Source organism: Schistocerca gregaria, chromosome 4, assembly GCF_023897955.1.
Source record: "Schistocerca gregaria isolate iqSchGreg1 chromosome 4, iqSchGreg1.2, whole genome shotgun sequence".
NCBI classification, from domain to species: Eukaryota; Metazoa; Arthropoda; class Insecta; order Orthoptera; family Acrididae; genus Schistocerca; species Schistocerca gregaria.
Window position 1 is genome coordinate 452,785,949 of NC_064923.1, and position 72,089 is coordinate 452,858,037.

Consider the following 72,089-nt stretch of genomic DNA (forward strand, 5'->3'; position numbering starts at 1 on the left):
TACCATTTTGTCAACTGTGCGACAATCTAGAGAAGGAACTACAGTGCAGTCTTCCTCTGTGAAACAGCTTTGGAAGAAGACATTTAGTAATTCGGCCTTTAGTCTGTCATCCTCTGTTTCAGTTCCATTTTGGTCACAGAGTGTCTGGACATTTTGTTTTGATCCACCTACCGCTTTGACATAGGACCAAAATTTCTTAGGATTTTCTGCCAAGTCAGTACATAGAACTTTACTTTCGAATTCATTGAAAGCCTCTCGCATAGCCCTCCTCACACTGCATTTCGCTTCGCGTAATTTTTGTTTGTCTGCAAGGCTTTGGCTATGTTTATGTTTGCTGTGAAGTTCCCTTTGCTTCCGCAGCAGTTTTCTAACTCGGTTGTTGTACCACGGTGGCTCTTTCCCATCTCTTACGATCCTGCTTGGCACATACTCATCTAACGTATATTGTACCATGGTTTTGAACTTTGTCCACTGATCCTCAACACTGTCTGTACTTGAGACAAAACTTTTGTGTTGAGCCACCAAGTACTCTGAAATCTGCTTTTTGTCACTTTTGCTAAACAGAAAAATCTTCCTACCTTTTTTAATATTTCTATTTACGGCTGAAATCATCGATGCAGTAACCGCTTTATGATCGCTGATTCCCTGTTCTGCATTAACTGATTCAAATAGTTCGGGTGTGTTTGTCACCAGAAGGTCTAATATGTTATCGCCACGAGTCGGTTTTCTGTTTAACTGCTCAAGGTAGTTTTCAGATAAAGCACTTAAAAATATTTCACTAGATTCTTTGTCCCTGCCACCCGTTATGAACGTCTGAGTCTCCCAGTCTATATCCGGCAAATTAAAATCTCCACCCAGAACTATAACATGGTGGGGAAATCTACTCGAAATATTTTCCATATTATTCTTCAGGTGCTGAGCCACAACAGCTGCTGAGCCCGGGGGCCTATAGAGACATCCAATTACCATGTCTGAGCCTGCTTTAACCGTGACCTTCACCCAAATCATTTCACAATTCGAATCTCCGTCAATTTCCTTCGATACTATTGCACTTCTTATCGCTATAAACACGCCTCCCCCTTCACTGTCCAGCCTATCTCTGCGGTATACATTCCAATCCGAGTTTAGCATTTCATTACTGTTTACGTCTGGTTTCAGCCAACTTTCTGTTCCTAGTACTATATGGGCGTTGTGACCGTTTATTAATGAGAGCAGTTCTGGGACCTTTCTATAGACGCTCCTGCAGTTTACTATAAGCACATTAATATTGTTATTCCTTGTTGCATTTTGCCTACTGCCTTGCCGCGTCTCAGGAGGCGTCTTGTCGGGCCTAGGGAGGGAATTCTCTAACCTAAAAAAACCCCATGTGCACTCCACACGTACTCCGCTACCCTCGTAGCCGCTTCCGGCGTGTAGTGCACGCCTGACCTATTCAGGGGGACCCTACATTTCTCCACCCGATAGCGGAGGTCGAGAAATTTGCACCCCAGCTCTCCGCAGAATCGTCTGAGCCTCTGGTTTAAGCCTTCCACTCGGCTCCAAACCAGAGGACCGCGATCGGTTCTGGGAACGATACTACAAATAGTTAGCTCTGATTCCACCCCGCGAGCGAGGCTTTCCGCCTTTACCAACTCCGCCAGCCGCCTGTACGAACTGAGGATGACCTCTGAACCCAGACGGCAGGAGTCATTGGTGGCGACATGAGCAACAATTTGCAGTCGGGTGCACCCAGTGCTCTCTATCGCCGCCGGTAGGGCCTCCTCCACATCTCGGATGAGACCCCCCGGCAAGCAGACAGAGTGAACACTGGCCTTCTTCCCCGAAGTAAGACTGGCTAACAGCCGAGTATGCACGACGCGTTGCTTGTTACAGGAGGGAGTACTGAACAGCGCCATCAGACGAACGGTATTCTCTTCGTGGTTTTCATCTATTCAGAAACCAGAATCCGTATTCACACCCAGGAATCAGTGTAATTCAGGCGAGGCAGATAAATTGGCAAACCATCACTTCTTTCATGTGGAACTATGATATTCCAGATTTATGGAGATGACTTCGTACTTCCTTGCGCATGTACGTCCGCGCAGCTGGTGACAATTTCATCCAAAATATGATAACTGGTGACTTTATAGGGCTCCTATCTTGAACTAAGGTTTTCCAACCGGAATTCGAAATGAAATGCTTGACATGTGCTTGGAAACTCCGTCACTGATCGCAGTTCTCCTCTTCAAGCTGAAGTCACTCTAAGAGCAGATGTACAAGAAGAATGAAATTCATTTACTCTGAATGATACAGAAACCATCATTAATAAGCTTACGTGCGACATTGCTGCTTCAGATAATCGTTCACACCGTTTTTAATTGTACCATACCAAACTATCAAACGCGAGTCCAACTGTTTGCCGAATTTTGTGTTTTATCAAAAGCCCTGCATTTTGGATACGTTTCGCCGTATCCAGTGTGTATATTTCTGGATAGGTCTGCCTACCATGCGAAGTAACAGCAGACGGGTAGTGAACAAGTGAGAGACTCTACAACCTGTCTTCAACCATAAAACATCCAGGAAAGGGAAGCCTCCACGCGCGACAATATCTCTGTCTAGATCTAGAAAGAGACATGGACGTATCAGTGCTCTGGTGTACAGGGATAAAGTGATAAGTAACTATAACCTAATTACTTATACTGTATAAAATAAATACATTCATTTTGTAAATTTCAAACATTTTCTAATTTTAAGGCGACTGATTCGCATTGAACTGTGTACTATATTTTGTTTATGCCTTGTCAAGTGCTCTACAGCTAGAGCTCGTTTCTTCCTTTCCGTGTTTACGTTGTTTGTGTGTTTGTGCCACTATTTATTAAAACTGGTGAAAATTATTGTATACAGTAAAGCTCCATGACTTGCTCTTTTTTCCGGGAAGCACGTGCAGTGAAAAAAATAAATACACTCCTGGAAATGGAAAAAAGAACACGTTGACACTGGTGTGTCAGACCCACCGTACTCGCTCCGGACACTGCGAGAGGGCTGTACAAGCAATGATCGCATGCACGGCACAGCGGACACACCAGGAACCGCGGTGTAGGCCGTCGAATGGCGCTAGCTGCGCAGCATTTGTGCACCGCCGCCGTCAGTGTCAGCCAGTTTGCCGTGGCGTACGGAGCTCCATCGCAGTCTTTAACACTGGTAGCATGCCGCGACAGCGTGGACGTGAACCGTATGTGCAGTTGATGGACTTTGAGCGAGGGCGTATAGTGGGCATGCGGGAGGCCGGGTGGACGTACCGCCGAATTGCTCAACACGTGGGGCGTGAGGTCTCCACAGTACATCGATGTTGTCGCCAGTGGTCGGCGGAAGGTGCACGTGCCCGTCGACCAGGGACCGGACCGCAGCGACGCACGGATGCACGCCAAGACAGTAGGATCCTACGCAGTGCCGTAGGGGACCGCACCGCCACTTCCCAGCAAATTAGGGACACTGTTGTTCCTGGGGTATCGGCGAGGACCATTCGCAACCGTCTCCATGAAGCTGGGCTACGGTCCAGCACACCGTTAGGCCGTCTTCCGCTCACGCCCTAACATCGTGCAGCCCGCCTCCAGTGGTGTCGCGACAGGCGTGAATGGAGGGACGAATGGAGACGTGTCGTCTTCAGCGATGAGAGTCGCTTCTGCCTTGGTGCCAATGATGGTCGTATGCGTGTTTGGCGCCGTGCAGGTGAGCGCCACAATCAGAACTGCATACGACCGAGGCACACAGGGCCAACACCCGGCATCATGGTGTTGGGAGCGATCTCCTACACTGGCCGAACACCTCTGGTGATCGTCGAGGGGACACTGAATAGTGCACGGTACATCCAAACCATCATCGAACCCATCGTTCTACCATTCCTAGAACGGCAAGGGAACTTGCTGTTCCAACAGGACAATGCACGTCCGTATGTATCCCGTGCCACCCAACGTGCTCTAGAAGGTGTAAGTCAACTACCCTGGCCAGCAAGATCTCCGGATCTGTCCCCCATTGAGCATGTTTGGGACTGGATAAGCGTCGTCTCACGCGGTCTGCACGTCCAGCACGAACGGTGGTCCAACTGAGGCGCCAGGTGGAAATGGCATGGCAAGCCGTTCCACAGGACTACATCCAGCATCTCTACGATCGTCTCCATGGTAGAATAGCAGCCTGCATTGCTGCGAAAGGTGGATATACACTGTACTAGTGCCGACATTGTGCATGCTCTGTTGCCTGTGTCTATGTGCCTGTGGTTCTGTTAGTGTGATCATGTGATGTATCTGACCCCAGGAATGTGTCAATAAAGTTTCCCCTTCCTGGGACAATGAATTCACGGTGTTCTTATTTCAATTTCCAGGAGTGTATATGAAAATAGCCTCTTCTCTCTTGGATAACACGTGTTTAAGCCTCCCATGTAAATAAATTGCTCCACCCTGTCGTAAGCTTACCACATCCTCTCAGAGGTCGGTGGCTGCCTAGCGAGACGTCCTTACAGACCAGCATTGAGTTTCTCCTCGTTAACCCTGAACGGTTACCCCACCTGACGTAACAGCCCCACGACGCTATCAGAGCGCATCGGTCATTGTCGCTACGCCACCCGTACCCGGCACACAGACGGCGTAAACGACTTTCGTTACCTCCTCCTCACGCAGGAGTACCGCTCTCCTGTCTTGTGATACAATGTACACACCATCTCCATCCGTTATATTTCGTAAATGCCAAGGTTGAAAATGAGCAGCGAGTAATGTGAATTTAGTAGAGAAAACGGGCCCGTGTTGCCTATTAGCTCGTTAAGTCTCTCACCGGTATTAACGCGCGACTTTCATACTGCAACAGGAGAGAGGGTTTGGGAGGTACCATAGAGAGGTAATGTATGGGGAAGTGCAGCAGTTCTAAATGAGCTGAAGCTTCACCTGGCGGAGTGTAATAACAAGTAAATACCGCTAATTTATTCTCCAGAAACAGAAAACGAACATCATACGAATATACTAATTTTTATTTCTCCCATAAATTGCGAAACTCTTTCAAATTTAACGGAAAAAATTTTGAGGTTTCAGTATCTGCGACATAACGGAGTAATAACGTAAGTTATTCTAATTTTTAGAAGGAGCGGTGCAATATGTTTGTAAAATCATTTTAAAGGGGAGTATAATCTGGATAATGATAGATTGTACTTCGTGCTACAATTTTAATTCCCTGAATAGGAAAATGGTCTCATAATCACTCTTGCGAAGAAAAGATTGTACAACTCTGCCTCAGCACGTCATAAACTTTGCTTACTCGTTATTAGCTAGGTGAGATGTCACCGCAAAGCATAAAAAAGTTGACTCACTTCCTCAGACTGGTTGTAAAACGTATGTATGAAATGTAAACATTCAATTCATGAGCCTGAAAGAAAGTTAAACTTACTGCAACAAGTAACAAGGTTATTGCACCTATATTTTAGTGTATTATCTCAGCGAATGTTGGTTCCATAGACGGTGATGGGTCTGTAATAGCTTAATAGTAGACATTTACAGCGAGGTGGTTTGCACTGACGGATATTCATGATCACTAAACTGTGTGTCGGTGTCCTGGAGATAAATTTCAACCTTTCCACGTTTTTTCCACGTTTCCTTAAGGGGTGGGAAGGGGGGGGGATGTGGGATGGTAGTATTCGACAGATCTCTAGTCTTCTGCCACGTGATTTACACTTTTTTTTTCATCGTCATCAGCAGCATAAAACAGCCACTGACCACCTTGTATAGTCTACGATGGACTTTTCACACACATTTGCACTTCGCAACTACACTTAGCACATAAAATTAAGCTGAAGTTCGAACCTGTGAGAAAAAGAAAAATCTCTCCGTTAAGTGAGCTTTACCTGCATCTAGACTGTTATAGCCAATACTGCTATACGCCTTGTAATTAGACTATTTAGGTTTTTATGGTGGTAATGCCATGTAGCGCTCTGTATTAAAATCACTGACTGCGCTGTGTGCAGTCTGTGGCCGGCTGGATTCGTTGGCAGGCCGCAGTGGCCGTGCGGTTCTAGGCGCTTCAGTCCGGAACCGCGGGACTGCTACGGTCGCGGCTTCGAATCCTGCCTCGGGCATGGATGTGTGTGATGTCCTTAGGTTAGTTAGGTTTAAGTAGTTCTAAGTTCTAGGGGACTGATGACCACAGATCTTAAGTCCCATAGTGCTCAGAGCCATTTCTTTTTTTTTTTTTGTTTTGTTTTTTGTTTCCATCCCTACAATTTTCCCTTTTATCGATCTTTACAGTACAAAGCTAACAAGTCCTGTGTCTTAGTATATGTCCCGTCACACAATATAATTTCTTTTCTGGTGAGTGCTTTCGATGGATTATTCCATCGCCTTTGCTTTCTAGGACTTCTTCAGTTAACAGTTAACACGTTGGCTTAAAGTTACTTATTTTGTGTCCGTATCAATGACCTGAGATGTTAAGTCCCATAGTGCTCAGAGCCATTTGAACCATTTAATTTTTTTTTTATTTTTTTTTATTCGTTGTTGGAAGGTTCAAATAGCTCTGAACACTATAGAACTCCACTTCTGAGGTCATTAGGCCCCTAGAACTTAGAACTAGTTAAACCTAACTAACCTAAGGACATCACACACATCCATGCCCGAGGCAGGATTCGAACCTGCGACCGTAGCGGTCTCGCGGTTCCAGACTGCAGCGCCTAGAACCGCACGGCCACTTCGGCCAGCCGTTGTTGGAAGTTATTCGCCAATGTAGTGTTGGGCTGTTGGGTGTGAACCCCGTAGCGTTGGGTGAGCCGCCAGCTGTCGTGGATATGGGGAGAGAGATGGCAGAGTTTTGAGATGTTAATATGAGCGGACCATCTGGACGTGTGTCCGACAGAAAAGGGAAATCTGTTAAACTGGAACTCAAGAATATTAAGGAAACACATTGTTTGTCCTCTATCAAAATCTTTGATTTGATAACTGCCTGTCAGTAGTTAGTGCCCTCAGTAGTTAGAATCTTTTATTTAGCTGGCAGTACTGGCGCTCGCTATATTGCAGTAGTACAGGTTATTGTTAGTTAGGGCTATTCTTTTGTAGGGATTATTAAAAGTCAGATTACGTTGCTCTAAAATACTGTGTGTCAGTTTAGAAATGACCAGAATAAGTAAAGAGAAAACAGTCTCAGTACTTTCAGTTTCACTCTGGTGTTTTAAAGTCAAGTATCGTAGGAGTTTTACCGGCACAGTCATTCTTTAAACCCAAAGGGGAAGTTTCAGCATTAACCCATTTAACACACACTGCGATTTCAGGAAAAATTTGAAGTCGAGCAAACGGTGTTCTTGCAACAGTTGAGAGTAATTAAACAGGACAACATTTTATCAGTTGTGCCAAATAATTGAATAATATTAACAGATACTTCGAAAATTCAGGTCGTGACACAAAAATACAGCTGGTGTTCTGTTTTTATCTCCCTCTTGCTCTGCTGACTGATGAAAATTACCTCTTTTTCTATTGGTTTAAAACGTGTAAGTAGGCTATTTAGGTTTTTTTATTGGTAACGGCACGTAGCGCTCTGTAGGAAAATCACTGGCTGTGCTGTGTGTAGTCTGTGGCTGGTTTGCATTGTTGTCTGCCATTGTAGTATTGGGCAACGGCAGCTGGATGTGAACAGCGCGTAGCGGTGCGCAGTTGGAGGTGAGCCGCCAGCAGTGGTGGATGTGGGGAGAGAGATGGCGGAGTTTTGAAATTTGTAAGAATGGATGTCATGAACTGCTATATATATTATGACTATTAAGGTAAATACATTGTTTGTTCTCTATTAAAATCATTCATTTGCTGACTATCCCTATCAGTAGTTAGTGCCTTCAGTAGTTTGAATCTTTTATTTAGCTGGCAGTAGTGGTGCTCGCTGTATTGCAGTAGCTTGAGTAACGAAGATTTTTGTGAGGTAAGCGATTTGTGAAACGTATAGATTAAAGTTAGTCAGGGCCATTCTTTGTAGGGGTTATTGAAAGTCAGATTGCGTTGCGCTAAAAAATATTGTGTGTCAGTTTAACCACAGTCTTGTATAATTTTTCTAAGGGGATGTTTCAAACGTGCTGAGCCTGCAAGCGCATCTTCGTTATGGTAGTCAATCATTGTGAGTGTGTCAAGCAACATACCAATAACAGTGTATTCGAACATTACAGTAACGCCTTTCCAATTCACCTGCATTCACTTTCATTTTTCTACATGTACACCAAATTGCTATTCGTCACACCAATTAGAAAACCTGTTCAAATCATCCAGCATTCTCTTACGGTCACTGAACGATGAGATTGTCCCGGACATTACAGTGACATCTGCAAACAGTCACATATTGCTGCTCACAACATATCCGTCGAGCTGTTTACGCGTATCTGCAGGGAAAATGAGCGGTCATATAACACTTCACTGGCATACCTCTCAAATTGCACTCTTTTTTGATGTGCACTCGCCGCCCAGTACAGTGTACTGGGTTTTGTTACTTAGGTTCAGTTTGTTGAGTTTTTGTGTTCATGGCAGATGAAGACGATGTCTGGGTGTACGGCAAATGAAATAAGCAGTAATACTGGCTTCAAGTTGGATGGGATTGTCTGGGGGAAAAGACCAAACGGCAAGGTCATCGGTCTCATCGGATAAGGGAAGGATGGGGAAGGAAGTCGGTCGTGCCCTTTCAAAGGAACCATCCCGGCATTTGTCTGGAGCGATTTAGGGAAATCACGGAAAACCTAAATCAGGATGGCCTGATGCGAGATTGAACCGTCGTCCTCCCGAATGCGAGTCCATTGTGCTAACCACTGCGCCACTTCTCTTGGTTTGGCTTCCAGTGCTTTTAGTTAAACAAATAGGGTTTCAAAAGCAAGCTTCCGATGTGTCCGGAAATGAAAATTTACAATGAGTGCGTGTTACTAAACATGAATTATGACAGTCATTGGTGAAATTTAATGCGAAAATCATTCAAGAACCCGACTGTTAGTCAGTGATCAATAGAAACATACATGTTGCGAATTAGCAGGAGAGACTGGAAAGCGAACAAATTCAAATATATAATTATAACATAGCGGGAAACGACAGTGGAGAAAGGAAATTCTTTTCTGGATTGCCATGGGTAAGAAGACCAAGATGGTGACCCAATGGAAAGTGAGTAAATTTCAATAGAAACTTTCAGGAGTAATAGTTATGTAAACTGCTGAAGATCGTAATGTATGAAAAATGGGGATCTTTATTCTGCAGTGATTGTCGAGTGGGTTGTATAATGATCACAAACTTTCAATGCTCAGTATGTACTGTAAGTTCTTATATTATTTCCTATAAGTTATTTAACATGCTTGTCGTAATAAAAGAACCTCTTTTGTGGTTCCCGTGACTTTCGTGCAATTGAAAGAGCGCCATCTGTGAAAGGCATGAGTCCAGGTCTACCATCTAATTTCAGCCTACTAAGCAGTGACTAACAGCGAACTCTTCACCTCAAGTAAAAGATCTCCTCTATAGAAAAGACTGGGTCGCACGTTACGGCAAGCAAGACAAATGATTTATTATTACTGATGAAAGCACACTGACGATAGAATCAGCCAGACTTCCTTGTGTTAAGCAGTATGACGTGTTTCAGGGTATAAAGTCTGTTCATCCGATATATATTTATAACCTGATTATGTTTTGTTGTTGCCTGTGAGATTCTTACGTGACTGAATGTAAAATGAGCCAAATTGTTGAACTATCTACCAATAGTTATACCTGGCATGGTTGCCATAATTATGTAAATGCTATGCCACATATTTTCAGTTCTGAATATGTGAATTAAATAGTGCCATTCAATTGTAAATTTTTATCATTTATTTATCTATCTGTAACTGGTTTCAGGGCAGTCTGTTTCATTTCCAGGTGCATGTATATCTTTCACGCTTATGAAACTGGAAATATGGCTGTACTTTTGAGTAGGGACACGGGAAACTAAATCACTACAAAGGCGTCTCCATTACCACGAAATCATTTATGGTTTCATCGATTGTAAAACAAGACAAATTTATCAAATGTCCTGAATTTCTCTCATCTAAAACACTGATTTTTCTTCAGGCAGCTCCTTCGTTGGCTGAACAGATGCGTACTGTCTCGGTAGCCGGGACGCTGACAGCTTCATCTTTGTTCTGTCCCGGGTTCATTGCCCCGAGCGAGGAAACTGGCTTTCTTGCACACTCGTACCGTCCATTGTATTCTGAGAATCTTGAGAGACCGAGTCTAGGAAGAAAAAGTTCATGCATCACCGAGACTAGAATACACAGTAACCGTGTCCCCGTTCACAGTCTACTGCAGTAGTCAACGGAAATGCCATAAATTCCTCCACGCGGTATTCCTATCCCTCTCTTGGCAGTTCAGTGAGTCAAACAGCCAGCTGGCTTTTCGAGATATCCCACTGGTGAATCATTGCGTTCAAATCCTAAGTAATATGTTCCGTCAGAGGCTTTAAGATTAATATTCAGTTTTTGGCGCGAAAATTTAAAATCAGAGCTTTAGCAATCCATCTTAGCTTTATTAGATTCAGAAATCTTTTGCAGTGAAGTTATACCAATGGTTGTCCTAAGGCTCAGCTTAGCAGCTGTGCTTCAAAATCGACGTCATCTAAAATAATATGAACACAGACGCCAAAATTTTTTGTTGAAATTTAGCATTCCCATTTAGGATGTAAAGTTACTAACATCTTGAAGTTGAAGCTCTTCTATCTGTGTTGGGTTACAAATAGATTTGTTTTTGGAGAGGAGGCGCCTTGTGCAAAATAAAGTTTTTTTTATTTTTCTTTTTGTCCCCCTCCCCCCTCCTCAGACACAAAAAACGACAGATACGCTCCACAAAGCTTCAAAACTCCCACCCTGAAAGCATTCAACTGTTCAGCTGTCCGCCATATTGTTTCTGTTGTTTGTAAACAATGACACGAAAAGTCACTTAGTGCAGGCCATCAGAATGAAGACAGTGGGAATCCAGCAAAAGTAAGTGAAACATATTGCAAACACACACACACACACACACATACACACCCAATCTTCCACATAGTATTCTTTTATGGTGGGCATAACCATAACATGCCCAGTCATACATTTTCGAAATACTTAACTGTTCTACATTAAGTTCTATATGCCAACAGATGACAAACTGTGCATTAAATTACATAAAATCCAAGCAATCTACAACCTGTGGTAACAAGGTATTTATACAAAATGTTACCTGTTTTTCAAATATGTAAATACTGTCTTTAAAAACTAAAATTTATGTGTGTACCAGTAGTAAAAAGCATTTTTCCTGTTTTGTAGGAGATAGCAAAAAAACATTAATGATGCTGAAATTTCAGCAAAATATGTCTGGCGAATGAAAAGAGAAAACTGTGTTTTGCTCAAGGCAGACCCTATCCAAAAACAAATCTAGAAGTAATTTTATCTGTAATTCATAGGACTGGTCTGATACATGGAAGGACCTGATTTAAAGAACTATTTGTTTACCTAAAGCTCATGAGATACTTGCTGATAGGAGAAAAAAATAGTTCAGCGTGTTCTCCAAATATGCTTGCGATGTTTCGTTCTAGGCAAAGAAACTATCTACGAACAGTTTTTATTGATATCCCTATACATTCAGGTTAATAATCTGTTAATACCCAGAGTAAGTGTCAATGTGACCCATCGACCTGTTAGATATCATCATTATCCACATCATTAGCATCAGTGACACGACAGCCCTTTGTGAACCAGAGCCTACTCTAGAACATTATTTCATTCTTTCATGTTTAATGCCGAATATCTCCAATTCTATATTCCAGTTCTGTTCTATGTTCTCTCTGGCACCTCCTTCCCATCTTAGCTTTGGTCTCTCCAACTCCCTGGTTCCTTGGCTATGCATTGAATCTTCTTACTCATCTTGTGATCATCTCTCGTTACATACCGTACTCATTCCTGCCTTTTAACTGAATATTGCTGGTTAATGATATCAAGTGTATAAATCGTAGTTGAATCGCGTTCTGCAGACATCATTTTCTTCCATTGGTCCAACAATTACTCTCAAGGTCTTTCTTTCAAATCTGCCAAGCTTCTTTCAATAGAATTTCATTGGTGTCCGGAGTTCAGTAAGGTGGGTTTGCAGTGGACCCAGTAAAATTTATACGTCATAACTTTAGTATTCCTGAACAGTGGCTTATGTTTTCTGAGGCCATGGTAGCAACTGGTGACGGATGATATCCGGTTTTGGATTTCAGAGCTGACATTTTTCGTACTGTTTACACTTGATCCAAGGTAACCGAAACTACGCACAATATCAAACTTTGTTAGAGGCATATACAAGTATTTAGTTTTCCTTTCATTCATCTGTAGATTTATATTTCTAGCAGCACTTTCAAGACTTGTAAATGATTCTTTCTTTGTTCTTACACAAACTGGACGTTATTAAGTTACTGTTTGTCAACAGTTTTCTTGATTAGCAATGGAAAAGACCGCAAGGAGTGGAGGGCGTAATATTCGCTTAGCTCAAAGACTGAAGTTGGAAAACATAAATACCGCCTCTATACTCATGTTTCATGTTTTGTACCGAGTCGATAGTAAGATGTCGCTGATGACTGCCACGATGGACAACGAGCTGGTCCATCATGGTCTTCACCTACTTATACATATAATCCGTATGCTACTGTGCAGTCTAATATGGGGTCTGCTTCAAACTAATTTTAAAAATTTTCGATTGTGATCGACATTAGTGTGCAGAAAAATGACTGTACCCCTCGGCACAAGATGTAATATCTACGAATTTACTCTCACAATTCATACATCAGGAGGCAGAACTGATAACCGGTTTTCACCGATTATCACCTCCCTAAATTTACCAAACTGAATTTAAATTCAGTAGTGAGTATTACTGTTACATTTTCGCATGACTACGTGGACCTGCTACGATCCTCGCAGTTCGTCTCTGTATCTGTTTCGTGTTTACCGTTAAGCCTAGTTCTCAAGCACTAGAAACGCTGTAGCAATACTCTTTTACGCAGTGCACTTCCTCAGAGGCAGTGCAACAAAGCTAAACCTTTCATTTGCTACCTCACTACTGATTCTGGGTGTTCGTCCCATTTCATATTGTTGCATAGGACAAGGGTATCATCACATCTCGCTATCATTTCAAAAACTCTTGTCTTGGGAACTATTAGAGACAGAAAATCGTGAATTGATGTAAAATATTTAGCAGCTCTCAAAGTTTCTTTCCTTTATGCTTTAATGCCGATTTGACTTAGAGTGCACCAAAATGGTGCGGACCAGGAGAAGGAGAAATGTGTCATTTGGTTTGCAGAATCCAAACATACTGCGGAAGTTATTGAAGCCACTTTGGGAGACTTCCACCAGTAAAACAAGCGTAATGAGGTGGTTCACAGGCTTTAGAGAGACAGGCAGCGCCGAAGACCTTTCTCGAAGTGGATGTCCTCTTGTGTCTCAAGCACGTGTTGAAACAGTGCAAGCTAGATTTAAACGTAGTCTCCAAGAGTCAATTCGTCGTACATCATTCGAATTTCAGGAAGCAAGCTTAATTGTTCATAAAGTGACAAATAACAGGTTGTGCCTTTGCGTACAAAGTAGAAATTGTGCAAGGGCTGCGGCGAAACGATGGTCCTCTGCTATATACATAAGTGTGTTGCATACTGACCTCCACAGATGCTGACAATGACTACGTGAAGAAGTGCCTGTTTTCGGGGCGAGGCAACGTTCCACGTTTCTGGAAATGTGAATCGTTATAGTATTAGGATCTGGGACTCCGAAAACCCACATAACACACATTAACTCATTCTTTATAACCCGAAGTCTAATGCACGATGCGGTAATAGGCGCAATTTTCTTCGCAAAGAAAACTATAATGGGAAGTGTTAATCAAAACCTGCGCTAATAGTTCCTATAACCACAGGTCGAAGAGCTTCCGCCGTTCCTCATGTCTCAGCAGGCTTGTGCTCCGCCATATTGAACTCCGAACGTGTGGGATCTGCTGATTGACATTTCCTAAGTGATGAGTGGGTCGTGATGTTCCAGCGCGTGGCCTCCGGGCTCTCCGGATGTCACGCCGTTATATTACATCAAGGATGGCATGTGCACGGCATGAGTCAACGACATTGCTACCCTTCTTGCACGAACCGATGAAGCCATCAGAACCGTTGAGGCAATGCTAACTGGTACACGAGCAGAACTCTAATATCCCCATGATGTTCTACGAACGATGAGTGAGGCACACAATGAAGTTCAGACGTAACAGAAAGAAAAAATCTTTGAGAGATGTTAAGCGTTTACAACAAATCACTATACTCTGTCTTTAACAATTTACAAGTTCCAATTTTTTAAATGATAATGCGACTTTATGGACATCCTGCCTTGTTCCTAAATAAGTAAATCATTTGCAGAGGTTGACTGCAAGTGTGTAATGACATATTATCAAGTTGCTTGTACTGGACACTAACTTCCATTCATCAGTACTTACAAATAGCTTCTATTCCTTGCATCACATGGAAATAGTGTCTAAGTCATTGTTCGTTTCTTAGCGAAAGTCCGTATTTTCCTGTTGAAAACAGAATCGTTAAGGAACAAACTGGTAGAGCTACTGACTAATTCGAAAAACCGTTTGTGTATATTGAGGACATTGCCGGTCCTAATACAATTTTAGTAGCTTATACGTTGATATTTTCTTTTATATTAAGCATTCGTCAACAACTGTAACGTATTGCGTGATGTCATATTGAGCCTGAAAACTGGTTTGACGTAGCTCTTCATACTAGTCTATCTTGTGAATGCCTATTGATTTAGTCAAGTTGTGCCATAAAATAAGTTTCTCCTCTATTCGATTCATCACTAGTTACTGTTCTACCCACCCAGTCTTCACCATCCATTTGTAACACCACATTAATAACTTCTATTCTCTACTTGTGTCAATTGTTTGCTGTCCACGAGTCACTTCCGTACTGGACCACACTTCAGCAAATACGTTCAGTAATGGCTTTACATTAGATGTCAACAAATTACTATTCTTTAGAAAATTCTTTCTTGCTGTTCTTAGTCTGTATTTTACATCCTCTCTAATTTAGCCATTTTTGGTTATTTTTTGGCCAAATAGCTAAACCCATGTACTGCTTCTAGTGTCTCATTTGCTAACGTAACTCCGTCAGCATCACCTGCTTTAATTCGACTATATTACAAAGCCCTTATTTTCCTTTTCTTGATGTTCATCTTGAAGCTCATTTCATGACACTACTCATTCCGAACAACTGCTCTCCCAAGTCCTTTGCCATTTCTGACAGAATGCACTGGCGTTGGCACAGCTCAAAGTTTTTGTATAATTCAATTCCAAAATTCTCCACGATTTCCTCGACTGCTTGCTCAGTGTACACATTAAATAACATCAGGGATAGGCCACATTACTGACTCACTGTCTTATCAACCACTGCTTATCTGACATGTCCTTCGACTGCAGACTGTTTCTTGTACAACTTGAAGATAACATTTCGCTCCCTGTATTTTGTATCTGCTCCCTTTAGAATTTCGCACGAACTATTCCAGTCAACATTAGAAAACATTTTACTGGATCTATAACTCCTGCAATGGGAGTTTGCTTTCTTCAAACTATAACCTAATATAAGTCGTAAGGTTAGTACTGCCTCCTACGTTTCTTTGGAATTCAAACCGCAATCTGTACTCTTGATACGCATACAGATACTTCCCTTTTCAACGATGGTCTCTTAATTTTCGAAGTGACTGCGTCTACCTTTCTCATAACCATGCATGCTTTTGCAGCTTTGTATATCTCCTCTAACCATTCCTGCTTTGTCATTTTGCATTTTCTGTCAATTTCATTTTTAAGACGCCTGTATTCCCTTTCCCTTTCTCAGTTACCGTGTTTTTATATTTTTCCCATTCGCCAGTAAAATATCCCGTGATTTACACGAAGATTTCTACTGGGCCTTGTCTCTATTTTTTCGTCTGCTGCATTCGCAGTTTCACATCTCAAAGCTGCACATTCGTCGTTTACTATATTTGTTTCCCCTGTTTCAGTCAAATGTTGCCTTATGCTCTCTTTGAAAGTCTCAACGTTCTTTCAACTTACGCAGAAGCCAGCTCCTTAATATGCTTTCTTTACTTTTTTACGGTGTAATCTGCAGCTTATAGCCAACAAGTTATGGTCGCAGGCAACATCTGTCCCTGGAAATGTTTTGCATTTTAGAATCTGGTTTACAACTGACAATAGTGTCAACAGTTGTATATGGAGTAATTCTGACAAATTACAGATTTTTTAGCCTCATATACATCACTTTGCTTTCCCAGATAACATTGACTTTTTCTTCTCGAGACTCTGTGAAAGTGCTTTTTTCATCCATAATAGCAGAGAGTAAAACGCGTTCAAAAAGTCAGACAATATACAGCTACTTTGCAGAAAACTTGATATGGCATACGTCATGAGTTACCCTTCGCGACATCACATTCAAGAAGTGTCATGACAGTGGCGCTCGATATGGTGAGGATACTACATGGAGAGACTCAGAACAGGGATAGTGGAAAGTCAAGCGTGATCTTAGAATATATGTATATACGAGTAAAAGAGTATCTTTCAAGTGGTACGTGAAGATGCAATACGAAGTGTCATCTAAGTGAAACTCCTGAAGTTAAAGCAATCCACCGATACAGGGCACAATCAGTCTTCTTGTGAAGGTAGTTACAACACTATGCTCCTGATTTCAGTAGCTATCATTTAAAAATACATAGTTCCTATACATAATTGTATTGTATTCTATGGAACTGGGGAACTACAACCGACGGAGAGGCTCCGTCCCCCGCCGTAGTCCACAGTGGTGCACAACCCCAAAGCAGGCTGCAGCAGTCCACTCACCCCACCGCCGCTCCACAACGAACTCAGGTTTATTGTACGTGGTAAAGTAATGATCGTGTACGTGTACGTGGAGAAAGTGTTTGTGCAGCAATCGCCGACATAGTGTAACAGGCGGAATAAGAGGAACAAGCCCGCATCCGCCGAGGCAGATGGGAAACCTCCTTAAAAACCATCCACACACTGGCCGGCACGCAGGACCTCGACACTAAACCGCCGGGCGGATTCATGCCGGGAATCGACACGCCTTCTCTCCCGGAAAGCACTGCGTTAGACCATATGGCTAACCGAGCGGGCTTCCTATAAATACTTACTCCCTCAGTATTTCAGTGTATGATAAAAAATTTTGTACTAACGAAGAAATCAAATATCTTTTTCGTTCCATCACTTTCACTACCGTGGACAGTTTTGAGATATTAGGATGTTCACATTACGCGGGACACATTATGTCAACAATCTGAGAAAAAATTGTTGAGTCCTCGTTATCATCACAAACTAAACGACTGTAAAAATATCGTGATGTCTGAAAAAAATCTGGATGAGTGCGAGTAGAATCCGAGCACCGAGGGTTCTGTACAGAAATAATCATGTATATAGATACTCGGATTGAACCCGTGGTCTAGGGGTAGCGTCTTTGATTTATAATCAAAACGTCTTCGGTCCCGGGTTCGATCCCCGCCACTGCCTAAATTTTGATAAATAAGCAGCATTGGCGGCCGAAGACTTCCGGCATTCTGCCAACGGCCTTGTCAAAGAGGGCGGAGGAGCGGATAGAGGTTCAGGGCACTCTCTTGTCCTAGGGGTGGGAAATTGCCCCTAAAGGCGGAAGAATCAGCAATGATCAACGACATGAGGATGCAGAAGGCAATGGAAACCACTGCATTAAAGACACGTAACCTATATCCACAAGACATGTGGCCTGTAGTTGAAGTGTCATAATGATCTCTCCATTGGCAAAAGATTCCGGAATAGTCCCCCATTCGGATCTCCGAGAGGGGACTGCCAAGGGGGAGGTTACCATGAGAAAAATATTGAATAATCAACGAAAGGATAATGTTCTACGAGTCGGGGCGTGGAATGTCAGAAGCTTGAACGTGGTAGGGAAACTAGAAAATATGAAAAGGGAAATGCAAAGGCTCAATCTAGATATAGTACGGGTCAGTGAAGTGAAGTGGAAGGAAGACAAGGATTTCTGGTCAGATGAGTATCGTGTAATATCAACAGCAGCAGAAAATGGTATAACAGGTGTAGAATTCATTATGAATAGGAAGGTAGGGCAGAGGGTGTGTTACTGTGAACAGTTCAGTGACCGGGTTGTTCTAATCAGAATCGACAGCAGACCAACACCGACAACGATAGTTCAGGTATACATGCCGAGGTCGCATGCTGAAGATGAACAGATAGAGAAAGTGTATGAGGATATTGAAAGGGTAATGCAATATGTAAAGGGGGACGAAAATCTAATAGTCATGGGCGACTGGAATGCAGTTTTAGGGGAAGGAGTAGAAGAAAAGGTTACAGGAGAATATGGGCTTGGGACAAGGAATGAAGGAGGAGAAAGACTAATTGAGTTCTATAACAAGTTTCAGCTAGTAATAGCGAATACCCTGTTCAAGAATCACAAGAGGAGGAGGTATACTTGGCAAAGGCCGGGAGATCCGGGAAGATTTCAATTAGATTACATCATGGTCAGACGGAGATTCCGAAATCAGATACTGGATTGTAAGGCGTACCCAGGAGCAGATATAGACTCAGATCACAATATAGTAGTGATGAAGAGTAGGCTGAAGTTCAAGACATTCGTCAGGAAGAATCAATGCGCAAAGAAGTGGGATACGGAAGTTCTAAGGAATGACGAGATATGTTTGAAGTTTTCTAACGCTATAGATACAGCAATAAGGAATAGCGCAGTAGGCAGCACAGTTGAAGAGGAATGGACATCTCTAAAAAGGGCCATCACAGGAGTTGGGAAGGAAAACATAGGTACAAAGAAGATAGCTGCGAAGAAACCGTGGGTAACAGAAGAAATACTTCAGTTGATTGATGAAAGGAGGAAGTACAAACATGTTCCGGGAAAATCAGGAATACAGAAATACAAGTCGCTGAGGAATTAAATAAATAGGAAGTGCAGGGAAGCTAAGACGAAATGGCTGCAGGAAAAATGTGAAGACATCGAAAAAGATATGATTGTTGGAAGGACAGACTCAGCATACAGGAAAGTCAAAACAACCTTTGGTGACATTAAAAGCAACGGTGGTAACATTAAGAGTGCAACGGGAATTCCACTGTTAAATGCAGAGGAGAGAGCAGATAGGTGGAAAGAATACATTGAAAGCTTCTATGAGGGTGAAGATTTGTCTGATGTGATAGAAGAAGAAACAGGAGTCGATTTACAAGAGATAGGGGATCCAGTATTAGAATCGGAATTTAAAAGAGCTTTGGAGGACTTACGGTCAAATAAGGCAGAAGGGATAGATAACATTCCATCAGTATTTCTAAAATCATTAGGGGAAGTAGCAACAAAACGACTATTCACGTTGGTGTGTAGAATATATGAGTCTGGCGACATACCATCTGACTTTCGGAAAAGCATCATCCACACAATTCCGAAGACGGCAAGAGCTGACAAGTGCGAGAATTATCGCACAATCAGCTTAACTGCTCATGCATCGAAGCTGCTTACAAGAATAATATACAGAACAATGGAAAAGAAAATTGAGAATGCGCTAGGTGACGATCAGTTTGGCTTTAGGAAAAGTAAAGGCACGAGAGAGGCAATTCTGACGTTACGGCTAAAAATGGAAGCAAGGCTAAAGAAAAATCAAGACACCTTCATAGGATTTGTCGACCTGGAAAAAGCGTTCGACAATATAAAATGGTGAAAGCTGTTCAAGATTCTGAAAAAAGTAGGGGTAAGCTATGGGGAGAGAAGGGTCATATACAATATGTACAACAACCAAGAGGGAATAATAAGAGTGGACGATCAAGAACGAAGTGCTCGTATTAAGAAGGGAGTAAGACAAGGCTGTAGGGAAAGCAAAACGGTAGAGACCCTCCATGTGATTGCGTAAGCTTTCCCGGCGCAATAATTCCTTTTTGTAGACTGCTCCAGTTTGCTGTCGTATACTGAAATCAACATTACACGATGTTTCTGCGACCCACCTGTACACCATCTTAAAAATCTATTGCCAACGCTGGAATCAATCGTCTTGTTTTAAACTCCACACAGGTGCTGTCCCGCTGTCCCGAATATTGGGCCTGTGGGCTCTCCAAAAAGAAAAGTAAGTAACACAGGACCGATTTCCCGAACGTAGTCGGAAAAGGTGACTCCTAAGACATACACTCCTGGAAATTGAAATAAGAACACCGTGAATTCATTGTCCCAGGAAGCGGAAACTTTATTGACACATTCCTGGGGTCAGATACATCACATGATCACACTAACAGAACCACAGGCACATAGACACAGGCAACAGAGCATGCACAATGTCGGCACTAGTACAGTGTATATCCACCTTTCGCAGCAATGCAGGCTGCTATTCTCCCATGGAGACGATCGTAGAGATGCTGGATGTAGTCCTGTGGAACGGCTTGCCATGCCATTTCCACCTGGCGCCTCAGTTGGACCACCGTTCGTGCTGGACGTGCAGACCGCATGAGAAGACGCTTCATCCAGTCCCAAACATGCTCAATGGGGGACAGATCCGGAGATCTTGCTGGCCAGGGTAGTTGACTTACACCTTCTAGAGCACGTTGGGTGGCACGGGATACATGCGACGTGCATTGTCCTGTTGGAACAGCAAGTTCCCTTGCCGGTCTAGGAATGGTAGAACGATGGGTTCGATGAGGGTTTGAATGTACCGTGCACTATTCAGTGTCCCCTCGACGATCACCAGAGGTGTACAGCCAGTGTAGGAGATCGCTCCCCACACCATGATGCCGGGTGTTGGCCCTGTGTGCCTCGGTCGTATGCAGTCCTGATTGTGGCGCTCACCTGCACGGCGCCAAACACGCATACGACCATCATTGGCACCAAGGCAGAAGCGACTCTCATCGCTGAAGACGACACGTCTCCATTCGTCCCTCCATTCACGCCTGTCGCGACACCACTGGAGGCGGGCTGCACGATGTTGGGTCGTGAGCGGAAGACGGCCTAACGGTGTGCGGGACCTTAGCCCAGCTTCATGGAGACGGTTGCGAATGGTCCTCGCCGATACCTCAGGAGGAACAGTGTCCCTAATTTGCTGGGAAGTGGCGGTGCGGTCCCCTACGGCACTGCGTAGGATCCTACGGTCTTGGCGTGCATCCGTGCGTCGCTGCGGTCCGGTCCCAGGTCGACGGGCACGTGCACCTTCCGCCGACCACTGGCGACAACATCGATGTACTGTGGAGACCTCACGCCCCACGTGTTGAGCAATTCGGTGGTACGTCCACCCGGCCTCCCGCATGCCCACTATACGCCCTCGCTCAAAGTCCGTCAACTGCACACACGATTCACTTCCACGATGTCGCGGCATGCTACCAGTGTTAAAGACTGCGATGGAGCTCCGTATGCCACGGCAAACTGGCTGACACTGACGGCGGCGGTGCACAAATGCTGCGCAGCTAGCGCCATTCGACGGCCAACACCGCGGTTCCTGGTGTGTCCGCTGTGCCGTGCGTGTGATCATTGCTTGTACAGCCCTCTCGCAGTGTCCGGAGCAAGTATGGTGGGTCTGACACACCGGTGTCAATGTGTTCTTTTTTCCATTTCCAGGAGTGTAGTTCAAATGGTTCTGATCACTATGGGACTGAACATCTGCGGCCATCAGTCCCCTAGACTTATAACTACTTAAACCTAACTAACCTAAGGACATCACACACATCCATGCCCGAGGCAGTATTCGAACCTGGGACTGTAGCAGTAGCGCGGTTCCGGACTGAAGCGCGTAGAACCGCTCGGCCACAACGGCAGGCTAAGACATAATTGGGGGGCACTACTGTCATCACAGTAAGAGTTGACTCACTTCGCTTGGGTTACTAATTCTTTCAGGGAATACTGGTGCATTGTGCCTACACCTGTATGTCCACAAGAAAATAGGCTCATGTCGCACAGAGTATGCTCATACGAATTTCCGGTTAATTTTTTTCCACGAAATATGTTCCTGTCCGAGCTGCCATCAGGGTAATTTGAGTTTCAGCACTAGTACAGGTCTGACAAGCCAAGAAAACCGGTTCTTGGAATTATTTAAGGAGTCTTTCGCGATACAAAATGTACCATAAATCGCTTTTCTGTATGGATTTCGCAATGTGTCTCTAACGTTTTCACTCAAAACTAAAAGACGACTGACCATTTGCGCTACCCTTCCTTCTATACGAGGTGCATTCAAGTTCTAAGGCCTCCGATTTTTTTTCTCCGGACTGGAAAGAGATAGAAACATGCGCATTGTTTTAAAATGAGGCCGCGTTCATTGTCAGTTCGTCCCAAGGATGGCAGCGCCGTACGGCAGATGTAATTTAATGCCACCGGCGAGAATGAGAACTGTTTTAAATACTTAAAATGGCGACGTTTTCCTTACTTGAACAGTGTGCAATCATTCGTTTTCTGAATTTGCGTGGTGTGAAACCAATTGAAATTCATCGACAGTTGAAGGAGACATGTGGTGATGGAGTTATAGATGTGTAGAAAGTGCGTTCGTGGGTGCGACAGTTTAATGAAGGCAGAACATCGTGTGACAACAAACCGAAACATCCTTGGGCTCGCACAAGCCGGTCTGACGACATGATCGACAAAGTGGAGAGAATTATTTTGGGGGATCGCCGAATGACTGTTGAATAGATTGCCACCAGAGTTGGCATTTCTGTGGGTTCTGTGCACACATTCCTGTATGACGATCTGAAAATGCGAAAAGTGTCATCCAGGTGGGTGCCACGAATGCTGACGAACGACCACATGGGTGCCCGTGTTGACGCGCAACGACAGCATGAATGGGACTTTCTTTTCGTCGGTTGTGACAATGGATGAGACGTGGATGCCATTTTTCAGTCCAGAAACAAAGCGCCAGTCAGCTCAATGGAAGCACACAGATTCACCGCCACCAAAAAGTTTCGGATAACCGCCAGTGCTGAAAAAATTATGGTGTCCATGTTCTGGGACAGCGAGGGCGTAATCCTTACCGATTCCAAAGGGCACTACGGTAGGAGGTGCATCCTACGAAAATGTTTTGAAGAACAAATTCCTTCCTGCACTGCAACAAAAACGTCCGGGAAGGGCTGCGCGTGAGCTGTTTCTCATAGACAACGCACCCGCACATCGAGCTAACGTTACGCTACGGTTTCTTCGTGATAACAACTTTGAAGTGATTCCTCATGCTCCCTACTCACGTGACCTGGCTCCTAGTGACTTTTGGCTTTTCCAACAATGAAAGTCACTCTCCGTGGCCGCACATTCACCAGCCGTGCTGCTATTGCCTCAGCGATTTTCCAGTGGTCAAAACAGACTCCTAAAGAAGCCTTCGCCGCTGCCATGGAATCATGGTGTCAGCGTTGTGAAAAATGTGTACGTCTGCAGGGCGGTTACGTCGAGAAGTGACGCCAGTTTCATACATTTTGGGTGAGTAGTTAATTAGAAAAAAAATCGGAGGCCTTAGAACTTGAATGCACCTTGTACACCCCGTGTCTTCCGTTACATCAATTAGATATGGCTTCTAGACACTTCATCTGTATTCCAATGGAGGCAGTGCAATTAATTTACGAGCTATGTCTTTTCTAGTGAACCATTGTACCAATTAATCAAAGCCCGCGATCTATTTTACCTATGAGTTAAGCTATGTGATACCTCCACTCCATATGCCCAGGTACTGTTACACAACATTATTTATATTGATGCCAGTTGCGATATATTAATGTGTCAAAAAAAACTGCATGACTATTCACTTAGCCGGCCGGGGTGGACGTGCGGTTCTAGGTGCTACAATTTGGTACCGCGGTACCGCTACGGTCGCAGGTTCGAATCCTGCCTCAGGCATGGATGTGTGTGATGTCGTTAGGTTAGTTAGGTTTAAGTAGTTCTAAGTTCTAGGGGACTGATGACCTCAGATGTTAAGTTCCATAGTGCTCAGAGCCATTTTGAATATTCACTTAGAGATATGGTGCAAAGATTGGAAACTTGCCGTATATGTTTAGAAATGTAAAATTGTGCACTTTGCGAAACACAAAAATATGGAATCATATGGCTACAATATCAGTGAGTCGCAACTGTAATCAATCAACTCAGAAATAAGCTAACGATAAAAATTTCGCAAGACACAGAAGGAATTGTGCGACACAAACGAAAGTCGATGAGCGTGTTTCTACATCTGAAAGATGATGTATATTCCAGTTTCGAGCCAGTCGCATAAGAGTGGCGCTAGTTGTGCCTCTATGAAGATGAAAATCATGTTTGCTTTAAACAACACGCTGTAACGGTCGTGAGCCTTAGTTACGTTTGTGACTGGACGTGGTGAGTTGATGTTAGTCAAGAAGCCTTTAAGGTGACAAAGACGCCATCCTCATCACCTCACTGATTTTGAACAAGATCGTGTAATAGGGCGGATATTCCTTCTGCAATATTCCAGAAAGACCTGGCAGGAATGTAGTCACCGTACATGATTGCTGGCAGCGGTGGTCACGAGGATGTACGGTCACAAGAAGACAGGGCTTCGGACGGCGACGTGGCACTGCGGAGAGGAAGACCATCGTGTTCGGCGTACTGCACCTGCAGCAGCAATACGAGCAGCACCTGGCACCATAGTGACACAGCGAACTGTTGCCAAACGGTTACATCAAGAACAGCTCCCAGCCAGACGCACTGTAGTGTGCATTCCACTGACCCCAAACCACCGCCATTTGCCGCTTCACTTCTGTCAATCCAGAGCTGTTTCCCTCGCTGTGCCAGTGATGGCCGTGTGTTCGTTAGAAGGGGGCCAGGCAGTTGAGGGCCTGCAACATCCTGTCTGCGAGGTGGACAAACTGGACGTACACCAAAATGGTTCAAATGGCTCTGAGCACTATGGGACTTAACAACTATGGTCATCAGTCCCCTAGAACTTAGAACTACTTAAACCTAACTAACCTAAGGACATCACACAACACCCAGCCATCACGAGGCAGAGAAAATCCCTGACCCCGCCGGGAATCGAACCCGGGAACCCGGGCGTGGGAAACGAGAACGCTACCGCACGACCACGAGATGCGGGCACGTACGCCAAGAGTCTGGTGTGCGATTTCATATGACAGGAGGAACTATCCCAGTCATCCTAACTGCAAACACGTACGTCACTCTGATGATTCGACCTATTGTGCTGCCATTCATGAACAGCATTCTAGGAGGTGTTTTCCAACTGGATAACGCATGTGCACATTCCGCTGTGGTAAACTGACATGCTCTACTTTGTCAACATGTTGCCTTGGCCCTCTCGAACAGCAGATCGTCACCCATGGAGCACATATGGGACAACAATGGACAACACCAGCGTCATCCACAAAGAGTATAACTATCCCTGTATTGAGCGACCAAGTGCAACAGCCATGGAACTTCGTCCTAGACACTGACATCCTGCAACTGTACACCACAATGCATATATGTTTGCATGCTTGCATTCAACGTTGTGGTGTCTACACTGGTTATTAATATACCAGTTCACCTGTACGATGGTTTATCTCATACTTACATTAACCTGTGAACTTGGAATGTTAATCATTTAAATATGGTATCTAGACTAATGCATTCATTAAATTTCATTACTCCACATTAATTATTTTTTGGTGTAACGATTTTTTCTCCGTCAGCGTAATTGGGTGTAGTAATTTGTGGCTATATGAAATATAATAATCACGTAGGCTTAGTGATGCCAGATTTCGCTTGATTAGTAGGACACTGGGAAAATGGTTTGAGTCTACAAAGGAGGGTACTTAGGGAATACTCTTGCGACCCATCACATTATGAGGGAAATCACTACTAAGAACGAATAATGAAAATGTACAAAAAATGGCAGCACGATGGTTACGGGTTTGTTTGACTCATGAGAAACGCTGAAAAATCTGAATAGGCAGACGCAAAACCTAGACTAAAACGTTTCACGAATCAATATTAACTGAGATACCTAGGAATATGCTACGTATCGCTCCTATAAAGACATTGGAGACAAGACTGGATTAATATCTTTGCTCACGACGGCATTTAAGCAGTCTTTCTCCCATACTCCATACGTGAATCGAACGGGAAGGAATTTCAATAAATGCTACACACTGAAGTACCCTCAGCCAACCACTTCTGAATGGTTGGCAGCTTATGGTTGTAGACGTACACCCAGAACTATATCAAGGGGGAATACTTGTACTCTTTTACGCCAGGTGAAGCGGCGACAGACTTACTTAACTTAAGGGAGAGGTCATAGAAATTGTGGTAAATCTAAACCTGTTTAGAACATTTAAAAATTTTTTTCGGGGTGTAATGGACGTCCTAAATTATCAATATGTAATAAAGTAATTCAACTGTAATCCCCCGGAAGATAGCTGTTCGGAGGGGGACACATCACAATGACTGCAGCAATAAGACATTTAAAAACATGGATAACCGCAATTTTAATGTGAACTGGTATTAATGCTCCTACTGGTCCACATATAGCTCCATTCGCTGCTATCATCTGATTTCTTTTAGGGTCAGGTGCAGAGCCGTCACTGGGGAGCGGAAAAGCTTGGTGACGGCGGACCGTGATAATATGAAGTATAATGCAAGACATTATTAGAATTTCACGGAATCAGTAATCGGACATCGTAATAAAAAATGAAGATTGCAAGGTTCGACTTATAAAACGCAAATTGTATACGACAACGCGTTGGCGGTAGGTAGTCGACACGTCACCAAACCAATCGTTTCCCAAAGTAGTTAAGTACCTGAAAGACAAACGAACTATGTATCCCACATTAGTAAAGGATTGCGGACCAACTGTATGTAAATAAAAAAATGAACTTACATTGCATTATTATTGTAACCAAAATTACAAATAACGAGTAGTTAAGTACCTGAAAGACAAACGAACTATGTATGCCTCATTAGTAAAGGATTGTGGACCAACTGTATGTAAATAAAGAAATGAACTTACATTGCATTATTATTGTAACCAAAATTACAAATGACGAGTAGTTAAGTACCTGAAAGACAAACAACTATGTATGCCTCATTAGTAAAGGATTGTGGACCAACTGTATGTAAATAAAAAAATGAACTTACATTGCATTATTATTGTAACCAAAATTACAAATGACGTGTAGTTAAATACCTGAAAGACAAACGAACTATGTATGCCTCATTAGTAAAGGATTGTGGACCAACTGTATGTAAATAAAAAAAAATTAACTTACATTGCATTATTATTGTAACCAAAATAACAAATGACGAGGAAATGCATCGCTATAAGAAGACAGTCACGAGACAAAAGATAACACGAAGGGAAGTTTGTGTTCCTCAATTAGTTGGAAAAATATGCAACACGCAATTGCAAAAACGATGCTAATCATTTGGAACGATACGGGTCACAATTTGAACTCTGACACTGCGAGTTGCATTTTTCACAAATACTATGTTCAATAATACACTGCAGCTCCGTAGAAGATACTCCTGTGGGGACAGTGAATAAAAGGTAAGCTTACCAATTTATTTGACACATAGACAGGGTAACTCGTGTTAAAAGCTGTCGGGGATGATGGAGAAGGGTAAATGTGTCAAGCTGACGTAAGGGACCCAGGTCCGGGAACGTCCGAGTAGAAAATTCTAAACCTCTGACTGTGTACCTCTTCTACTGCAAGCTCTATGCTTTCCATATTTTCGGATGAGGTATTATAGTCTAAAACAAGAAGAAAAACGTCCAACAAACATAGGGGCTGACATACGCACCTGAAGAGCTACAGGCAGTTGTTCAGAAGAAGAGATGTGTTCACAGTAGCAAACAAGAACAAATGCTCATAACTCTTAAATTATGCACTTTGAAGCACACGTTTATGAGACATTTTTTTCTTGTTTTGGTCCATATTATCTCCTTCCAAAATATGGAAAAATGGGGAATTTTCGGTAAAGTCTTATGGGAGCAAACTGCTGAGGTCACCGGTCCCTAGACTTACACACTACTTAAACTAACTTACGCTAAGGACAAAGGCTAACCCGTGCGGCCAAAAATATGGAAAGCAAAGATCTAGCGGTAAAAAAGGTTAACTGTCAGAGGCATCAGTACGATTTTCTCTTATAATGTTCTACTAGGTCGTTTCCGGATCAGGCTCCCTCGTCTCAGATGGGTGCATTTAGCCCTCCCCATCATCACTGAAAGTTTGTAACACCACCATCGAATCGCCCTGTATAAGTCGTAGATGATCGGTTGCTTCGCCCGAGAACTGGATAGGAAAAAATACTAACAAACAATAATAGGATAAGAGTGCTTCCGTATCTGCTGTAACTTCTAGTAATCAGCTGAATATACGAGTAGATGGAGGTTACTGTGAAGACGCTATCTCGCTGCGGAAAAACAACCCCGACAAACGCGCTTTCATTTACACGGTTACTAAGGTTCTTCTATACCAGCGTGTTTACTTCGGAAGCCGCAGGTGGCTGATCCAGCGTGAGAACTAACGTTGTGACCGACACCCGCTACGGGTCGCGACGCAGCTGCTGTATCCATCAAACTAAATAATTAGTCATTTATGTTATAACCAGAGCAGCTTTCACAAATTAATTAATAGCCGCGCGGAGTTCCCGCACGGTTTGACGGATTGCGGGGCCGCTGCCGCCGGAGGTTCGAGTCCTCCCTCGGGCATGGGTGTGTTTGTTGTTCTTAGCATAAGTTAGTGTAAGTAGTGTGTAAGTCTAGGGACAGATGACCTCAGCACTTTGGTCCCTTAGGAATTCACACACACAATTGAACATTTGATTTGAAATTAATTAATATATCTGGAAAAGTCTCTTAATTTGCTAAAAGTGCCACGATGATGCAGTGATATGACAATATCAGTGTTAACAGAAAAAAGTGGGGATCGCATTGTCAGCAGATCACTCACCAACGTATACGGCGTTGCACCACGATAAAATTTAAGTCGTAATAACTGTACTGGTTTTCGATACCGATGAGAGTCATTGCAGAAACACTGTACCCCTCATACTTACGCGTCAGTCCGTCGCAATAGTCAGAGTGAGCAAGGCAGTGTGATTAGACTCGTACTATAACCAAAGTTAGAGTCAGATCTCAAAGCATTATCGATGTTATCAGATGATTATTTCACTTGGTGTGTTGTAATTGTAAGTACTCCGCATATCACACAGACATGTGCTCAGGCTGCAATACCGAATACACGCTGCCTAAATACAAGTACAGCGTACGTCATTTTTATGATAGTTTACCCGCATTCCAATCAAAGCCATCTATTCTTCTATATCAGTTCGTTGGCTTCCCCTGCGGAATAACATACGATACTGTTCTCGCGTTTGCAGTCGGATCTTCAACAAAAGTCGAAACAATATATCGTTAGCCCACCTGGCCGTCATCTCCAGGCGAGACGTCGCTGTCATAGTGTGTCGTGGAGAAGAGTAGAGAGTCCGTTCGATGAGTCAGTTGCAGCAACGACTCACCTGAATATGATGTCCAGGAGGACTGTCAAAATTCACTACCTGATCCATAGTATCCGGACACCTGTTACTGGACCTTAATATAGGATGTGTCCATCATTCGCCTTTACGACTGCTTGAAATCTGTCGTACACAATGCTGTAAACCGTGTTTAAAAATTTCCGGATTTAGAGTTTTCACAAGAATAATAATAAACACGAAAAACACCCCCATACCATAACACCACTTCCTGCGCTTTTCACTGTTGGCAGGATATACACTATATGATCAATAGTACCCGGACACCTGGCTGAAAATAACTTACACGTTCGTGGTGCTCTCCATCGGTAATGCTGGAATTCAATATGGTGTTGGCCTTGATGACAGCTTCTACTCTCACAGGCATACGTTCAATCAGGTGCTGGAAGGTTTCTTGGGGAATGGCAGCCAATTCTTCACAAAGTGCTGCACTGAGGAGAGCTGTCGATGTCGGTCGGTGCGCCCTGGCACGAAGTCGGCGTTCCAAAACATCCAAAAGATGTTCTGTAGGATTCAGGGCAGGACTCTGTGCAGGCCAGTCCATTACAGGGATGTTATTGTCGTGTAACCACTCCGCCGCAGGCCGTGCATTATGAACAGGTGCTCTTCAACAGTGAGAAGCCAGAAGGTACTTAAAACATCTATTTAGGTCTGTACTGTGACACCACGCCCGGGTTCCTGGGCTCGATTCCCGGCGGGGTCAGGGATTTTCTCTGCCTCGTGATTGCTGGGTGTTGTGTGATGTCCTTAGGTTAGTTAGGTTTAAGTAGTTCTAAGTTCTAGGGGGCTGATGACCATAGATGTTAAGTCCCATAGTGCTCAGAGCCATGTACTGTGACAGTGCCACACAAAACAACAAAGGGTGCAACCCCCTTCATGACAACAAGACCACACCATAACACCACCACCTCCGAATTTTACTGTTGGCACTACACACGCAGGCAGACGACTTTCACCGGGCATTCGTCATACCCACACCCTGCCATCGGATCGCCACAATGTTTACCGTGATTCGTCACTCCACACAACGTTTTTCCACTGTTCAATCGTCAAATGTTTACGCTCGTTACACCAAGCGAGGCGTCGGTTGGCATTTAGCAGCGTGATGTGTGGCAGCCGCTCGACCATGAAATACAAGTTTTATCGCCTCCCACCTAACTGTCATAGTACTTGCAGCGGATACTGAAGCAGCTTGTAATTCCTGTGTGGTGGTCTGTACAGATGTCTGCCTATTACGCTTTACGACCCTCTTCAATTGTCGGCGGTCTCTGTCAATCAACAGACGAGGTCGCCCCGTACCCTTCTGTGCTGTACGTGTCCCTTCAGGTTTCCACTTCACTATTACATCGGAAACAGGGATGTTTAGGAGTGCGGAAATCTCGCGTACAGACGTGTAACACAAGTGACACTCAATCACTTGACCACGTTCGAAGTCCGTGAGTTCCACGGAGCGCCCCACTGTGCTCTCACAGGATGTCTAATGACTACTGAGGTCGGTGATATGGAAAACCTGGCAGTAGGTGGCAGCACAATGAACCTAATACGAAAAACGTATGTTTTTGGGGTGTTGGGTACTTTTGATCACAAAGTGTATGATGGCATGTAACTTTTTCTAGGCACCAGTCAAACCACCCCCCCCCCCCCTCCCCCTCCGTTAGATTGCCGCAGGTTACAGAATAATTCATCATTCCAAATCACTCGTTTCCAGACTTCCACCGTCCAGAGATGTCGCTTTTTACGCCACATCAAGCATCGCCTAGCATTGTCTACAGAAATGTATGGCTTAGGGAGGAGCTGCTCGGTCATTGTACTCGATTCTTTCTAAGTCCATACGCACTGTCATTGTACTAGCTAGACTGCTGGTAGCATTTTGGAACTCGCGAGTGATTCCTTTCGCTGATTTCGTGCGATTTTTTACAAACCATCCGCAATGTTCGACGATTCTGATACGTCAGAAAAAGAGCTTACGTAGTCTTCATTCAGCTACGGTTGTTCCCTCACGTTTCCACTTCACACTAACATCACCAACCATCAAGCTGAAAAGTGGTAGAAGGGCTGACAAGAGTCTGATGGATTTGTTGCTCAAGTGACACCCATGACTACTGTATGTTTGAAGTTACTGAGTTCCCCCGACCGACCCAGTCTGCTCTTACTGCTTCTCTGCTGGCAACAAAATACACAGCCCCCATCCTTTTATACTGGTAGAGCCATCTCTCTAGATATCTAGTGGCCATTTCCGCATTAGACAGCAGTGTCCGGATACCTTCGAAAAATAGTGCATTATGTCAGCTTCCCGTTGCAAACCCGAGAAGATTATCACTATTTCTGTTCAAATGGTTCAAATGGCTCTGAGCACTATGGGACTCAACTGCTGTGGTCATTAGTCCCCTAGAACTTAGAACTACTTAAACCTAACTAACCTAAGGACATCACACACATCCATGCCCGAGGCAGGATTCGAACCTGCGACCGTAGCAGTCGCACGGTTCCGGACTGCGCGCCTAGAACCGCGAGACCACTGCGGCCGGCACACTATTTCTGTATTCGCTTTTGTAGTCATGTGGAGCAACGGAGCACACACCGAATGGAGTTGGAGGTTGTTTTGCGGGAGGAGACCAGACAGCGAGATCATCGGTCTCATCAGATTCCGAAAGGAAGTCGGCCGTGCCCTTTCGAAGGAACCATCGCGGCATTTCCCTGGATCAATTTAGCGAAATCACAGAAAACCTAAATCAGGATGGCCGGACACGGGACTGAACCGTCGTCCTCCCGAATGCGAGTCCACTGTGCTAGCCACTGCGCCACCTCGCTCGGTGACACCGAATGGTAACACTGATTGGTAATGTAACTTCGTATGACCGCGTCTCACAGTTCGTTCTTAAAAAGAAATTACTACTCTATAGTAGGTTTCCACAAACGATAGTAGGAAATTTACAGGGACTAAACATAACACTATCGATTACACCGCGGGAGAATGTGATATAAACAGTAACGATGCTTGCTGTAGAGGGGACAGCAGAAAACCAGTTGCGATACGACTGTCCCCTCCAGTGGTTGGCTGTGGCCACTACGCCTGCCTTGAGACTGTAGCAGATGTTCAGTTTGGTCCTCTGTGACTCCACGGCCGTCATCCACTTCCGCCGAGCCTCTTGTAGCCCCTGTGGGAGCGGCCGCTGCCACATGCCGGCGTAAACACGGTCGTTCGGCTTTCTCCGCCCCAGACAGCCTGCCTAGCTTCCTGCTCCGGGGCTTACAAGGCTCTTATATCACGTCTGGCAAAAAAAAAAGGAAAAATCATGCTACAAAAGAAAACAAACACGACCCGTGATCCACTTCCAGTTTTCGCGGGCCGTAACATGAGTTACGTATTCAGCGTCTGCTATCACGTGGCAGCGTGCACATCGTAGGCGGGCAGATGAGCTTTCGCTATTACTCTGGCACTCTGCAACTCAGCGACCTGTTTGAGGTAACATAGCTGGCGATCCACGAGGGCACTAGACAGAACGGCTGAAATGTTCATTGCAGCGACCAATGGAGTGACAGACATTGTTACTATCCGTAATGTCCACAGAAACGCCCCCTGTGTAAACGGGTTTAGATGCGATAAAATACTAATGATGTCATTACAAAGAGGTGACAAAAGTCATGGGACACCTCCCAACATAGTGGCGGGCCCCCTTTTGCCAGTTGGCCGCAGTGGCCGAGCGGTTCTAGGCGCTTCAGTCCGGAACCGCGCTGCTGCTACGGTCGCAGGTTCGAATCCTGCCTCGGGCATGGATGTGTGTGATGTGCTTAGGTTAGTGAGGTTTACTTAGTTCTAAGTCTAGGGGAGTGATGACCTCAGAAGTTAAGTCCCATAGTGCTCAGAGCCATTTGAACCATTTGAACGTCCTTTTGCCCGGCTTAGTGCAGCAACTCGACGTGGCATGGACTCAGCAAGTCGTAGGAGGTCTCCTGCAGAAATACTGAGCCTTGCTGCCTGGACAGCTGTTTATAACCGGGAAAGTGTTGCCGGTGCAGGATTTTGTGCACGAACTAACCTCTCGATTATGTTTCATAAATGTTCGGTGGAATTCATGTCGGACGATCTGGATGCCGAAACCATTTGCTCTAATTGTCCAGAATGTTCTTCAGACCAATCGCGGACAATTGTGCCTCGGCGACATATTTGGGAATATGAAGTCCAAGAACGGCTGAAAATGACCTCCAAATAGTTGGATCAGAGGACCCAGTCCATTCCATGTAAACACAGCTTGTACCATTATGGAGCCACCACCAGCTTTCACAGTGCCTTTTAACAACTTGGGTCCATGGCGTCGTGCGGACTCGAACCCTACCATCAGTATTTACCAACTGAAATGGGCACATTTTCCAGTCGTCTAGCGTCCTACCGATATTATCAACAGCCCAGGAGAGGCGATGGCGTGTTGTTAGCAAAGGTACGTGCGTAGGTCGTCTGCTGCCATTGCCCATTAGAGCCAAATTTCGCCTCACTGTCCTAACAGATACTTTCTTCATATGTCCTACATTGATATCTGTGGTTATTCCACGAAATGTTACTTGTCTGTTAGCCCTGATAACTCTACGCAAAAGCCGCTGCTCCCATTCGTTAAGTGAAGACTGTTAGCCAATGAGTTGTCCGTGATGAGAGGTAATGCCTGAAATTTGGTACTCTCGGTACATTCTTGACACTGTAGATCTCGGAACACTGAACACCCTAACTAATTCCGATATGGAATGTCCCTTGTGTCTACCATTCCGCGTTCAAAGTCTGTTAATTCCCGTCGTGTGACCACAATCACGTCGGAACCTTTTCATATGAATCAGCTGAGTACAAATGACAGCACCGCCAATGAACTGCCCTTTTATGGCTTGTGTACATAATACCACCGCCGTCTATATATGTGTATATCGCTATCCCGTGACTTATGTCACCTCATGTACACTGAAGGCAACATGTCGATCAACTGACTGGTGGAAACCGCTTGCAAAGAGTTTATGGAACAAACGATAGTTTTTCTTTCTTGTATTGTTGACTGCCATGTTCTTTGTATTATAATGAAAAGTGTTTAATAGTAATAAAAATATCCATGGGTGTACTGCCGGTCTACAGTGTCCATCGGACACAATATTTCGGCGATCATACATATCGCCATCATCAGGTGAACTGACGGACTGAACTCCTGTGAACGTGCCGGTACGGAGATTCGTACGCTATGGCTGCTCAGGGGGAACTGCGTTCGGTCGCGCGGTGGAACAGATTGCGACGGCGTCTGAGATGACGTCGGTGTGATAGCTCTGTCCGCCGTGGTCGTCACAACTATACGTTAGCTCGATTTACTCTTGATTAACCCAATCGCTGGTTCACAAGCCTTGCTAAGATTACAGCCAAAGTCACGGTTTATGAGGTCGTCATTGGCGCGAATTTCGATGGCCTCCCTAACAACGCTGTCCCAGTATCTCGACGTCTGTACCAGAATCCTCGTGCGTTCATACTCCATAGCGTGATTTTCCGACAAACAATGTTCAGCGACCGCCGGCTTGCTCGGATACATCAGTCGACTGTGCCTCTGGTGTTCACGCACCGATCCTCGACGGTACGCATCGTCTGACCAATATACGACTTGCCACATTGACACGGAATCTGGTACACGCCGGCCTTCCTCAAACCGAGGTCATCTTTGGCGCTCCCCACCAGTGCACGAGTTTTATTCGGAGGACAAAACACAGTTCCGACTCGGTGTTTCTTCAAAATGCGGGCGATTTTCCCCGAGAGTGCACCTGTGTATGGAATAAACGCAGTGCCTACCTCCTCCCTCGTGATTTCATCCATCTCCACAGGTTGTGCTGTAGTGGTTGGGCGGAGAGCACGTTGAATCTGCCACTCTGAGTATTCATTTTTTCTAATTACAGTTCTCAGGTGTTCCAATTCCTGGGGTGGACACACTGCGTCAATGATATTGCGCGCCCTATGTACTAGAGTTTTAAGTACCCCGTTCCTCTGTGAAGGGTGGTGCCAGCTGTCTGCGTGCAAATACAGATCAGTGTGCTTTGTCTTCCGAGACACCCCATGACCTAGGGTGTCATCAGCCCTTCTCATGACCAAGACGTCAAGGAAAGGTAATTTACCCTCCGTTTCAGTCTCCATAGAGAATTTGATGTTGGGGTGTATGGAGTTTAGATGTGTAGGAAGTCAAGGAGTTTATCCGTACCATGTGGCCAGATGACGAACGTGTCGTCCACGTAATGGAATAAGCAAGTAGGTTTCCATTCGGATGACGACAGGGATTCCTCCTCGAAGGTCTTCATGTACAAATTCGCTACCACCGGTGAGAGTGGGCTACCCATGGCGACTCCCTCCGTTTGTTCGTAGTATTCTCCATTGAAAAGAAAATACGTGGAAGTCAAGACATGCCTAAAAAGTTCAGTGGTCTTGTCGTCACACTTCTGACTAATCAATTCTGTTGACTGTCGTACGCTATGGCTGCTCAGGGGGAATTGGGTTCGGTCGCGACGGCTGCCGATTTGCCGTGATTGGTTGCATGAACGTCGACGTGGAAGGAAGTAATACTTTGATCCTCAGAATCACTTGTTTTAAAAATTACCAATTTTTTCAAACATCTGTTTCGAGATCAAGTATTTGAACTATTTTATGCTGTAATTAATGAATTCGTTATCGATTAGAAGCGAAAGATCTTCGAATTAATACTATTTTATGTGTGCTTGTGTTACTAATTCGTTTAATGAGGGCTTTATAAGAGATCTATCACAATGTCAAAAACTAACACGAGTGAAAGATAAGGTAACAGAAATAAATTTTAATAATAATGGTGATAAATTAGTCAATATTTACTCATATGGGCATTTCGTTTAATTTTAGGCCTTAGTACTGGTCCAGTTGAATTTATGTTTTGGCCTACCGAAGTTTGTGTATTGGGTCATATCTAGTTTGAGTGATTTTTAATCTTGTTTACATATATGTGTTGCAGAATTAGCCGCTATTTAACGAATCGTTTGTCAGCCACTTCACTGTGATATTCACCAAACAATTTGACAATATAGCAGATAAAAGGTACTTATTTTGGTTTTGGTAAGGTGGTTGATCATCTAGTTACCTCAGATCTATATTACTTGTCATTTGCTGCCTTGTAAAACTAGCCACCCAAATTATATCTCCGTGCTGTAATTGTCTTCCTGCCCACCAGGTCTTATCGATTTTATTTATTTGATCGGCTACGGCCGTTTTTAGCTTCCTTGTCGCCCCGAGGTTTGGTCGTTAAATGTTTAACTAAAGAAACGTCACTTAGAAGCGACCTGTAATATAATTAGTGCCTATAGTTTGTTTTGCCATTTTGCTGGAAATGTCACTGTATAGTTACTAATGGATTTCTTGCATCTTAGGTTTCAGGCTAACCTTAAAGCGCCTTGTTTGTGTGGCCACCAGCCATTAAGTCTTCTTCTAAAATATTGTTTAAGTTCCTCGTAAGAAAAGTTTGAGTTCCGGCTATAATTTTAGTTTTAGCATTTACGTTCTTAAACCGTAACTGTTCTTAGTATTCTCACCGCTAATACTAACATTACTGTGGTAAGTTGGTGCAGTTGTTGAGAATAGCTTGTATTTAACTTGCACCATTACCTTGCTACCTATACTGTACTATGTTGTACTACATCTACTTCTAAATTACACTTTTTGGCTACTGATGATGTATATTTTTATTGGGTCCTAAGTCAGCTTTGCAGCTGCTAAGTTTTGGTTTTTAGTGCGTCTGCTCGTAACCATAAGTTACTTGACTTACTGAAGAAACCCGCATTTCACTGGGCCTTAAGCCAATTTAGCAGTTGCTAAATTTGTAAAAGTAGTTTAAAGCCAATGTTGAGTAACTATGGTTTAATGGACCTTTATTTACAGCTCGTTTGTACTGCAACTGTGGAAGACGCTTATTATTTGGCATTAAGCCGTTTTTTTTATTTTTCTTGACTTATTATACTTTGATCACTACTTGAACTGTAATTTCTTGAACTTTAAAATTTTGCGTTTCCTGTCGTACCATTATTGGTGTATTTTTACTGTCGTTATTAATAGTTCACTTTATGGTTCCAGTACTTTTCTACTCCCCATCCAACTCCTTACCGCGTCACCATTGTTCGTTTGATGTTTGTGTCCCAGATTTTAACTGAAAGATCCCTTTTCAGTGATCCTTTCAGTAGTGTATAGATTGCTTTCCTTTTTGCTGTCTTGAGTTTGTTGTTACGATATCACTGTATAATTTTTTGTAGTGTTCCGCTGGATTTATCTTCTAGCTGGACTCTACCGTTTGCAAACACTACTACGAACAGATCGTCTGCATATGTGACAGTTCCACCTGTCCTATTGTCCCCCTCCAGCAGATGCAGGCTTTGAACTGTCGTCCTCCCGAATGCGAGTCCAGTATGCTAAAAACTGCACTACTATGCCGCTTCGCTCAGCTGCAATCTTCCTAGGATACCTGGAACAAATGTGTGTGAATTGCTAAGGGACTAAACTGCTGAGGTCATCGGTCGCTAGACTTACACACTACTTAAACTAACTTATGCTAAGAACAACATACACACCCATGCGCGAGGGAGAACTCGAACCTCCGGCATAGCTACGTCCATCTTCACTTGCACTAACTATCAAGCCGATTTAATTTTCACTGGCGCTTCAACCGTCAGGAGCACACGCAAAACTTTTGCGCACTATTTACTTCCTTGCGTGAAGGAAAGCCAAAGCGTCACTTATGCGGCAGTTTTCCCAGGACCAAGTGGAGTACTTCGGACATTTGCTAAACAAAGAAGTGGTACATTATGTGACTTCGTAGGCTTTCCCGGCGTAATAAGTCTTGAAAATCTCTTCGGATTTGCTGCCGGATCCTAAAATCAACTTGACTCGATATTTCGGCGATCCAACTGGTCGCCATCTTCAGGAGAATGCTGCTTGCTGATGAGTCCCGCTGAGAACTAACAAAGCTCACTGAAATCAGTGCAGCATCTATCAACTCCGTACCCTGTCTTCAAAACTTACAAGAGTCGTAAGCTGTTCTATGAAAGGTGAATTACTATTAAAAGTTCCTCCCAGAAGCGGCCATTATCAGGCAACCACTTAACGAATTACGGACGAATGGTGTTCAGTACAGATGGACAGCTGCCTGTGAGTACACCTTAATACATTTAAAGTGCATTCTGCGCTCAGCACCGTGCCTTACACTATTTTCATCATTGCGTCCATTGGTTCTGGCTATGGACGCTTCCCGATATGGCATTGCTGTAGTGCTGGCATACAGAAAAGGTGACAGTATTAAACAGCCATTCTTCTCTACGCCTAAAAGACTCTGAAACCCTCACAAAAGAACTACACACAGATAGAAAAGCAGGTGAGTCGTCGATTGTATTTAAACTGATAGGTTTCATGTTCACCAATTTGGAATTAAGTTCATTTTAATCATCGACCACAAACCGCTGGCAAAGCTATTGGGCTACACTCCAGTCTTCCAGAACAAACAGCACAGCGCCTCCAAGTTTGGAACTTTTCATGAGTTCCTTTTATTATGCAATTCAGTAAACGCCAACAGTGTAACATACAAACGCGAACGCTCTGTCTCTCCTTCCTGCAAAACCACTTTGCGTTTTTGATCAGCAGTATATCTTAAGTTTCCACATAGACGCAGAAAGAAGACAGAGCTTGGGAGGATCTCCCATGACGGCTGCGCAAGTAGTTGCAGATAGATGCTCTGACCCAATCTTGTGACAATTCATGTACTGTTCGCTCCATTATTATTATTATTATTTTGTCACCAGTCTTTTGACTGGTTTGATGCAGCCTGCAACGGATTCCTCTAGTGTGGGCCACAGACATTTCAAGACACCAACATCAAGAGCTTCAGATCTGGTCATGTACCACCATTTATCAACCGTCAGCAATGTTCTCATAATGGACGATGAGGCTGACGCACACCACGTTGGCATCCCGGTCGTCCTGCAGCCAAAGGGATAGTCACTACTACACTGAGCGCACTAGGGACTGTGACGGATGAAATCCCTAAGAGCGAGACATGCTTACTGGCCAAGCTTAAACAGGGACGAGGATCCCATGCTACAGAGATGTTCAGTTTTCGCCCCTTGTCCCACCTATAGTCAGTCTCCATACCACATCAGTTTGGACTTTCCAGACACTTTTCTGGGCTGCATGTGGCTAAAAGTCGTGGATGCTTATTTCAATTAACCATATGTGATAAGCACCGTGTCCACTGCACTGAAACCACAATAAATACACAAGTCCATATTGAAACTAATGAAGGTCATCCCCGAACTATACTATCAGAGAATGTGTCACGGTTCACGGCAACAGCTTTAATCAGTTCTGCACATCAAACAGCATTAAAGACCCTTTTAGTCTGCATTTCACTCATCCTCCAATGGTGAAGCAGAGAGCACGGTAGGGACCTTTAAGCAGTGGGAACGACCACCCAGCAGCACTCGCGCTGTTCCCGAGCACGTGCAGGACCGCCCCCATCCTGGACCTTAGCTTTACAGAGCTTCTCAATAGCAGACAACTGTGAGCACTCTGCCATTTCCAGGTCTCACAGCGCCAGAAGCTCCGGGCTCGGCAAGTACAGGGCCACCCCAATCTTGTACCTTAGCTTTACAGAGCTCCTCCACGGCAGAAAAATTTGATTACTGCTCCATATCCAGGCCTTACAATGCCAGGTACCCCGGACCTGGCACTCATGACGATTCCTACCTAGAACAGCTATGTGGGGGGTCGCTTGTACAGAGAAAAAGACACGTGGACACCAACAGTAGATAATATACGTGGGCGATGCATCACACCATTTAACACGCTGAAGGATTTGGAGAGCCGTCATGAAAACCATTTCCGGTGAAGCCTGCCAACTACGCCACCATCAGAGGTATACCTTCAACTAAAAAGCCCGTCATTGCCTGTCCCATAACCTCACAGATACACCTTTCACGCACGAAAACCAGCGCCAACATCATAGCACAGACACAGAGATGGAGAGCTCGGCATAGCCTCCCCAGGCACAGCCACCAATGTGAAATATCGCCACTTTCTATCGTAATGTCAGATGTTATCAGGTCACCACATCAGCCGCAGGCGTAACTGCCGGGATACCAGGATACCACCTATACCACTGATTAACGTTATGAAACATAGTCCATCTATTCAGGCCATACGCATCTGTTTCAGGGGCAAGCATCTGGTATCCCAGCCCAGTGAATTTTAAAGACCAGTTCAGAGCATGGAACTGGATCTTAGCTTATAGACAGATCTGTTAGAAATCCAAGCGTTAGAGTTACGTTGCCGCGGCGCGACACACCTTTCAAATGGCCAAATGGTGGGTTGTCCTGTAAGTAGCGCTTTGCACAGGCACTTGACCCAGTGGTGTATTCACTTCACTGTCGCCTCACTGTCATAATGCAGCTTCGGTTCTTGGTCTATCGGTAAGTCTCCGGTTCTCCGCCCCAGATTATTTGTTGGACTTTGTTTGCTGTAATGCCTTCTCCAGCTGTCCATTTCATTGTTGATGTCTTTTCTGTTCCTATCCACTGCTGACCTGTCGGTTCACGGCCATCAAATTTCGCTTGAGTCGTTTCCCAACAAATGCTGCTCATTCTTCAAGAACAAATCACAGATAGCATGAATATATTCCACTTTCAAGAAAAACAGTGGATGCTGTCAAATTTACAGGAAACAGAGTTTTGTTTGCGCTTTAAGAGACGAACGCAACATCGTAATAAATGAAAAGACCCACTTTAGAAGTGTCTTCCTTGAGAAAAAGCCACCAACCTAATCTACTTCCTGTTGGTTACTCTGTACTTTGCAACATAGGTACAATATTAGTTTCTAGGATTTGCTAGGACTTCGAATACAAGTGATCAAAAAATTTTCTGTAGACAGTAGCATCGGTGGGGTATCTGATATTTACGTTAGAGGATAGTGGTGTCCTTGGTAGGTGAAAGCATTTGCCTTCAGTGTGTAACGGCGCTTTTTGAGCGTGTGATGCACCAAGATAAGGTGTTCAAGGAAGAGTTCTATATTCGACAATAGAGTATTGTTGCTGCCATTTACTTTTCACGGTGCCTAATGGTACATTAACTCTAAGGTATGTATTTTTACAGGGTATTTTAGATATATTTACATCGTTGTTAAGATGTGTAGTAGATGCATTAGTTTGTATATCCCTTTTTCATAGCACATGATAATGCGATAATTTCGCCCGGGGCATGGTTTGGTACATATGTCACTCATTTTCGACAACTGCAACTTAACATTCTCACTACTGAATCTTTCGACTGGCTGGCAGCTCTCTGTCTGGACCTATTAGAAACTAACTTCTTCATTTCTGATCATTTGAGTTATGTGCAGCATTTTTAAAAGAATTTTAGTCGTGGTTTTCCTCTCGCTTTCTTTTTACTTTTTCTTCTGAAACATTTACAAAGTACTAGTTGTGTTGTATTATGTCACCTATACACTCGCTTCTTATTCGCTGTATCATTCTCTCGACTTTATTTTTATTTTATTTAAACATTAAGTTCCGCAGGGCCAAATTGAGGAGCAAATTCTTACTTTTCAGTAACTTTAGTAAACAATGATGGCATAGAAATAGGTCTAAAATTGTCTACATTATCCCTTTCTCCATTTTTATAAAGCGCTTCTACTACCGAGTACTTTAATCGTTCAGGAAACTGACCATTCCTAAAGGAAAAATTGCAAATGTGGCTAAATACAGGGCTAACATGTGCAGCACAGCACTTTAATATTCGGTTAGGCATTCCATCATACCCATGACAGTCCTTGGTCTTTAGTGATGTAATTATTGACTCAATCCCTCCCTTGTCTGTATCAGCCTCACGAATAAAACGTAATAAAGCTGTCGTTGTCCGCAGCTCGTGGTCTCGCGGTAGCGTTCTCGCTTCCCGAGCACGGGGTCCCGGGTTCGATTCCCGGCGGGGTCAGGGATTTTTAACCTGCCTCGTGATGACTGGGTGTTTGTGTCGTCTTCATCATCATCATCAATCATCCCCATTACGGTCGGAGGAAGGCAATGGCAAACCACCTCCACTAGGACCTTGCCTAGTATGGCGGCGCGGGTCTCCCGCGTCGCTCCCCTACGCTCGGTAAACGGAGTATGGGACTCATCATCATCATCAAGCTGTCGTTGAGGCACTGTCGCCCAACACCGAAGGTAGGGTGCTGGGAAAGTTAAAAGTCCATCGCAGAGCGGCTAAAATTGGGCAGTCCAGCAAGAGGTGGACGACCATCATTTGTGAGCCACAGCGACACCGAGGTGGGTTGGTTCAAATGGCTGTGAGCACTATGGGACTCAACTGCTGTGGTCATTAGTCCCCTAGAACTTAGAACTACTTAAACCTAACTAACCTAAGGACATCACACACATCCATGCCCGAGGCAGAATTCGAACCTGCGACCGTAGCAGTCGCACAGTTCCGGACTGCGCGCCTAGAACCGCGAGACCACTGCGGCCGGCACCGAGGTGGGTCCTGGCGACGGAAGAGGTAACCATGCGTTAGCCACGTATTGCCAATGCGGAGCCGACAGAGGACAACTGATTCCCTGCGAGAGGACCGCATGAAAGACTTCCACACATTCGTAGTCTCCTTAATGACAAGCAGCTTGTTGTGCGTGCTGTTACGCCATTCCGTCTCCCAAAGTCGAAAAACCCTGCGGCGTAAGACAGAACACAGGTCAGTGTCGGAGACGCCCATCTCCAGAAGCCTGTTTGGCCAGCCTGTCGGCAAGTTCATTGCCTGGGATTACGGCGTGTCCTGGTGTCCATACAAACACTACTGAACAACCGGACCGTTTCAGGACGTACATGGACTCCTGAATGGACGCTACCAAAGGATGGCGAGTATAGCACTGGTCGATAGCTTGTAGGCTGGTCAAAGTACACAGGAGAAATGACTCGCCAGGGCTTGAGTGGATGTTCTCAAGAGCACGAGATATGGCCGGCATCTCTGCAGTGAAAACGCTAAAACACTGCTGCCGTCTTACAAGGTGTGCTGTTCAATACGTCCTCCATGAACATAAGCAAGCCTACATGACCATAGCCATCGAGCAGTCTATGTAAACCACTTCATGGCCCCAGTACATGTCGAGAATCGAGAGGGACTGATAGCGGAGAGCCGCAGGGTTAACAGAGTCCTGAGGTCCATGCGAAAGGTTCAGAAGAATCTGCGGGCTAAGTCTACACCATGGAGGTGCACGTCAATTGACCTCCAGGAGAGGTGGTAACAGGAAGGACTCCAGTTCAGACAGAAGGGACTGGACACGGACCGCAATCATAAGCCCTTACCTGGGCCGCCGATGCGGGAGATGAAGCGCCATGTCTGGGAAAATGAGACGGTAATTCGGATGCGCAGGAGAACTACGAACGTGTGCACCGTAACTGGCGAGCAGTTGTGCACACCTAACCTTCAATGGAGGGACTCCGGCCTCTACCAGGACACAGGTCACCGGACTCGTTGTAAATGCTCCCATTGCAGACGAACGCCACAATAGTGCACTGGGTCGAGTAAACGCAACGCTCAGGGCGCTGCCGAACTGTAAACAAGACTCCCATAGTCAAGGAGGGATTGAACAAGGGCTCTGTAGAGCTGCACCAGCATAGAGCAATCTGCACCCCAGTTGGTGAGGGCATTAAGGTGCTGCCAACAGTCCTGCTTAAGCTGACGAAGGTGAGGTAGCCAAGTCAATCGGGCTTCGAAAACCGGTCCTAAGAATCGATATGTCTCCACTATAGAGACTGGATCGTCATTAAGGTAAAGTTCTGGTTCTGGATAAACGGTGCGACGCCAACAGAAATGCATGACACACGACTTCATGGCTGAAAACTGAAAGCCATGGGCTAGAGCCCATGATTGCGTCTTGTAAATGGCTCCCTGTTGGCGCCGCTCAGCAACACCAGTACTGGAGGAGAAGCACGAAATTTATATTGAAGTCACTATATGTACCTAATTTCTGGTACGTCCTATAAAGTGAACCAAGAATACTCTCTAGCTTGAGCAGAAATGCTCTGAAGTCAGAGTTAGGGGACCTATATACAACAACAATTAGAAGTTTAGTGTCACTAAGATCAACTGCCACTGCACAACATTCACATATACGTTCAGTGCAGTGGCGTGATCCGTCTGCGGACTCAATTGTAACAGTTTTTACGTACATGGCCACTGCCTCACCCTGCAAGGAACTGCTTGAGAAACAGCCAGCTAATCTGTAGCCTGGTAAAGGAAGTCTCTGAATTGTCAAATTATTCAAGTGGTGCTCTGATATACCACTAATTTCAGAGTCAACATCTATAAGCAGTTTACTAACTTTATATCTAACACCTCCTATATTTTGATGAAACATGCTAATTCCTTCTCTGCTTTGAAACACGACGTTCTCTGAAGGGGAGTCCTTAGTTAGAGGTATACCTACCAGCTGACTTCAATCTGAAACTACTACAGGAATTTTTCCATTAGTGATCCCACCACCACCCACTACACTGTCACCTAGAAGCTTTGCCAACTTCCCTTCCCATACCTATTGAAGTACAGGCCATGCCTAGCGAAACCCGATCTACTAATAGACTGAGCTGGCACAACTGAAATGTGCCCTAGGCCATTAGTGCCTTCTCCAGCCCCATGTTGACGCGCCTAACAGCTGCATTAAGGTGAGGCCGATCATAACGCCGAAACAGTTGCCCGAAATACACATTAGTGCCACCATTATGACAAGCTAACTTTACCAGGTCACCACCTACAACATATCCCCTGTCCCTACCAAGACTGTTCCCTCCTCCAACCACTATCACTGGCTGATCCTTCTTCGTAAGATTCCTACAAAACTCCCCTGTGCTGTTAGTCACCTGAGCCAACCCTGCAATAGGCTTCACAATGCTGGAGACCTGGTACTCGCTCCCCAACACTTCCTCCAACTGCTGGCCCACACCTCTACCGTGCGAACTACCTAGCAGCAGAACCTTCATCTTTCTGATAGACTTTGCAACTGACCTAGACCTCCTAACTGCTGAGGACTGCCCATGTTCCTTACACCCACAGCTACAAGACGCTCCCTCCACTCAACTGTGACAATTGGTTAAATCTATTGCATATACGCAAAGTATAACTGTCTGAATACCTCCTCCTTGTAGCTGCCATCTTGCCAACTGCCAGTTCCCATTCCCCAGCACCCTTCACGCTCCTCAACCTATCTAGTTCGTCTGCGTGTTGAAACTGCACCTGAAAGGCAGAGATCTTGTGCTCCTGCTCCTCTATCAACTTATTTCTACTACAGATTCTGCATTACCAGGAGAGGATCTCGCTAGAATGCCCACTGGCTTTCCCAGTGCATTCACTCCCATGAAAATACTTTCAACAAATCCCACACCGTAGTCTGCTACTCACGAACCTACGACAGAGCCCACACTTCTCACTCATGGTAAAATTTTACAGTTACTGGAAGAAACTATGCGTCTGCGTTACCTAAGTTCAGTTACACCAGTAGAACTATTTATAGAACTAACAATAGCGTTCTCTAAATTCTCTCTCTACTAAGAAAGCCACTACTTGCATTAATACTACTAAACCACAACAAATACCAATACCAACAATCCTTTACAAAATTATTAGCTAAAACCAAAAATACAAGCGGCCATTGGAACACTCAACGAAGTTAAAACACTGAATGAAAATGTTACTGAGATATTTCACTAGAAACAATAAGAAACGTCAGCTGAAAACTGAAGCACGAAATTTACTAAACGACATCAACGCACAGAAAACTCTAAAAAACACAGCGAGCGAACGTTTCCAAAAGTTTATTAAATCATTATTTCGCCACAAACAGCACGATACACCGCTGAAAACTATTAAAATAATAACTGTATAAAAGTGCACAAATACCTTTGTCAGTACTTAGCTTTATTACCGCTACAGCTGCAACTGCACGCCGCAAAATGTAAACACACTACTGAGACGTGAGGCTTGGACGAACGACGTAAACACACTGACGAATAACAGACTACTCGAGTCAATAGCACAGGAAGGAAAAATGAGACTACTGAAAATCCACTTATAAGTTACTTTTACAGCAACACAAATGAACTTTAAAGTAAGTAACTGAAGCCTAAAACTACATAAAATATTGACGAGCAATTTCAACAGCAGTTCAGCACACGTGACGTCACACTCTCTATTCTCTAATTCTTTATAGGATTTCGCAGGCCGGAGTGGCCGAGCGGTTCAAGGCGCTTCAGCCTGGAACCGCGCGGCCGCTACGGTCGCAGGTTCGAATGCTGTATGTATGTGTGTGATGTTCTTAGGTTAGTTAGGTTTAAGTAGTTCTAAGTTCTAGGGGACTGATGGCCTCAGAAGTTAAGTCCCATAGTGCTCAGAACCATTTTTATAAGATTTCCTGGTGGGCGGTTTTATCTGCCTACTTCATCTTTAACAGGTGTCCGTAACATCATGCCTCAAAAGATTTCATTTCATTTTTGCCTACTGTCTATGTTTCTTAGCCATAAGGTGTTATGCTCCAAATTCAGCGCTTAATCCCCTTTTTTCCTCTATTCAGTATTTATATTGTTTGAACAGAGGATTTTTCTTTCATTCATGAACGTAGCTGTTGTTTCAGTAATTCGCGGTTTAGTTCGTCTTTGGTTTTTCCGCCTTCAGTTATCTTACTACGTAAATATTTATATGCTCTTGTTCGTTTTATTTCCTCTAATTTTGATGTTTGTGTCTTCTGATTCCTTGGAGCACACGACTATTTCTGTCTTTTTTGAGTTAATTTCTGTTTTGTACTTATCCCGCAATACTATACCCCCATGCTGTATAGAACTAAAGTTCAACGTCTGGCTGTTATTTCCGTGTTAATGGGCTATTTCTTAGTCAGTCATCGATTAAATAGTCTGTAGGCATGAACTTGAATAATGTCAGTACAGGCGAAATCGTGTAGGTACCCACAAACTCTTCAGAGACTGTTACAGTGGAGATGTATGTGTAATGAGCGTCCGTCTCCTATTATTTACACGTATAAGAAGGCAAATGTCATTTCCACGCCAAGTTAGAGACGCATTCCATGGACTCTTCAGATACTAAATGCGTATTAGAGAGCGATGGGGTGCAGATCACCACCCCAATATCTTGGCTAAGACTCTCTTGTTGTTGTTGTTGTCTTCAGTCCTGAGACTGGTTTGATGCAGCTCTCCATGCTACTCTATCCTGTGCAAGCTGCTTCATCTCCCAGTACCTACTGCAACCTACATCCTTCTGAATCTGCTTAGTGTACTCATCTCTCGGTCTCCCTCTACGATTTTTACCCTCCACGCTGCCCTCCAATGCTAAATTTGTGATCCCTTGATGCCTCAAAACATGTCCTACCAACCGATCCCTTCTTCTAGTCAAGTTGTGCCACAAACTTCTCTTCTCCCCAATCCTATTCAATACCTCCTCATTAGTTACGTGATCTATCCACCTTATCTTCAGTATTCTTCTGTAGCACCACATTTCGAAAGCTTCTATTCTCTTCTTGTCCAAACTAGTTATCGTCCATGTTTCACTTCCATACATGGCTACACTCCAAACAAATACTTTCAGAAACGACTTCCTGATACATAAATCTATATTCGATGTTAACAAATTTCTCTTCTTCAGAAACGCTTTCCTTGCCATTGCCAGTCTACATTTTATATCCTCTCTACTTCGACCATCATCAGTTATTTTACTTCCTAAATAGCAAAACTCCTTTACTACTTTAAGTGTCTCATTTCCTAATCTAATTCCCTCAGCATCACCCGATTTAATTTGACTACATTCCATTATCCTCGTTTTGCTTTTGTTAATGTTCATCTTATATCCTCCTTTCAAGACACTGTCCATTCCGTTCAACTGCTCTTCCAAGTCCTTTGCCGTCTCTGACAGAATTACAATGTCATCGGCGAACCTCAAAGTTTTTACTTCGTCTCCATGAATTTTAATACCTACTCCAAATTTTTCTTTTATTTCCTTTACTGCTTGCTCAATATACAGATTGAATAACATCGGGGAGAGGCTACAACCCCGTCTCACTCCTTTCCCAACCACTGCTTCCCTTTCATGCCCCTCGACTCTTATTACTGCCATCTCGTTTCTGTACAAATTATAAATAGCCTTTCGCTCCCTGTATTTTACCCCTGCCACCTTTAGAATTTGAAAAAGAGTATTCCAGTCAACATTGTCAAAAGCTTTCTCTAAGTCTACAAATGCTAGAAACGTAGGTTTGCCTTTTCTTAATCTTTCTTCTAAGATAAGTCGTAAGGTCAGTATTGCCTCACGTGTTCCAACATTCCGACGGAATCCAAACTGATCCTCCCCGAGGTCTGCATCTACCAGTTTTTCCATTCGTCTGTAAAGAATTCGCGTTAGTATTTTGCAGCCGTGGCTTATTAAACTGATAGTTCGGTAATTTTCACATCTGTCAGCACCTGCTTTCTTTGGGATTGGAATTATTATATTCTTCTTGAAGTCTGAGGGTATTTCGCCTGTCTCATACATCTTGCTCACCAGCTGGTAGAGTTTTGTCATGACTGGCTCTCCCAAGGCCGTCAGTAGTTCTAATGGAATGTTGTCTACTCCGGGGGCCTTGTTTCGACTCAGGTCTTTCAGTGCTCTGTCAAACTCTTCACGCAGTATCGTATCTCCCATTTCGTCTTCATCTACATCCTCTTCTATTTCCATAATATTGTCCTCAAGTACATCGCCCTTGTATAAACCTTCTATATACTCCTTCCACCTTTCTGCCTTCCCTTCTTTGCTTAGAACTGGGCTGCCATCTGAGCTCTTGATATTCATACAAGTGGTTCTCTTATCTCCAAAGGTCTCTTTAATTTTCCTGTAGGCAGTCTCTATCTTACCCCTAGTGAGATAAGCCTCTACGTCCTTACATTTGTCCTCTAGCCATCCCTGCTTAGCCATTTTGCACTTCCTGTCGATCTCATTTTTAAGACGTTTGTATTCCTTTTCGCCTGCTTCATTTACTGCATTTTTATATTTTTCCTTTCATCAATTAAATTCAATATTTCTTCTGTTACCCAAGGATTTCTACTAGCCTTCATCTTTTTACCTACTTGATCCTCTTCTGCCTTCACTATTTCATCCCTCAAAGCTACCCATTCTTCTTCTATCGTATTTCTTTCCCCCATTCCTGTCAATTGCTCTCTTATGCTCTCCCTGAAACTCTGTACAACCTCTGGTTCTTTTAGATTATCCATGTCCCATCTCCTTTAATTCCCACCTTTTTGCAGTTTCTTTAGTTTTAATCTACAGGTCATAACCAATAGATTGTGGTCAGAGTCCACATCTGCCCCTGGAAATGTCTTACAATTTAAAACCTGGTTCCTAAATCTCTGTCTTACCGTTATATAATCTGTCTGAAACCTGTCAGTATCTCCAGGCTTCTTCCATGTATACAGCCTTCTTTTATGGTTCTTGACCAAGTGTTATCTATGATTACGTTGTGCTCTGTGCAAAATTCTACCAGACGGCTTCCTCTTTCATTTCTTTGCCCCAGTCCATATTCACCTACTACGTTTCCTTCTCTCCTTTTTCCTACTACCGAATTCCAGTCACCCATGACTATTAAATTTTCGTCACCCTTCACTATCTGAATAATTTCTTTTATTTGATCAAACATTTCTTCAATTTCTTCGTCATCTGCAGAGCTAGTTGGCATATAAACTTGTACCACTGTAGTAGGTGTGGGCTTCGTATCTATCTTGGCCACAATAATGTGTTAACTATGCTGTCTGTAGTAGCTCACCCGCATTCCTATTTTCCTATTCATTATTAAACCTACTCCTGCATTACCCCTACTTGATTTTGTGTTTATAACCCTGTAGTCACTTGACCAAAAGTCTTGTTCCTCCTGCCACCGCACTTCACTAATTCCCACTATATCTAACTTTAACCTATCCATTTCCCTTTTTAAATTTTCTAACCTACCTGCCCGATTAAGGGATCTGACATTCCACGCTCCGATCTGTAGAACGCCAGTTTTCTTTCTCCAGATAACGACGTCCTCTTGAGTAGTCCCCACCCGGAGATCCGAATGGGGGACTATTTTACCTCCGGAATCTTTTACCCAAGAGGACACCATCATCATTTAATCATACAGTAAAGCTGCATGCCCTCGGGAAAGATAAAGGCCGTAGTTTCCCCTTGCTTTCAGCCGTTCGCAGTACCAGCACAGCAAGGCCGTTTTGGTTATTGTTACAAGGCCAGATCAGTCAATCATCCAGGCTGTTGCCCCTGCAACTACTGAAAAGGCTGCTGCCCCTCTTCAGGAACCACACGTTTGTCTGGCCTCTCAACAGATACCCCTCCGTTGTGGTCGCACCTACGGTACGGCTATCTGTATCGCTGAGGCACGCAAGCCTCCCCACCAACGGCAAGGTCCATGGTTCATGGGGGGAGGCATGAGAAAGTATATGTCTAACTTTTAAAGTTATATAGCATTTGTACACTCGGCAGATCCATGAGCCTGGCTAGATATTAACACTAAGTTTTTTAATGGCCAAGAGCAGAACGTGTCAGTAAGGAAACACCTCACAATAACATGGCGCAAGGTCTTTTACGTGGACCAGTCGCGTCATTCTGTAGGCGATATGATGTCGTGCGTAATATTTATTCAACATGAGTTGAGCTTACTGTCGCTTGCTCAACCACGAATACCGCTAGTATGCTCTTTGCACTGTATACAAATGTGCTACAAATAAAGTTTCATTTCTCAATTGATGCCTGCAAATCTGCTAACATCGTTTGTATAGAGTACATGGTAACCTGTTAGTTATATGAGCGACAGATGCATATAATTAATCTGACATTGGGTATAAACATGATAAAACGAGAACAAATTTTTGATTTTAGTGATGGAAATCTGGTAATTAATCAAAACAATGTTTATGAAAGTCGTGATTACCTTCTCGTCACATTTCTGCTTCCCTATGAAACGGTTACCAGTTTATTAGCTTTTAATGTGACCATCATCGCGAACGAACATGTTCGGTAGCTCTAAGGTGCTCACGTACTAGGACCGAGCACAACGTCAGCAGTCGACAGTCGCTCATACACTTTTTTACGGGCGCGAAAGGTATACAAATCGATAACAAGTGCTCTTTTGAATGCCAACTATTGCCGGAAGGGCACAAAATTTTATTAAAACTAGCAGCTGCGAACAGCTGTGGGCTATAATTAACTGCAGGGAGATGAAAGGTAAATTACACACACAATTCCATAGGCGTACATACAGTATATACATACATATGGTTAGAATTTTTGTTTGGGGCTAAGGCTAACATTGTCAAGGAAATAAATCAAAATAGTTCCAATCCTCTGGTTGCACGCAATGTATTTGGGTTGTTTCCCTTGGTTATCAGGCAAAGCTGGTGCAGGTAAATCTCTCCTAAATATTCTCAATACGGTTTACGCTACCCCACCCCCAACTCACTGAGACATTTGGCTCAATAGAGCCGCGACTCTGAAGTGAGCCGAAACTGAAACAGCTATACCACCGGAAAAAAATCAGTCAAAATTTACTGCAGCAACAATGCACATTGGACACATGAAATGATTACACTTACAGATCAATAGCACAAACGGTTCTGAGATACCAGGTATACCCATACTCAAACACCCATATTAGTAAGTGATGAAGCCTCCACGAGCGGCAATGCAGGTGCTGATTCTGGCATCCATTAATTCGTACAGATGGCGAATACCGTTTTAGTATACGTTATGCGACGGCTGCTCGGCCTGTTCACCTAGTTATGTAAAATTTGTTGGTTGACAAGTCGTACGAGTCACTTCTCAACTTATCATATCCTACAAGTGCTCGATTGGATACAAGTCAGGAAATTGTGCTGGTCAGGGAAACTGTTGCACGTCTTGCAGAGCACGTTGAGTTTCACGGGAAGAACACGTCACCTTCCTGCTGCAAGAATGACAAAAGAGCGGGTGTAACAACATCTTGCATGTACGAAGCCCTGGTTAGTGTTCCCTCCAGAAACACGAAAGGTGAACGAGAGTTGTAGCTTATCGCACCCCGTTCCATAAGACCTTCGGTGGGGTTAGTGAGTCTTGGACGAATGCACTCTACGAGGCAGTGCTCACCAGGTCTACATCGCACGAGCAAACGAACTTCACCTTCACTTGCGTGCGGGCAGAATATGCTTTCATCATTGAAGATCATGATGCGCAGTTCCATCGTCCAGGTGATCCTCTGGTAACACCAGTTGAGCTATGCACGTCGATGCTGTGGCTTGATTGGAAGACGGGCTAGTGGCGTTCATGTTGACATGTCTGGGCTCACAAGCTCTCTATCTGTGCTGACGAAGCTGTACGATTTGCCTCTGCTGCCCTTACAGTATAACGATTTTGGCGGGCGTCTGTGCAGTGTGGACGTCCACAACCTTGTCTACAGTGTGAGAATGTTCACGTGACCTATGATACCAGCATCGTTGGACAACTTACGTACAACGTCCAACTTGAGTGGCAATGCTCCGAAAGAACCAACTGGGAAGGCCACAATTTGACCCCTTTCAAACTCGGCCGTAGGAAGCACGAATTGCCTCCTTGTTTCATACGTTTGCTGTTAGCATTCCCATTCAAGGGTAGACACGGATGACGCTCTGGTAGCTTTGCCAAGCTCGCTATCAGTTGGCGGACGATGTTGAAACCATTGTCAGTAGACCTACTATACCCCAGGTGGCATTTGCCGTAATTGGATCAAAATCGACGCCGTCTTTCCAGGTGTACTAACTTTAGTTTCCGGCAGTGTAGTTCTACTTCTTGAAGTCAAGAATGAAAACTATAAAATGGCGTACATTGCTTCCACACAGAACGCAGCCTGGTGGTAACTGAAATAACCCAAGAAAAGTTATCGAGTTACGCTTATAAACGGACGCAGGCACTGAGATTGCTGCGACAATGTGATGGCGTGCCATAGTGTATGTACCAAGTTTTCCATTCTATTTAATCTCTGTGGCCGCACCTGTGGCACTGTTGGTCAATCACCAACCATTAATTGAGAACCTGAAGTGCTAAATGCCCTCTTGTGCAGGTACAGGTGATTTTCATCAGTCCACACGTTCTGGTTATGAAAATTCACATCTACATCTCTCGTGATACCTGCCTAGTCAGTGAATAAATGTTTTGATCCAAGCTTTAGATAGCCACCACAATTTTATAAGAATCATTGATCGCTGTGCAATCTTTCAAGATGCTCTTGTGGTCTTACGACTAGGGTTCACTGAAGATGGGATCGATACAACTGAAGCACTCAGGCAAGAGGATAACTTACGCCTGCCGCTGCTACTAATCGATGCACATAATTTTCGTCCACTATACAGCGCGAAAAAAAAAAAAAAACTCCCGCACTTGGCAGTCGGCATGCGATTACTCATCCCAATTCAAGGCAAAAGTATATCTAGCAAAATCTAGTCCCACCAACAGGATTAGTAGAAATTAGATTTAAAAAGGAGGCTACACCAACACAATAACTACGCGCAGCGTGGTAAAGAACAAGTAAGATGAACTCTGTACTATGGTGGAAGTGTCCCGTTAGCTCAGAAGACGAGGCAATGTCGTGGGTAAGGTCATCAATAATAGCCAAATTTCGAGTCGCGTTCACGCCAAACTTTTTTTTTTTTTCAGTTAAACCATTAAATTGTATCCAGTTTACATCTCCACAGTGCGGTGTTACTGTTACCTGTATTTAAAAGTTAAGATATAACACGAAGTTCATGCAGACGTAAACGACCACTTTGTTTCATCCACGACACAAATAAAGCTAATAGGAAATAGGAAGGCCACACCAGATTGCAGATTATGCAACGCACAGAAATTCCATCCTGTACGTTTGATGTCCAGCCTAATCTTCACAGAGCAGCTACGTACTCGTACGAGCAATGTTCAAGTTCGAGATGATGTTCAAAGCAACCACCTTGCATTTGCACATAAATCGCGACTCGCTGGATTATACTTTGTTCCACCCTACGCGACACACCTTCATCCACCATTGCCGAGGTGGCATGCACGACGGCTAGTAGGTTATGTACATCCCTTGATGGAGTACTATAAACTTGTGTCCCCACAAATCAAATTCTAATGGGTTAAGATCTGGGGAATCAGGAGGCCAGAACTTCCACGACCAATCCATTTCCCTGAAAAAGCTTCATTTAAATAGTTATGCACATTCATTCCAACGTGTGGCGGTGCACCACCATGATGAAACCACAGCTGTCGCCGAACACCATGCAGAACGTTTCTAGTGCGTCAAGGAAAGCACAGCATTCAACTTGTTTGCAATAGGTAAAGAGTAAAGGCCCGAAATCACTTCTCCCACGATTACAGCCCACATGTTTATGCCAAAGCGTGACTGAAAGCCACTTCATGGGTGAGATTTTGGCTGTGTTATAACAAATAGTGGCTGTTGTGGCGGTTGAAAATACTTTCACAAGTGAAGCTAGATTCGTCAGTCCATATCACATTATTTATAAAAATGTTGGGTATCTTCCACCTGGTACAAAAGCATTTACAAAACTGTGCTCGTCGAATGTGGTCTTCTGGCCGCTGGTGTTGAGTTAACGTGTACTGATATGCAGTTCTTCATGGTGCAGTATCTGAATAGCCAATCTTTGACATACTTGGAACTGCCTTGCCTTATCACGGGTACTTCCGCAGAGGCGATTGTTGAATGGTTTCAGGAATCGCGTGCTCTGTTTGTGCTGTTTGTGAAATAGTTCTAGTCCTTGGACGACCTCTGTCCATTGATTGTGGCCGAAAATTACAGGTTTTCCGAATGCGTTGCTCTAGGTGATGAGAAACACTCTTATCTGGATGGCGCCGTTGACGGTAGCACGCAGCATACATACGAGTAGCAGCAGCTTGGTTATGGGATGCACGGAGCATCAAAAACATATCTCCATATTCACTGTTTGTGTACACCACAGGGAGGCAGCCCTGCATGACCCTGACAGGACCAGTTACGGCTGTGCACTGCGAAGTTACGGTGTGGCCGAGCGGTTCTGGGCGCTTCAGTATGGAACCGCTCGACCGCTAAGGTTGCAGGTTCGAGTCCTGCCTCGGGTATGAATGTGTGTGATGTCCTTAGGTTAGTTAGGTTTAAGTAGTTCTAAGTTCTAGGGGACTGATAAACTCAGAAATTAAGTCCCATAGTGCTCAGAGCCATTTGTAACCATTTGATTTGCCACTGCGTAGTTAGTAGGCACATGCGTGCAGTTTAATGGAACCCACTGTCACGTGGTAGGCTATTGTCATTTGACAAAACGATATCCTCGTTACAGACGACGAAAAATAGTGAACAGTCGACTAAAAACTAAAAAAGGTAACCTGATGCAGATTCGAACAATAGCTCCATGATGGATATCGGATTGATGTCCCTGCAAGCTACTCAAGTGCGGCACGAGGGCTGGTACGATAGTTTGGCGTGGCCCGCGTTCCTGTCTACATTCCGTTGCGCTGCACGCTATGCTCCTCGTTTTCATACATGTGGTTTCAAATGCACCTGATCTGATTTTGCTACATAAACTTATTTCTTGAATCTAGGAATCGCATGCCGACCTCCAAGTCGGACATTTTTTCTTCACTCTGTGTGTGGCACATCTCCTCCATCTCAGGGACGCGAACTGAGTGACGGCCAATGCTACACAACCATATCCCAAAGACACTGAAAACTGGACCTAGTAGATGGTACTGCACGACATGGATATCTCTTTGTGTAGAGGACACAGACTAACAGGCTGCTTCCATTTGCTAATTCGTAGCAAAAAAACATACATCCCTATCATTGGTGGTTTAGTAGGCTCGTATTGATGAAAAGTGTTGGAGAACAGAAACGAAAACGCACTGAACCATACGCACGCACTAACAGCACAATAACAGGAAACTCAAAACTGAGGTCATACATGTAAAAAGATAAGGTATCTACCATCATACAAAACCGGAGTCGCGATTAATTTACACTATAATAACGCACACTAACACAAGATAAACTACAATGTAACATAACTCAGACCACACAATTTGCTACAGATTACCGTACCTGACTCTAATTCCCATCTGCAGTACTCCTGAATGAGATTTTCACTCTGCAGCGGAGTGTGCGTAGATATGAAACTTCTTGGCAGATTAAAACTGTATTCCGGACCGAGACTCGAACTCGGGACCTTTGCCTTTCGCGGGCAAGTGCTCTACCAATTCTGCTACGTCCTCACAGCTTCAGTTTTGCCAGTACCTCGTCTCTTAACTTCCAAACTTTAGAGAAGCTCTCCTGCGAACCTTGCAGAACTAGCTGCTAGCACAGTGCTAGTTTTGCAAGGTTCGCAGGAGAGCTTCTGTAAAGTTTGGAACGTAGGAGACGAGATACTGGCAGAATTGAAGTTGTGTGGAGGGGCCGTGAGTCGTGCTTGGGTCCGCAGATCGTGGTCGTGCGGTAGCGTTGTCGCTTCCCACGCCCGGGCTTTCGGGTTCGATTCCCGGCGGGATCAGGGATTTTCTCTGCCTCGTGATGAGTGGCTGTTGTGTGATGTCTTTAGGTTAGTTAGGTTTAAGTAGTTCTGAGTTCTAGGGGACTGGTGACCATAGATGTTAAGTCCCATACTGCTCAGAGCCATTTGAACCATTTTAAAAAATCAGCAAGCCTTCGGCGGCGCAGCGGCGCAGCGGCATACATAGAATGAATCATGGCCTTGTCGTTCCGCAAATCGACACTGAAATTTAGTTTTGATAACGAATATGCTCGACCGAAGGCTTACGAGATCGAACGTTATTTATGGGACGAGGTGAATATCGAACCTGACGTTCTAGTTGGAATACACTTATCTACAGCCAGCAGCGTGGTCTATGTCAAGCTCATCAATGAAGCGGCATGTCACGAACTACTACTTCGACACCGACAAGGACTTCGTTTCTGTCATTCGGACGGGAATGTTGGAGCGGTAACAGTTGAACACACCGGCATGGCCTTCCGAACGATCCGCGTCTTTGAGCTTCCATTCGAAGTGCCAGAAGAACTGGTGACAGACACCCTGCGTCCTTACGGAACGGTCCTATCCCACGTGGCTGAAAAATGGGCGAGTTTCAGGACGTATCCTGCCCTCAATGCAGTCAGACAAATACGGATCGAACCCTGAAAACACGTCCCGTCATACTTGTGCATCGCCGGTTGTACAGCGATTGTCATTTACGACGGACAACCGAGGTCGTGCTCTGGGTGTGGGAAGGAGGGACACGTACGTTCTGAGTGTGCTCAACGAAGGTTATTACGGCTGCCACGGGATGATCCACCCCTCACGCCGCATCCGACAGTGCTCCCCATGACTTACGTCGCCGCATTACGGGATGACTTTGGCCGCGAGATAGACGCGTACCAGAACACACAGACAGCCACAGAAAGACGACGTTGCGCTGGACCGCCTGCAGCAGTCACGGGACGCCCTCTCTTCGGTTCCGCTTGCGTCCCCTTCAGATAAGGCACTTGGAGACGTCGATAATACGACGGCGCACGATTCCGACGTTCCCCACGAACAACTGGAGACCATGCTGACCTCGGATTCCGAGGCCCGGCAACGTAAACAGCGATCACCAAAACGCCGGAAGAAGCGCCGCCTCACGGTGGACAACGACCACTCTGATCTAGCAGACAATTATGAGACGTTTACGAGTACAGAACAGACGACCATGGATAGAGAAGAACTGCCTAGCGTGGGTGCAACGGTGTCCAGCGGGACGGCGGCACGACCTACCGCTGACGATGCTCCAGACAGCGAAGGAGCTCGATAGACGGCAACAGGCTACTGAGGAGGCTACGGCGCCTGCACCGCACGACAACGATAGCACAATAGGGGACTGGTCAGAAGACCCACCCCCGTGGGGAACAGATGATGCCGGAGGAGCTGCTCCCACGCACTCTCCCGGTGTAAGACCGGCAGAGTGCACGGAATAATGGCAGACCATATGAGGGGACGGCGGGGGACATTAGTCCGACAGCAGCCTATGTACGGCAAAATTAGCGACCGTACGGTACGCTATCTACGTTGACCGCCATGCAACGAGCTTATCGGGTAGGGTCTGTTAACATCAATAGCACTGGGACGCCGGTAAAAATCAAGATGCTCAGTGACATGATAAAGGCTGCGGATTTAGACATAGCACTATACAAGAAGTTCGGGTACTTCCCCCCTCGGACTTTTACGGTTACGACATTTACTGTTCCCTGTGTGACGAGAGAGGCGTTGGCACAGCTATACTATTACAGGAAGGGATACGTGCAGACGAAGTAGAGTATTTGCCTTCTGCCCGTGGTACGGCCGTGACCATAGGTGGAATACGTTTGATCAACATATACTCACCGTTAGACTCGGATAAGAGAAGGGACAGAGAAGATTTGTACGCCCATGAGGTTACACCGTTGTTCGAGGGACGATACGATGGTTGCATACTCGGCGGAATTTTAATTGTGTGCTCGACAGAAAGGACCAACAACCTAACTATACTACTAGCCAAGAACTTAGGGAGCTGGTCAACGGGATGGAATTAGTCGATACATGGGACCTGAAGTATCGCAACCAACCAGGATATACATTTTTTTACTAGCCACTCCGCGGGCCGTTTGGATCGGATCTACGTTTCAAGGGCGTTAGCGATGTCGACGATGGACGCAGAAATTTGGCCGACGGCGTTTACAGACCACGAGGCATATATCTGTACGATTAACCTTGATAGACAGCAGGTATGGAGACGGAGGGGTAATTGGAAGATGAACGTCTCCCACCTGCGAGGTAAAGAATGCCGACGCATGGTGGAGAACGCGTGGCATGGCTGCCTCCGTCGACAAAATTCTTTTGGTTCTGTCCTGCAGTGGTGGATCGAGTGCGCGAAGCCAGCTTTACTGAGGACGTTAATAGGTTACGGGAAGGAGGTTTCTCAATGGCAGCGCAAGACCACTGAGTTTTACTTTACGGCTCTCCGGGAACTGTTAGCTCAACCACCTACACCAGAACGCCAGACGGCCGTCCACCGAGTTAAGGCGAAGCTGGTACAACTTGCGACGCAGAGGATGGCAAGTACGATGATACGCACGAGGTCGCAGGATTTCCTGCCCAACGAGGTTCCCTCGATGCATTATGTGATAAAGGAAAGACGAAGAAGACGCAGGAATTTAATACATGAGATCGATCTCGGCGATGGCCGTCGTTTTACAACACAAAGGGGCATAGCACAGGCGTTCACGGATCATTTTCGCAGATTCTATGCGAGCAACGGGGAGGGGCAGAGGGAGCTGGGGAACGTCCTGGAAGAGATCCCAGACGCGACGAGTGTGAATGGGGAAGCGGACGAGTTATCTGCATTTACGTGTGAAGAGCTGGAGGAAGCGATTACAAGAGGTGCCTGCAACAAGTCCCCAGGTCCAGACGGATTCCCGTTGGAATTTTACCGTGCCTTTGTGACCATTATGACACCGATGTGACTATGTATGTTTAATGAGCTTCTGCGGCAAGAACTACCGGTTCACATTCAATTCACGGAAGAGTTCATCATACCGATACCGACGCCCCGTGGTGGCAAACGGCCTTGTGATTATCGCCCCTTGACCCTCCTTAATAGTGACTACAAGATCTTCATGCGCATCCTGGGAAGTCGTATCAAAAAGTCGCTGGAGAATCGAATACATGCCGATCAGACTTGTCTTGGCGGCATCAGTAATATCCACACAGCCTTGGGAGACTATCGAGACGTCGTCGCCTCGCGGCTGCATGCCGCCTCCGGGGTGCGATGGTTGCAGTAGATTTCGATCATGCTTTTGATCGCGTGGATCATGTGTACCTCGCGGCGGTGATGAACAGGATGGGTGTCTCGCCATTTTGACCAATGCTGTGATGCTGCTGTTGCACGGCGCCAGATCAGCGATGGTGGTCAACGGAGGGAGAACTGAGTATTTTAAGATCTTAAGATGAGTGAGACAGGGTTGCCCCTTGTCGATCCTTCTTTAAGCGATCGCCTTAGAACCGTGCCTCGCAGGCCTTCGCTGCCGTCTTACCGGGATCTCCCTAAGGCATTTATCACTCAAATGCAGAGCATACGCGGATGACATTGTGTTTCTCTTACGGAATGAGGGGGAGACTCAAACAGCACTGGATTGGCTACAGACGTATGGGATGGCAGCTGGAAGTGTGGTCAACTACAGAAAATCACAATTCATGCATGTGGGGCGTGGACTAGAACCAGGAATGGAAGGACCCTTACCTGCGGTGGAAACCCTCCGCTGTTTGGGTATCACCTTTCATAAAGAGACAGCGAGAACGGCTGCGGACAACTACCGAAGACTGTTACTCAGAGTCCGCACGGCAGTACGACTAAACGCCCTACGGTCGATGGATATGCTGCAGCGAGTGTTACTCGTCAACCTTTATCTCGCGCACATGATGTGCCATCTGACACGCCTTCTCCCCTTGACGCGCACGAGGGATATGAGGATTCAGGCGGCTTTTCGGTACTGTGTGTGCCTGGGACAACTCTTTAAGGTACAGTACGACACGCTTACCCTCCCAGCGCGAGAGGGGGGCGTTGGTTTAGTGAACGTGCACGAGAAGCCGCGTGCCATGTATATTAATACTATGCTCAAACGGTGGCGCAACAGGAATCACTCGTTTACGGGGACGATCATCGAAGAACTCGTACCAACATCACATCTTCCTTCAGTCAGTGTTGGCCATATATCGCCCCCTTTAACGTATGTGCGCACGTTCATCGTGGAACACAGTTACATTCGAGAGCGTTTACCGACGACCCGACAGTCGACATCGAAGGACGTGTACCATCTGCTTCTTCGACAGATCGCCCGGAATAGGGTGGAACGGAAACATCCAGCTGTTAATTGGCACGTGGTGTGGCGCACGGTCAACCACCCCCACCACCTACAACAGTCAGATCAACATGGTACACTGTCTTCAACCGAAAATACCCTACAAATGATAAAAAGGACGCAATACATTTGGCGTATTCGCCCTTGTGTCAGCAATGCGGCGTGCTGGATACGGACGACCATCGGCTGGTCTGCGCCGAGACATTGGCTGTCTGGACTCTCGCAAGGAAGATAACAGCGTTCATGCGGCGCACTATCTATACGGCAGTCTGTTCTGACACAGTATTTTTTCCAGAGGAAACGTATTTTCCGCGTCATAAGACGAACGCAGTGGCGTGGATCACAGGTATGACGGTCCATTACATCTACAGAGACACACGTGAGAACGTACTGAACGTCCTGGGTTACTGGCAATACTTGCAAGATGGACACACAAAACTATTACGGCTAAAAAAGTACAAGTATTGGTATGCCAATTTCCTAGTACAGGGTTTTTGCGGACCCGCCATATACTTGGGGTGTGCCGGGTGCGCAAAGATGAGTGGCGGTGCTTTCGTTGTGAAACCGACCAAGTAAAGTGATCGACTCAGAACACTATGCGAGTAATCGACCTACGAAAAACTCAAGCTTGCACAGTTAGTAAATGGATATACTTCAAATTTTGTTTTCATATCCATAAATAGTTTTCTTTAGGGTGCCGGAGGTGGCCCCACTTTTATTTTGTTGTTATTTCATGCTGCATGGTAGGACGGCAGCGAGGTTCCTTCCAGGGCAGTTATCATGTGTCAGGACGTACTATGTTTATTTTGCGAATAATAAAGGTTTCTGTTTCTCCTACCTTCCTTAATATACAAATAAATAAATACATAAAAAACCCTCAAAAAAAGAGATGGATAGAGCGTCTAAAATATACAACAACAAAAAAGTTGGTAGAGCACTTTCCCGCGAAAGGCAAAAGTCCCGAGTTCGAGTCTCGGTCCCCAACACAGTCAGGAAGTTTCAAATATTTTCCTGTTTGTAACGTTTCTCATTTTCAGATTTCTTCAACGTCATTGTGCTGTAACTTCAAAAGGTCGACAGTAAACCGTAATCAAGCTGCATAGCACTTTTTCATGTGACTCTGACTGTATTACAGGCAATTCTGTCTTCTTTTGCATTTGATTACAAGAGCAATCGAATATTTGCGCCAACAGTATTTTTCTAGAAAAGCACAGAGTTCGTATGTTGAAGATATTATTGCACTTATGCTTGAGTACAGAACTTGTTATTTTTCTGAATGACCATGAACGCAAAGCTCAGTGCACACGAACCCACTTAAAAGGAAGAGAATTAAACGACGTCGACTTGTGTTTAAATACCAAAAAGAAAAATTCCAGCTCCTTAAACGTGCAATATGGACAACGGATATTATAATACACTGACGGAAAAATAATCGAAAGGCCAAAAAATAATTAACGTGCAGTAATGAAATTCTAGGAATACATTTGTCTAGGTACAATGTTCAAGTGATTAACATTGCAAGACAACAGGTTTGTTTAATAACCAGTGTAACCGCCAGAATGTTGACTCTAAACACGCAGACGTGTATGCATTGTGTTGTACAGCTGCCAGATGTCATTTTGTGGGTTGTATTTCCATGTCTGCTGCAATTTGCCGCCGGCCGAAGTGGCCGTGCGGTTCTGGGCGCTACAGTCTGGAACCGAGCAACCGCTACGGTCGCAGGTTCGAATCCTGCCTCGGTCATGGATGTGTGTAATGTCCTTAGGTTAGTTAGGTTTAATTAGTTCTACGTTCTAGGCTACTGATGACCTCAGAAGCTAAGTCGCATAGTGCTCAGAGCCATTTGAACCATTTTTTAGCAATTTGCCGGCCAATACAGGGACGTTTAATGCATGTTGTGGATGACGCTGGCGTTGTCACCCGATGATGTCCGACATGTGCTCGATTGGAGCAAACCTGGTGGTCGAGTAGGTCAAAGCAACATGTCGACACTCCGTAACCATGTTGGATTACAACTGGAGTACACGGGCGAGCATTATCCTGTTGGAAAACACGCACTGGAATGCTGTTGATAAATTGCAGCACCACAGATCGAATCTCCAGACTGACGTACAATTTTGCAATCCTCGTGCATGGGATAACCACGAGAGTGCTCCTGCTGCCATACGAAATAGCACCGCAGACCATAACTGTAGGTGTAGGTCCAGTGCGTCTATCACGCAGACAGGTTAGTTTCAGGCCGTCAACTGCCCTCCGACTAATCACCACACGGCTATCACAGGGACGGAGGCAGAACCAGCTTTCATCAAAAACACAACAGACCGCCACCCTGCTCTCCAATGAGTTCTCGCTTGACGTCACTGAAGTCACGAATGGCGCTGGTTTCGGGTCAGCGGATACATGCAACTGGGCGTCTGGCTCGGAGCTGTCCTTCAAGTAAGGGATTTGTTAGAGTTCGTTGCGTCTCCGTGGTCCCAGCTGCTGCTCATATTGCTGTTGGAGGTGCAGTACAATGCGCCTCAGCCATAAGCCGAACACGATGGTCTTCCCTCTTGGTAGTGCCACGTGGCCGCCGGGAGCCAGATATTCTTGCGACAGTACATTCTCGTGACCACCACTGCCAACAACTATGTACTGTGGCTACATTCCTGCCACGTCTTTCTGAGATATCGCAGAAGGATCATCCAGCTTCTCGTAGCCCTATTACGCGACCACGTTCATTCTCAGTGAAGTAATGGTAGTAGCGTCTTTGTACGACATTCTTGATTAATATCAACCCATCACGTCCAGTCTCAAAGGTAAATATCATTCACGGCTAATAGCGCCACTATTATGCCACTGGCACGAAATTTCATCAGGCATCATCTTTCAAACTTAGAAACATACCTACCAAGTTTCGTTTATGTCGCAGAACTCCTTCTTGGAGTTGTGACTCTTTTTCAGTCAGTGTAGCAAAAGCACAAAATTCCCAACTGAAATTCATCGTAACTCTATGCACAAAAGCGTTTGAGCTTCGGTACTGTACGTCAACATGCATGGCGAAGGGGTCCGTCGCCTGTTATATGGGTAGTGCCAGCTTCACTTGTTCGAAGCTCTCAGCAAGGTCAACGACTCAGGTTTCGGACCGGTCGTTCTCTGGGAGTAGGGCCGTGTTCCACGGGATGAGGAGACAGAACGTCGGCAGTTACGACACCTCCCGTGGACATGATTACTTCATTGCCTTGTACCGTGCCCCGTAACTCTATAAATCGTCTTCGCCACAGGCGAGTTCCCGAGATGTAATCTAAGGCGCTAATCCTATGCAGGATAAATAGCTGTGCTGTAAGACTTTCTCTTACAAGCGATAAGCAGACTAAAAAGGAAGGATGGCGTGAGAGGAAGAGTGCATGTACTTTTTAAACCGGAGGGGTTGTGTCTTGCTAGACCCTCGAACACGAACGCAGTTCCGACCACAATTAGCTACTTGTCGTAATCTCTATGACGTCAATTAGCGAAATGTAAAGCTTGAGAAAAAAACACTGTTTTATGAACTACAAGATTTTTATCGTCTGGAGGTGATCGAGAAGGCTATGAGTGTTCAGTTTTAGGATTCCGTACCTCAGTAGATAAAAACAGAACGCTTTGTTGTCCGTCTGCCTGCCTACCTGGCTGTTCGATTGTTAAAAACCCTTTCTCGCAGGGACTGGTGTACGTATCAGTACTAAACGTATGTGACATACTAAGGTCTATGGTGCCTATGTGGTGTGAAAAATTGAAGTTTCTAAGTCAATGCAATAAAAACATACGGTCATCTATATGAAAACTCACTCGATATAACTTATAGGGAAATTACCGTTGACCTGGAATCATAAAATGTGGCATGAAGAAAGTTTTTACAGTACCATTAAAAAAAAATCCTAAAATTGTTAGTTTATAACTATATTACACAAAAAATTGTTGTTAGTTATCAGACTGTTTGTCCGTCCGTATGTTAAGACCCCTTTCTCAGGAAGGAGTAGATGTATGAACCTGAAATTTTTGTTCTATAATAAGGTACATAGTACGCTCGCGCTGGAATAAATGAAAGCTTCTACGTCATTGGAAGGAAAAGATACGGCCATGTATATCACATATTTAGAGTCTCGCAAACTTACTCGTTAAAATCTATAGCTTACTTCTTGTTGACCTAGAAGCATGAAATCCGGAAATAATCAAGGTTTCATAGTGTAAGTAAAGGAAAAAATCTGAAAAGTCTTAATTTTTCATTATATCACAAAAAGTATATGTTTCGTCATTTACTATCCAACTTCAGATATTAAAATAAAACAGTTTCGGAAGTCTTGGAATTCCTGAGACGGATACCTTGCACCCTTGTGCGGCACCCTCATAGCGCGAGTCCTCCTCGCGCCTGGCCATTTTTTCTTTTAATCTGCCAGACAACTACGTTTCTGGATAACGGGATTCGACTTTCTCAAACGACCATCTTCGGATCCAAGTGCTTACAATAAGGGCGGGCCGAGTAGCATCGAGTAACCTGCAGCATTTTACTTTTCGCTTCACAGTGGACGTCATAAAGAAATTTCCAGTTATAGTCGCGTTGTACATACTTGTTTAACTGTAATATATATACCGATGTACAAAACATGGCATAAAAGTGATAGCACCTTGGCACATTAGAATAGTTGGTGTATACATAGCAGAAGAACATGCCACAACCCTAGATCTACGTTATTGAATTTTCGTACACCATTAATATGAGATCTAGAGGAAGGAAATAATAGAAGATAAATCTCAATTAGTACAATTTTGTTATCGATGACTACGATGTCACTCTAACTCTAGGTGACAGCTGAAAAATGTAATTACGGGGCTGTGATACTATAATAATTTACAGAAAAATACCGTGACATTTGCTTCATTAATAGGGCAAGACACAGAGTAACTACATATGGACGTCAAGAAAAACAAGTGAGAATAATGGCAGTTAGAGAACTACTAACATACAGTATATGTTTATATTCCAATTTTATGACGGAACCACAAAATTACCATCAACATTTTAGTAAAACTTAATGCCACTGTCCAACATAGGGTACAGTTTTTTGTGGGCTTAGCTAGAGACAGGCACTTACGGCGGTGGCCCTTATAGTTGCAGTATGAAACAATTTATGCTAAATTTGTAGTTAACTGCCGATTTCATTTCCCATCTTTCATCAGTCCGAACTTAAGTCTAACCACTTCTCTGGCAACGGGACATTAAGTTCCGATCTTTCTCCTTCTCTCTCAGTGTTACCGCAGAATGTCGCCTGACTGTACAACTCTTCTGGGGAATTGATTGGGGGAAAACATTCTGGGTCAGACGAGGGCGCGGCACACAGTTTCACCGCGGATGAGTCACTCCCAAACTGACCTGTAATTTCCTGAAAGGCCGTTGCTACAGACGTCAGCGCAAGATTCCAGTGCGCTATTACAACACAGTATGCATGTCTATACAAACCTGTTACCAAGAGTAGCCGATTGGCTGACTACATTTTCTAGAAACATAGAATTTCCTGCTGCGAATATCCCCACACATCAATCAAAGCCTGTCAAGAGTGTTGGACTCCAAGGTCATGATGCCATTTTGCAAATAGTGGTGAACTATAATGGAGAGTGAAAGAAAGTAAAGTCTTCGAAAACGTGCTGCATGTTTAAAATATTTAATGTTAAAAAAATGTTCATTTTTCATTTGACTCATGTTAGTTTAATCAAATGAAACCGTATTCTTCCAGAGACCTTTTCATGTCTTAGATATCTATTACGTATACATGCAGGGTGAAGCGTGAATGAAAATTTGTATCTAGGCTGGGATTCGAACCCAGATCTCCTGCTCATTAGGCACATGAGCTAAAAACTACCCCACTCGGGCACAGCGACTCTGTACAACCTGCACGGACTACAGTAGCACCCGTCCTTCCTTTTCCTGTGCTGTTGTGAAACGTCACTGTGTCAGGATGGCGTAGTAGTTAGCGCATCTACCTAGTAAGTAGGAACCCCGGGTTTGAATCCTGGCCTTCGTTCAAAATTCCATTCGTCGCTTCAGTCCGCATATACAGATGTTAGTTTGTCTCAGCTTCAGACCATATAGTGGAACGTAAACTCACATACTGTCCTACCAACTGCATTACCCAAATACAAGTTGCGCGTAAAAATCAAACAAAACAAGAACTGAAATTACAAAGGTTACGCAAAATATAAGAAAAATTCGGAATAGGTATTAAAATCCATGGAGAAGAAATAAAAACTCTGAGGTTCGCCGATGACATTGAAATTCAGTCAGAGACAGCAAAGGACTTGGAAGAGCAGTTGAATGGAATGGACAGTGTCATGAAAGGAGGGTATAAGATGAACATCGACAAAAGTAAAACGAGGATAATGGAATGTAGTCGAATTAAGTCGGGTGATGCTGAGGGAATTAGATTAGGAAATGAGACAAAGTAGTAAAGGAGTTTTGCTATTTGGGGAGCAAAATAACTGATGATGGTCGAAGTAGAAAGAATATAAAATGTAGACTGGCAATGGCAAGGAAAGCGTTTCTTAAGAAGAGAAATTTGTTAACATCGAGTATAGATTTAAGTGTCAGGAACTCGTTTCTGAAAGTATTTGTATGGAGTGTAGCCATGTATGGAAGTAAAACATGGACGACAACTAGTTTGGACAAGAAGGGAATAGAAGCTTTCAAAATGTGGTGCTACAGAAGAATGCTGAAGATTAGATGGGTAGATCATATAAATAATGAGGAGGTACTGAATATAATTGGGGAGAAGAGAAGTTTGTGGCACAACTTGACTAGAAGAAGGGATCGGTTGGTAGAACATGTTCTGAGTCATCAAGGGATCACCAATTTAGTATTGGAGCGCAGTGTGGAGGGTAAAAATCGTAGAGGGAGACCAACAGATGAATACACTAAGCAGATTCAGAAGGATGTAGGTTGCAGTAGGTACTGGGAGATGAAGAAGCTTGCACAGGATAGAGTAGCATGGAGTGCTGCATCAAACCAGTCTCAGGACTGTAGACCACAACAACAGGAAAAATATAACACCATCACGCCTGAAATCTAAAAATGAAAATCGAGATGGAAACAGTAGTACACACATGAAAAAAAGTTTTGCGTCACTTCGGTTCCGAGAGTTCTGGAACCTGTACAGATAGTTGCAATAGAGACCAACATAAACATTATTTCCGCCCTTTTTATTGCTCATGAAAACCACACATTGCATGTTGTACCACCATACAGCCAGACCTTCAGAGGTGGTGGACCAGATTACTATACACACCGGTACCTCTAATACACAGTAGCACGTCCTCTTGCACTGATGCTTGATTGTACTAGTTGTGGCATACTACCCACAAGTACATCAAGGCACTGTTGGTCCAGATTGTCCCACTCCTCAACGGCGATTCGGCGCAGAACTCTCAGGGTGGTTGGTGGGTCACGTCATTCATAAACAGCCCTTTTCAATCTATTCTAGGCATAGGGTCCATGTCTGGAGAACAGGCTGACCAGTCTAGTCCAGCGACGTCGTTATCCTGAAAGAAGTCATTCACAAGATGTGCGCGATGGGGGCGCGAATTGTCGTCCATGAAGACGAATGCCTCGCCAATATGTTGCCGATATGGTTGCACTATCGATCAGAGGATGGCATTCACGTATCGTACAGCCGTTACGGCGCTTTTCATGACCACCAGCGGCGTACGTCGGCCTCCTCATAGCGCCACCCCCAAAACATGAGGGAACCTCCACCTTGCTGCACTCACTGGACAGTGTGTCCAAGGCGTTCAGCCTGAACGGGTTGCTTCTAAACATATCTCCGACGATTGTCTGGTTGAAGGCATATGCGACACTCATTGGTGAAGAGAAATTGATGCGAATCCTGAGCGGTCCATTCGGCATGTTGTTGGGCCCATCTGCGCTACATACTGTCGTGGTTGCAAAGATGGATCTCGCCATGGATGTTGGGAGTGAAGTTGCGCATCGTGTAGCTTATTGCGCACAGTTTGAGTCGTAATACGACGTCCTGTGGCTGCACGAAAAGCATTATTCAACATGGTGGTGTTGCTGTCAGGGTTCCTCCGAGTCATAATCCGCAGATAGCAGTCGTTCACTACAGTAGTAGCCCTTGGGCGGCCTGAGCGAGGCATGTCATCGACAGTTCCTGTCTCTCTACATCCAATCCGTGTTCGCATATCAGTTTGGTTCACTTCGAGACCCCTGGACACTTCCCTTGCTGAGAGCCCCTTCTGACACAAAGTAACAATGCGGATGCGATAGAACCGCCGTATTGACCGTCTAGGCATGGTTGAACTACAAACAACACGAGCCGTGTACTTCCTGCCTGGTGGAATGACTGGAACTGAACGACTGACGGACCCTCTCTGTCTAATAGGCGCTGCTCAAGCACGATTGTTTACATCTTTGGACGTGTTTAGTGATATCTCTGAACAGTCAAAGGCACAGCGTCTGTCACATAATATCCACAGTCAACGTCTATCTTCAGGAGTTCTTGGAACTGGGGCGATGCTATACTTACACTCCTGGAAATTGAAATAAGAACACCATGAATTCATTGTCCCAGGAAGGGGAAACTGTATTGACACATTCCTGGGGTCAGATACATCACATGATTACACTGACAGAACCACAGGCACATAGACACAGGCAACAGAGCATGCACAATGTCGGCACTAGTACAGTGTATATCCACCTTTCGCAGCAATGCAGGCTGCTATTCTCCCATGGAGACGATCGTAGAGATGCTGGATGTAGTCCTGTGGAACGGCTTGCCATGCCATTTCCACCTGGCGCCTCAGTAGGACCAGCGTTCGCGCTGGACATGCAGACCGCGTGAGACGACGCTTCATCGAGTCCCAAACATGCTCAATGGGGGACAGATCCGGAGATCTTGCTGGCCAGGGTAGTTGACTTACACCTTCTAGAGCACGTTGGGTGGCACGGGATACATGCGGACGTGCATTGTCCTGTTGGAACAGCAAGTTCCCTTGCCGGTCTAGGAATGGTAGAACGATGGGTTCGATGACGGTTTGGAAGTACCGTGCACTATTCAGTGTCCCCTCGACGATCACCAGAGGTGTACGGCCAGTGTAGGAGATCGCTCCCCACACCATGATGCCGGGTGTTGGCCCTGTGTGCCTCGGTCGTATGCAGTCCTGATTGTGGCGCTCACCCGCACGGCGCCAAACACGCATACGACCATCATTGGCACCAAGGCAGAAGCGACTCTCATCGCTGAAGACGACACGTCTCCATTCGTCCCTCCATTCACGCCTGTCGCGACACCACTGGAGGCGGGCTGCACGATGTTGGGGTGCGAGCGGAAGACGGCCTAACGGTGTGCGGGACCGTAGCCCAGCTTCATGGAGACGGTTGCGAATGGTCCTCGCCGATACCCCAGGAGCAACAGTGTCCCTAATTTGCTGGGAAGTGGCGGTGCGGTCCCCTACGGCACTGTGTAGGATCCTACGGTCTTGGCGTGCATCCGTGCGTCGCTGCGGTCCGGTCCCAGGTCGACGGGCACGTGCACCTTCCGCCGACCACTGGCGACAACATCGATGTACTGTGGAGACCTCACGCCCCACGTGTTGAGCAATTCGGCGGTACGTCCACCCGGCCTCCCGCTTGCCCACTATACGCCCTTGCTCAATGTCCGTCAAGTGCACATACGGTTCACGTCCACGCTGTCGCGGCATGCTACCAGTGTTAAAGACTGCGATGGAGCTCCGTATGCCACGGCAAACTGGCTGACACTGACGGCGGCGGTGCACAAATGCTGCGCAGCTAGCGCCATTCGACGGCCAACACCGCGGTTCCTGGTGTGTCCGCTGTGCCGTGCGTGTGATCATTGCTTGTACAGCCCTCTCGCAGTGTCCGGAGCAAGTATGGTGGGTCTGACGCACCGGTGTCAATGTGTTCTTTTTTCCATTTCCAGGAGTGTATTTTTATGTGTGTATATTTTCTGTGTTTAAGAAATGAAATTAAAAAATCTGGCCAAATCAAATAAGATCTACATTTACTTATTGATTTATTTAAGGTGACAGTATTAGGGCAATAAGACCTTTCTTACCTGTAACCAGATGTTTTTACATATTTTACATTACATTTATTGGGACAAGAATTTTATAAATTGTATCTGATATAGATTCCAACGTTTAGAAATTAATGTAGTGCACAAAAAATCTATAGTTTACATTCGTTCATGAGAAGTGCAGCGGTTGGGCAAAAGTATCGAATACTGCGAGAGATGAATGCTTGAAAATAGATACAGATGCTAACCAAGCCTGAATGTTGCGCTGTTGTGTTTGACCACCAATGTCCCCTGTGCAATGTCTTCAATTCGTTGCAAGTGTCAGTCGTGGCCAGAAAGATTATTTGTGCTGTTGCGAGGGCATTATGTCGGAGCTAAGTGAATTCAAACGTAGTCAGAGTGTTGGTGCTCACATAGTCAGTGCTTCAGTAACCAAGGTTGCTGAAGTGTTTGGTGCTTGAAGAGGCTTCTTGATAATATGGTGCTTTGATAAATACTGTCCGTGTACTAGCTGGCTCAGTCAGATAGAGCGTCTGCCGTGTAGGCGTAAGGTC